At 41.5% G+C, this 72089-nt stretch overlaps 1 pseudogene; it reads left to right on the top strand.

Annotated features, from left to right (window-relative positions):
• The first annotated feature begins 38517 nt into the window (after positions 1–38517).
• Positions 38518–44473, top strand: LOC148184614 (uncharacterized; annotated as a pseudogene).
• Positions 44474–72089: the final 27616 nt, after the last annotated feature.

Raw genomic sequence — 72089 nt, forward strand, 5'->3', positions numbered from 1 at the left:
AGTGGCTCTGAAGGATCCCTTAACTGGTTCATTCTTCTGCTCCCCTCACCTCCCTCTTGTCAGTATCTTACCCTTGCCCTTCTGTTCAGAGACCTGGGCTCCTTCCAAAGCCTGTATAGAAGTATGGTCCACATCAGTGGGATAAAAGCTAGCAGCTGCCAGTCCCTGGATAGCAAAGTTCAAAGCTGGAAGAGAATAAAATTAAAATCACTTCAACCTCCCAAGACAGATGGCTGTTCAGTCAGCACACATGGAGGTGGATTCTTGGCTGAATAGGAAACTTCTCAGATTCCAAGCTTTGGAAAGCAGAAAAAACAACAGTGGTGGCTGCAGTGAGGGAAATCTCTTCTAATCTCATGGTGTGATCTAGACATGGCCATTAATGCCTGATTTAGTGGCCAGGCAAAGGCAATGACAGATGGTGAGTTCGTTTAAGGGAGAGAGAAGTTTGCTGGAAATTTAAATGTGCAGCTCTGGGAATAGCAGAGGGTAAGAACAATGTTTGGAGTTTTTAAATTTATTTGTTATTGGTATGGAATTTAAGTGTAAAATATCTAGTCCTCACCTGAGAATCTCACTGTCTTCAATGAAGGTAGTGTCAGGTTGCACTTTTGGTGATTTCTTCAATCTTCCAATGGGAATTTTTAGAGCTGGGAAGAAGACAGCTTGTTTTGTTTTCCTTGTATGTATTTTAACACATGTTTCTCACCACACCAGCAAACTTGTTGCTCCCTGCTCTAAGTATGCACAGACCTCATAACTGCACATGAGCTTCTGTGTAAGTTTGGACTGAAATGTATGTATCTGAGATACAGAAAACTTATTTTGTGCTAGCTAGCAGTTGGTGACTGTAACAAATCTAGTGAAGCAGCTCCTCTTCCTCAAGCAGAGGAAGAGATGGACCCACATTGTCCTTGGTGTCTTTGGTTGCAAAGAACAGAGAGCACAAGTCAGATGAAACTGTTAAGGCAAGCAGAGCAAATGGCCAGCTCTCAGCTAAGGGTGCCCTTCACCAAGACATATGATTTATACAAAACCTGTCCAGCAGCACAGCAACTTCTCAACACACTTTGCTGGGCCGCTGAGGAGGCAATCAAAAGCCCTTTGAATTTAGAGTCCATGACTTCAGTGGTTTCAGTGCCTTCAGACTAAGTCCATGCTTGATACTGTCTCAGGTCCTGGGCCGCTCAGGGAGCTTTTCACTGCATCAATACTGCCAAATCCCCTAGTGTCTGACTATCCCAACTGCATTACTGGAACTGCCCTGGAAAGATCCATCACTAACCTGAGAGCAGAAGCAAGGTACACAGTAGGACAGCCTTCTCCAGCTGAGATAGTCTTGAAACTGTGACTGTTTGCCATCTTGTGAATGATGTATCAGCCCTTATTTAGTTTTCCACTGCAATGCTCCACTGGTATTAAAGTATAAAGCAAGTTTTTTCCATATCTTCTTTCTCCTCCTTTCACAAAATCCCCATCTGTTCTTGGGCCTTTGTTCTAGAGCCCTTTTCTTCCTCAATGATTTAATAGTGTCCTTTAACTCTTCTCCAAGTCCAAGCCTAATGAGATGAGCCTTCTGTTCATTCACCAGTGTTAACTAACAGGGCTTTCACCCGAGGGCAGGGACAGCAGTATGAAGCAAGGTGCTGCATCTGCTACTGCATCCGTGTAGTCTTGTTTCTACTGCTCCCAAATAATTTTCTTCCCCAAACCTTCTTTTCCTCCCCAAACCTTATTTTCCTCTTATACAGCTAGGGGTATTGTGCTAGGCCACAGACACTATCTACCCTGACTTGGATGACCGAATGTATAAAGAAAAAAAATATAGCTTCCCTGAGTGAAGAAATTACTGTCATGCATTGCTGGACTGCTTTCCTTTAACTGCTCCTCTGAATCTTTGCTTTCTGCATTGCTAGACCATCCTTGCTCTTCTAGCAGTAGCATAACAGAGATGTTTGTGATTACAAGCTGGCACTTTTATTATTGCAGGTTGTTCAGCAAGCTCCTGCCAAAGTGTCCAGCCCAGACTCAGAGGTACATTGAAATGATACTGCATGGAGCTGGAGAGAGTATGGACACGTGTATAAGGATGTGTGTACAGCAGTTGTCCTTAATCTCTGAGCTGATAGAGTCATACAACCGCTGCAATTTTTCTGAAATAACCTAGACACTATCATTTTTACTGCACGGACAGGAATAAAAATAATTAAAAGCAGAAAAAAACCAGCAGCACAACCCAGCTCTCATATATTACAACCAGAGGAATAAGGAGTTAGTTTTTCTTTGTATTTTCAAAGTCTGGGCCACAATTTAAGGCAGTGATTATGTCCATACTGCTAATTATAAAGCAGTTTTGAGGCCAAATAACCTAGACTGGGTGTGTGCATGTGTCCACACTTCATGGCATGGGTCCTAAGGCCACAGAGCATCACATGTGATCCACAAGACACAATTACTGTGTAATTTCCCTTTTTTCCCATTTAAAAAAATCTGAAGTGCAGGCAAGTCTGTGTTGCAATCCATCAGAAGAATCAAACATAAAGGCATTTCTTACAGTAGAAAACAAAGGTTATGTTTTACATGGCCTTGTGAAGCCATGAGATCTGAAGTCACAGAGCCCTCTGGGAGCAGACTGGAGATCTGTGGAGGATCCCAAGTTGACAAAATTGAGACCAGACTGTTGAAATGACACTTGGCACACTCTGGGTCAGCAAACTCTGCCTGGGTATTATCATGGACCCTGCAAATCTGCTCAAGCCAAAACTTCCAGTGCATGTATTAGCAGTGAAACAAACTGGAAAATCCACATGTTCAGCATGCAAGTAATCCTTGTAGGGATTTTTAAAAAAAAAAAAAAAATACTATTAAATAATCATATTAAGAATCCTCAGCATGTTTTCCACTCATATACACAGATGTCCTAAGCACAGTCATGGTCACTGTCTCACCCTGTTTGGGCTCCTGCTCACTATACAGTGGCTAATTACAGACAGAAAATTATATTTTGCTGCAGCTTGGTTTACTCTCCTCTGAAAATATTCATCCAGTAGTCTAAGCAAATGGACACCATGGGACCACAAGGGGTTGGACTCACTCAGAGGAAATATCAATGCTTTAAACACTCCAGAGCCTTTTCCACTTAAAAAAAAGTGTATACAGAGAATGAATTCCCACCCTACCACAGTTCACCTGTGTTTGGGGTTCTGTGCTGCTCTTCTCTGCCTTGTTTCCACTTGTGTTTTATAGAATCTGTGTCATGTCTCCCTTTTCCTTTCTCCCTGTCCTTGTTCTTCAATCCTTGGCTGTAGAAGTCTCTCGGGCACCTAATGTCAAAGTGTTCAGTTCTTTTCCCCAGGATCAGGATTGACAAACAGAGAGACAGTTTTCACGTTCGGACTTAGGATGTTTACTTTTATTACCTATATTACATTTTTGCAGACAGTAAGCACTTCTACACACTAACCTAACAAGCTACAAATGGCGACCTAGGGCTCTGTCCACAAGGCCTTTTAAGCATAAATTATCCAGTTATCAAATGTTAACTAATTAATTTTTACTTTTTACCCAATGACCAAACACCTGTGTTCCGCAGTGCATACTTTTCTGTCCAATCACCCAATACCACCCAAAACCATGAAGAAGAAAGAAAAAGGCAAAGACAAGCCAACACCCAAGAACCTTCATCTTGTCTCTTATTCACTACTATATCTCAAAATCTAAACTCTATATTTTTCACCCAGTGACTTAATATAATTCTATCTAATTCACACATTCACATTCCCAGCTCCTCCACTCAGTTTTAGAAGCCTTCTCCATGGTCTTAAGTTAAATCCAGTGTTCTCATGAGTGTCTGTGCCTGTAGCACAAAAAGCATGACATTCTCTGTGTCCAGGGTTCCCACACTTGGTAAACACAGTCCAAGACCAGTTATTCAGCTGATCCTTCAGCAGCAGACTCTTAACAGGATTTGGGTTGAAGCAGTGAAAAGTTACCCAGTATTAATTATTCATCAAATGCAGAAATAAACAGCTAGAGTGGAATTCATTCAACACATGTGAAGCAAATATCCACAAGTAGGAGTAGAATAAAGCTGTGTAAAAAAAACGATAAAACTGGAGAACTGATACGAGGAAAGATAAAAACCTATAATAAGAGAAGGAACACAAAGCACTATTTTAGAGACTACAACACTAAATAATTAATTCCATTTCAAAAAGTGGAATATGAAGCAAAATATCACCAGTAGAGGCTGCAAATTTATGCAATTCAGGAAGATCAATGTTCTATTCAAAGACTAAAATGTATAAAGAAAGATATACAGCTACTAAACTAAGAAATTTAGCTATACACTAGGAGAATATGTTACTTTATATTAAAGGATTAAAGCCATGGACAACATCTAATCATTCATGGGCATCCAGCCAGCCTTTCCTCTGAATTTACACTGATTTTTACTAAAGTACTTTGAAAAGCATTTAATCCTATCTTTTCAAAAGGTGTTACTTCCTCAAAGAAACGAGAGATGTAATCTCTAGCCATTTGCATAATTTCATTGCAATCTGTGGGGCTGTGCTGATCTATAATGTCTGAAAAAATTGAATAAATTATTCTCCTTAGACCATTGGTTGGCTTTACTTAAATAAATTCAATATATGTATTAAAAACAAATGAACAAAAACCCCAACTACAACAAATCAGCTGTCAGCACCCTGATACTGCAACTGACACCAGTGATTTATTTTGTTCACTAAGATTGATTACTGTCCCTGATGTATAGGCATCCAAGGGCAGAGCCCATCATTTTTGCATAGTGGAAAGCCATCCACTGCAACAAAGTTCTAGTGTGCTCTGTGCTAATATTCCTTGGAGGTCTGAATACATTAAAAAAAAAGAAAGGACAGGGAGAGAAAGCTGCTGTTTTCTAGGTTACAAGTCTGGATAACAGAGGCCTCAAAAGACCAATAGGCAAGATGTACCATAAAAAAATAATTTTGCTTTCATCTCTTTAGCTCTCAGGTTAATTAAATAGCATAATAGGATTTTTGGGTTTTTGGTTTAATGTTAAGGGGGTTTTGTGTGGATCTTTTGGGTTTTGGGTTTTTGTTTTTTTTTCTTTCTAAGGAACATAAATTATGCAACATTTGAAGTTTAGCTTGCTGCTTTGAGAGAAGCAACATGGGCAATAATTTTTTTCTTCATTAAAATGGATAATCTATGCTAAACATGCCAGACCAATCTCTTCCTGTCCCTCAAATGCTTGAATTTATCCATTCAGCAAGACAGCCCAAAAAGAATTGTCAGTATCCATCTGGCTACCTGATGTACATTGAGGAGCAGACCTAAATCTGCCTAATGAAAGGGAAAAAGCTCTGCTTTAGGAACATTGGGATGAAAGGCTGCTTTTTCTGAAAGTGTTAATGTGCTATTCACACCTTTCTTTGCTCCTCTGACATTAAACAGTTAATCATGGTTCAAGGTTTATGTGATGGTACATAGGTCTGCTTTTACCATAGCAACCACATTATAGATGATATTATTAACCATAGATGAAAACCAAGCAAAACAGAAAGATTAAAATACCTGGAATTCAAAAGTGATATTTTTCTCCAGCTTGGAAAAACTCCCTTTTCTTTCATTTACATCCAGTAAAGTCCTTCAGAGAGAATAGTGCCTGAAAAATAACTGCATGCACCAGGAGCTTTTCTTGTTAGAAGTTAAATAAATTCACATTTATGAGGAAACCTTCTTAGGCTGCTTTGTAAGTAGAGGAAGCTTTCATACAGCACTAAATGCCTGAAAGTCATTTTAAGGCCCTGTCTTGGGTTGCAATGCAAGATATAACCAAAAGTATATATTCTATCACTATGTGTTAAAACCAGGTAGGGCAGTTTTCTTTATCTCTTTCATAACCCATTCCTCATAACTGGGGGATATCTTCAGTTAATAAGCCAGCTGTTAAAAACAGGTAGGGCAGTGTTCTTCATCTCTTCCATGACCCATCCTCCCTCCAGGGGGATATCTTCTGTTAGTGGGCCATTGAGTCTCACTGCATGACTGATAAAATTACATCATCCCATTGTAAGATGCTCCATCCAAAGGGAAGAACCAAGCATCTAAACTTGTATATCTTTGGAGTCTCAGAACACCACAGCAGCCTTCCTCCACTGAATTCCCAGAAGAGAGAGACTGGACCCATCTATACCACTGGCCCTTCAGAGGAAAAATATGCCCTTCTACGGGATCATTACTTCAACTGAACCACATCTGTCACTCCAGGAGGCCTGCAGCCACCATTTAATTGGACTGCTACCTGTCTAACAAGGTGTCAGGTTGTATTCTGTCTCTGTCAGTTATTATCTGTGGGTTTTTTTGTTGTGGTTTGTTTACTTTTTTGTACTACTGCATTTTTGTTTTAATGTTCCTAGTAAAGAACTGTTATTCCTATTCCCATATCTTTGCCTGAGAGCCCCTTGATTTCAAGATTATAATAATTCAGAGGGGTGGGAGTGGTTTACATTTTTCCATTCCAAGGAAAGTTTCTGTCTTCCTTAGGAGATGGCTATCTTTTCAAACCAAGAGAGGCCCAATTAAACAATTCGGGTTTCTTAAAAGTGTTTTAATGTACCTATGTGTCAGGTGCAAGCAGTTTATTAGTTACTCGATTTTTCGCTCAAGATTAACATTTAATAAGGTAACTCCCATTTTTTAAACAAACAGGAAAATACACGTAAAGGACAGTGTGATGAGCCCTATCTCACTGGACGAGCCAACATTTGCCCTTGGCGCATGAGCACACAAACTAGTGATAGATGACCCCCTCACTCTCCCTTGTGCTTTTTCAACTTGAGATGATATTTCTGAGCATGATTGCACCCCTTTCTAGGTCCTTCTTGTTCCAGGTCTTACAGAACACTGATCATCTAGCTCAGCTGACTCCAAACTTGCCTCCTCTTGCAATCCACAGTTCAGAAACCAAGAGAGGTACCTGGAAAGGAGGAGCTCACAGACACAGAAGGTTTAAATACTTGAAGGTGGTTATCAGTCAGTTAATGCAGGAGGGAACCAACTTGCTACTCCCAGGGGTACACTCATAGGTCAACATTCAGTGTAAGATCCCTGCACAGGATGAAGTGGAGGCACCTGAATGAAGACTAAGGGCTCTAAGACCCTTAGATCTTTGTTTATTTTATTTGTAGAAAATTTATATATTTATTCCCTGTAATCCTCCTATTAATCTAGCTTTTAAGCAGCCCCAAAAATAAGCATTTCTTCTGTTCTGTTCTATACTGAGACTCCATTTTTGACAATCTCTGACTTAAGAATATTAATGGGAAAAACATTTTGGATTAAATAAAATCAGTTCATTCATCCCTTATGTCTTAAGTTTTGGCTGCAAGGCTCATGTCCACCCTGATAATTTTCTAGTCTGATTTATGCAAGCCATGAAATTTCATCAAGTGGTTCTACTTAAGAGCTTATAACTTTTATTTAATTATATACATTTTAGAAATATTTTCCTGTAAAAACATCAAGACATAATGATCACATCATAGAACTAAACAAATTCTTTCAGTAGTTAATTAACTTTCCTGCAAAATGAAAACCCTTTGTAGTTTGAATTTGACTTATTTTATCTTTTAGGTGGTAAATATCCATATAACTCCCTATGTTAGATAAAAATAATCCTCTAGTGCCATTTTCATGTCACTGTCTAAACTTACCTCAACCTTCTTAATGTTGAAAGAGGTAGTAAAGCCAAGGCCTCACTTCTGTTTATGATTCCACTGCCTCTAGATATCCTATATTTGTTTTGTAATTCCCCAGCTAGCCACCCAGCTAGGTCTCTGCTACGATCCACTTTTTATAGTGAGTTTTATCAAAAATTTGCTTGATTTTTAAAAAAAATATTTATTTATTGATAAAACAAGATATAGCCATTGTTTATAAGATTGTTATTTTTCATTCTAAACACATGCCAAGAGTTCAAGGTATACAAGGTAAAATGCAAATTTTTTTTTCTATTGTGTTTTTCTGGAAGAAAACTCTAACAGCAGCACTACAGATCCCTTTCTAAGCTACTGGGATATGCTAAGATTTTAAGTATAATTTTTTTAAATTTTTCTCTACCCAAAAGAAAACAGGCTGGTGAGAGAGTAATACAGATTGTTAGCAGAACTCTTCACCAAATACAGTCTGCTCTTAGCTCTTGATGAATTGCAAAACTTGTCAGTCATTAGCATAAACTAAGCCCAAGAGCTTATGGGCCAGCAGATGAGAATACCAATCAACTTAAAAATAAATATATAAATGGCCATGGAAAGCTAGGAAATACCTGCCTAAAGACCTTTCCCTTGTTTAACTGTGAAATTGCAACTTGATAGGTGCAAAGCTTAAAGCAGGAGACCTGCTTGTCATAAAATCAGATAAGGAAAACATAGTGCAATAAGATTTGTTATTAAATGAAGCTTAGTATATCTATACCACTTAAAAACTGGAGTGAGCAATAATGCTTCCAAAAATCTTAAGCTGTAGTTACTTAAATGGCTTAAGCTCTGCCACTAACATGGAAAAATATGAGGCTGTAGTTCCTGTCCCTGCCCAGCCATGCAGCCCACCATATCATGGGGCTAATGTAACTGAAAACACACTTTGGTGAAACCATATTCCTGTGGGACCTGAGAGCTGACTTGGCTTCTCCTTCTGTTGCACAATTCCAGGGTGTTGGCACAAGGGTTACACTTACAACGGCAGCATAAGGAGGCTATAAAGTCATCATCCCATTGTCAACAGAGAAAAGAGGACACTGGAGTCTTATACAGGTAATCCAAGAAAAACTGCCTTCCATACAAGGAACACAAGGAAGGATAAACACTTCTTGTAAGGAAGAGGTGCCTTTCATGCATCCACAAATTCCCCTATTCTTTCAGATTGTTTACATGGAATAAAATACAAATATGTGAGGGCAAATAAACTGAAGCTTCACAGAGCAAGAAAATGCCATCCCAACCAGTAGACCAAGAGGTACAAAGAAAGCAAGCAAATTCGCTTTTAAGGCTAATGCTATTTTCCTTGCTCTGATGCAAGTCCTTGCTGGATGTAAGATGAGTGGGTTTCTGTGATGGATACAAGGCCTTTTTCAATTTCAGAAAGATTAAATAGGAAGCTGCATTTTTGTACAGAGTACAGAGAAGGTATATTTTGAAAGGTACTGAATATATATGAGCAACTGTTGAAGAAACCCCTGACAAATTGACTGGAGAGACTTTCATCTTTCTGTGGCCATCACCCTAAATAGATGCATTGTTTATTCCTGAATCAATTGCATTTCAGCTCCATTTCATTCTAATCAGATAGTCGATAACCCCTGGATAGTATTTAGCATTTGAACCTGGGAAAACATAGGCTCCCAGATTTTTTCTTAATTCCTGTTTGGAAACTTGTATGTTCAGATTTCCTCAGTACAGCTTTCTAGATTTTTTTTTCTTCTAAACCAGCAAACAATTGCCACATCAATTGCAGCAGAGAGGGTTCATACAATGCTCTCATTTTTAAATCTTCCCAGAATTTGGAAAATTGCAGAATCTGCTAGTCTGACATACTTTAATGTATTTTACAACAAGAACAGGTCAAGATAAAGTATCTAGGTCTTGCAAGTTGTTTTCCATGATGACAGACAGACATTTAAGAAGGGTGGCTATAAATTTGGGTGCTGCTGCAAGGTATGTGACTTGACAAAAGACAAAGCTGAAAGTAATGTTGAAGGAATGATCCAGTGGAACACAGTGTCTAGGAAAAGACAAAAATATTTATCTCCAAATTTCAGCTCTTATGATCCACTTTTGATTTTAATACATGGAGAATTCCTTAAAGAATTAGGGATAACTCCTTGCCTGGTTCCAACCAGGATAAGTTTAATTTTTGCAGTAGTTAGGAAGAGGCATGGCTAGGACCAGAAACTAATCTATACCACCCCATGACATTGCCAGGGAAGAGGGAAGGGAGTATCTTCCAGTCAGGGCTAGTGTGGCAGTGATTTGCATATTGTGGTTCCCATATGTTGAGCTTTTCTTCATGTCTGAACTGTTTGCCTTCCTTGTGCACCCTTTTCTTAATATTGCCACTGTACTGTTTGTTTCTTATTTCATTGCTGTTTCTAGTAAATTGTTCCTATCTCAGCCTGTAATCTTTACCTTTTGTACCTCCAGTTCTCCTCTCCAGACTGCTGCAGGGGGAGGCAGGGAGTATTTTGGTGGGAACAGTAAATTGGCGATCATCATTCCTAAACCATGACATTTCTATTACCTCTGCCCACATCAGCAGTGCTTACTCAAGCAAGTGACCACAATAATGCTTGAGAGCTGGCTCTTCTTACACTGCCCCAGCATCAGAGAAGTCTTAGAGAGCTGGAATCACTGAACAGACTAAAGCTGCATTCATGCAGGGAAATCTCTACAGAGCATAACAGCAAACTCCCTGCTTTGGAGAGAAAGGGTAAGGCAAAAATCCCAGACAGCTGCCTACACCTCAGATTTGTAGCCAATGGCTATGCATCCACATAACTAAACAACATTTTCAAAACCTTATTAACCCTTCCAAATACAATGTCCTGATTTGCATTAGAGGACCAGGCTGGTTGTCTCAGTGCAACTAATTGGATTTTGACAGTTATATCTCACTGATAAAGGGAAAGGAGAATAAGCCTCAGAGGACTGTTGTTTTTCATGCAAAAGTTGAATCACATTCAGTGACCACTGGAGTAGGGCTGGAAGTAGGGACCAAACGCAAGTTGGAGCAATAAATGATCAATGCTGAGAATCAGTTTTAGTTGTGAACCAGAGATGGGGCTTTTAGGATGAGCCAGAAGTTAGTGTCAGAGCTGAGCAGAAGACAGAGCTTAAGGAAGCTCCAGGGGGATGGGCAGTTGTGTACCTTGTCTGCCCAAGGCCTGCTCTCTCCACCCCAAACAACCACCCCTTTCCCTCTTACAGCCAAGCCTCACACAGCTGCTTTCATCTCACTTCACCATGATGTTAATCGCATGAGCTGCCTCTGAGAGGTGCCAGCCTTTCTCCTCAGACCACACAAGAAGGCTAAATGCCCAAATTATGTTGACATGGGGGAAAAGTCTTGAAAGTGCTCAAAACCTCAGAGCAGAAATTATTCCAAGATCTGGGTTTTCACCATCATTTGAAAAACAGCAAGGTTTTCCTTTGCCTAGGTAGAGCTAGGAATTCCAAATAGATTAAAAACTCACAAATCCTAGTAGGTCATGGCAAACATTCAAATTCACAGTGTTAAATGCAGCCAGACACAGAACTCGGGCTGTTTGCCTGCAGGGTCAGCACCATTACTTGAGGACAAGGACATCAACTGTCACTTCACAGTCAAGGCTGAGCACAGTTTCACACATTAAAAGAGGTTCAGCATCTGTGCACTATACCCTGCCCCAAAGCACGGCACTTAACTTGGAATTTAAAATCAATAGAGTCCAGCTGTCAAATTAATATCTTGCCTCAGCTTGTGTTGGAACATAAAATTCTGCTAATTTTCTGTGACTGTTCACTTGATAAGTTTCAAAAGGCTCTTATCAAAAAATATCACCAAAGTCATCTGACCAGAGTGCACCCAAGAAAAAAAAATATACTGGAAGAGACCACTCAGAAGAAAAATAAGACCAAGGAGTCTGCAAACAGCCATGGGCTCATCTTCCTGCCCTCCACACCATAGCTATTCCCACAGGGTGTCGTTTCCCACACCTTGGCCTTCCCCACCAGCTGTGGATTTCCTGTGGTGGGGTGGCTGACCCTTGCTGGATGCCAGGTACCCACCTGCTCTGTCACTCTTCTCAGCTGAACAGGAGAAAGACTATACTATAAAAGTCTTGTGGGTCAAGATAAGGTTAGGGAAATATCACTCACCAATTACTGTCATGGGCAAAACTTTATTGACTTGACAGCATTAGTTTAATTTATTACCAATCAAATCAGAGTAGATAACAAGAAATAAAAACTACATCTTAAAAAGTCTTTCACCTGTCTCTCTCTTCTTCCCAGGCTTAACTGTACTCACAATTTTCTCTACCTTGTCCCCCTCAATGGCTCAGGGGGGACAGGGAATGTGTGCCTTTTTCACTGCCTTGGTGTCTTCAGAGCTGTTTCTCTCACATATTCTAACTCCTCTCTCCAGCTGCAGTTTCACAGTATTCAAGAAGGGGCTTCCCCTCTTTTAAAATGCATTATCCCAAAGGCGCTGCCACCATTATTGGAGCACTCTTCCTTGGCCAGCAGTGGGTCTATCTTGGAGCCAGCTGGCATTGGCTGTCTTGGACATGGGGGAAGCTTCTAGCAGCTTCTCACAGCAGCTGCTCCTGTACTCCCCTCACTACCAAAACCTTCCCAGTAGGTCCCCTCAGCAGCCGGGCAAAGCAGGCTAGGGTGTATAGATTCCCTGTGCAGCAGCCACACAAGTGTTGCATACAAGCCATTTAATGAATGTATCAGACTCATTTCTTACCGAGCAGTGTGTGAGAGCCCTTTTCCCCATCACTTCCATCTCCATTTGGCAACACAGCCTTAGAGCCTGTTGGAAGAGGAGCACTCCAGCTACCTCATTATACCTTCCTAAAAGTGCTACTGGGCCTGCAAAGACGTGACTGTAATGACATGCCTCTTTTGCAATGTTGCAAACATCAGCTAATAAAGTCTCTCAGCTTCCTTCTGATCAGAAAATGTCTGTCTTCATACAAGATAGCAAATAAAACTTGGCTTCTGATAGTGCAAGAAGAGTGCCTGGGAAAAAGAACCAATAGAAAGACCAAGACTTTTGCTGTTCTAACCCTTTCCTGGTTGTTGTGATTATCAAGATGGGAGTGACTGAGAGACATTGTAAAAGGTGTTTTATTGCATAACCAGTCTCATGGAAGGGTGAGACATTAAAGGTGTTGCATTCAACACCATCACATCAGAAGCTGTATTAATTCTAGTTACAATGCCTTTTTTAAAATTCTTAGCCAATCAACTACTTCCACAAAGCTCACTAATAACTTTTTACACCAATCATTGACTGTTTTGCATTACATGATTCTGCCACAATGCATCTTTTCTTATCCAATCATATAATGCAACACAAACCTACATTGCTACACCTTAAGCTTCTTACTAACTCTATAGCAGGTTCTATTGTTAAACTTTAAAATTTTTCACTACTTTGCTCAACATATTTTTTTGCTTACATAAAGCATATTTCTACTTGTTTAAACCATAAACCTACATTCTTGCTTCATGTCTGTGTAACTTTATTGTTCCAAATCTTCAGGCCTTTTTCAAGATCTTAGGTCAAACTTTGTATCCATCTCTATCTCTGAGCCTCTACACACAAGGCTCTGGGAGATTTCTGTGCCTCCATTTCCCACACCCAGTGACATCAGTATCTTGCTCATGTGCTAAAAGCTTGATTTTTATTTCAGGAATTTACCTGTTCAAGCACTTTTTTTCTTTTTCAGTTTTTCTCTGTGTACTACATAACCACAGTGTGGACACTGATAGAGATATTTGCATGTTCTTTTAATTGGTCAGCCTAAATAGCATGAAATAATCTATATTAGAAGAATAGATACATACTGTTACCTATTTCCCAGATGCACTTATCTTTATTTATTTAAATCTTAAATTAAGCTATATTTTCTTTGAAAGTAAATATCTGGAGTCAGTTCAAAAAATTACTTTGGATATAACAAAAAAGCACCATCATACTAGGTGTTGGTTTAATTTTCATGCTGTCTAAAGCCCACCTGCCCACAGAAACTGTATAGGAGTCTCTGAGCTGCTTGTTTACTTTCTGCCAGATTTCACTAAATGGAGAACGTCCTCCAGGGCACACATTTAGAAATTGACTAAACTCTTTCAATTTGAATTCTCATTTTTCAGTTGGCTGAATAATAGTCTAAGTATGAACCTGCAGCTTGAAAAGAAGAATGCAGCTGTCTGCAAAATGTCACATGGAAAGAAAATTTTTTTCTCCTTTCTGTACAGGAGACAATGGGGTCTAGAGTCAGCTGTGGTACATCAGTTAATCAATGGAGTGAGGAAAAGAGACAGAATTTTTTAATAGTCCAGATGAACTGAAAGGTTGATGAAGGCTCTTAATATCTGAAATCTATTCACACAAAGCAGCCAGGTGGTTTATTCAGTCTTTCCTAGGAGAAAAGCTGTTTATTCCACTACAAAGAGTCTTGGAGTAGGGCCAGGATTTGTCTGACTCATGGAAACAGATGGGCAGAAGCTGCTCATTCCATTATCCCTTGAGCTGTGCTTGTTCTGTCAGCATCCTGGCATCTTATCTTCAGGGCTGTGTTGCTGTGGGCACCTGGAATCACATGTTCCCATCCACTACCAGTTTTTCTCTGTAAAGAACAGAGTGGAAGTGACAACTTTTGTTATGTCCATGGCTGAAGTGTACCCAGCAATGTGTTACACAATGTTTTTAAATAGTAAAATAGAATAATCCATACCTATTATACCCAGGTTTAAAACAGAGATGGACAAGCATCTCAGTAGCTGGACTCTAATAAAAGTTGAAGCAGTGGTGCTGATTCATACCTTTTGAGACAGGAAACTGGCTAAGTACGTTAACTTGTTCTTTCAATGAATTCTGAGTACTTATTGAACTTTCATGTCTCAAAAATGCCTAAGCTTGCATTTTCTTCTTGACATTTCCAACTGAATGAAATAAAGAAGAAATTTGCTTCAAAACCAAGGAAATTTCCACTGAGTTTTAAGACTTTAGAAGCATTTCAGATTTGTCTAGAGAGAGGGCCAAATTCCTGTTTATTGTGTCTCAAGCTGTCTACATCTTCCTGTGGCAATTTATCTTAGAAGACATTAATATTTCAAGTTAGCAGGAGGCTTTGATGAATATGCAAAAAGGCCAGACTGGCCTTGTCATTTGTCTGGCTGTAAACAGAGCTACAGACATAGGGAACTTTCAGTCCCGTTCCTCTCTGCAGGCCACAGGTGCATGCTTCTGTGGTCTCATCCAGCACCAGAGCTCTGCCCTTTTTACTGAGCAAGAGAGATGAGCACTCTGGAGATGGTAAGTTATCTTTAAACTGAAATACTTGATATCAGGCAGAAATTCTTTACCATGAGGGTAGAGAAGCACTGGAACAGGCTTCCCAGAGAAGTTGTGGATGCTTCATCCCTGAAATGTTCAAGGCCAGGCTGAATGGAGCTCTGAGAAGACTTGTATAGTGAGAGGCATCCTGCCCAAGGGAAGGAATTGGAATGAGATGATCTTTAAGGTCTATTCCAACCCAAACCATTCTATGAGTCTATGATTCTAATAAGGCCACAAGGAGACAAGACAATTACATGTCCTTTCACATCTGTCCATGTTTGCCTCCTGCTCTGCCAAATCCCTTTCTTTTGTGAAGAGTAGACTTGAGATACTGCCAATCAACTTAGCTACATGCCCTGTACAATTAGCGGCTTCCACCCCCAACAGCCTGATGTGACCTTGGCTTCAGTGCAATCCATGTGTACGGCACTGTACGAATCAGCCTGACATAACTTTCATATGGACTGAGTCTAACATTCAGCCCTAGCCCTAGATCTGCTTCACATGAACATCTCTCCCTACATTATATACCTGTTCCCCCTTGGAAAGAGAGAGGTTATGTGACAAGTTATGCATGCAGCAAAATATGCTGTTCCAGCCCAAGCAAGTCTGACTGCTCTGTGGTGCACAGGATGCACAATACCTGTAAGAGGCTTGTTTTGGGATACACGGCAAATGAGAAAGGGAGTATGACACTATTTCATGCGCACCAAACTTTTCAGACTCAAGTCACCCCATTTATCTTTCTAACCATGTGGTTATGAAAAAAATCCCATTTGATTCCCATGGTTTCCACCATTGCCAGGTAACACATGGCAAGTCAAGCAACAGCCATGGGCTTTAAGTTTCATCATCTTTCAAGTTGGTAAAAATAACTGAGAAGTTGTTACAGCATGAGTTGTTCTGGCATATTACATTACAGACAGCAGGTGTCTGAAATATGTGGCACAGTATCTAAAATGCATAATAATGTTATAAAATATAAAAGGATATTACAAAATTGTACAGTTTAGATGAAAGATAAAATACATGATTTGACATGCCATATATTTTAATTTTTTTCTTTCCAGGAAAATTTTAATCTGAATACATTATTTCTAAGAAGTATTTGAAGTACTCTGCTGTAGAGTCATACAGTCTAGGGAAACAAAAGGGAGGGAAAGGAGACAAAAACGAAAAAGAAATGAAGGCAGGATTTTGAGCTCACAAGTGAGAAAGTTTCCTTTTAGCAAATTGAGTTATTTCATTTTCTTTTCCATTCTAATTAGCAAGATATATATCTGACCTAGGTATCTAACTTGTTATCAGATCATTTACACATTCATGGTACAATATCTGAGTGCAGCTACTGAACACACTAGGAAGTAAGTGCAGACCACTGTTTTTGCAGGCACATGAGCCACAAACCTCAGGGAATCCAAAGGTCTGGGGTTTGAAGGACAGGAAGCAGGCTGGAATATGAAATTTAGGCTTCGAAGAGGAGTTGGCATACAGTTAAGGGATTAGAACTAGAGACTGTAGTAAGAGTCTGTCATGTATCCTTCTTCATAAACGCTTTTAGTTTCTGCCTTCACTTCTATCCCACAACAAAGCAACAAGCATCTGAAGAGAGTGGCAGGGTCCTGTGACATATTTAAGTCATCTAAAGTCTCAGAGGGGCTCTGGATATGACAGCATAGTACCTCTGGGAAGCCAGAACCATCACTTCTAGCAGTTTTATGTTCTCTCAAAGTTTGATTGCAAAAATAAAATGAATGCAATGACATTTTGGGAAGCCTCTCCATGACAAGTAGGTGAAGTACATCTGTGAACTCATATAGGGTCATAGCAAGTCCCTAAGACACAGTTCATCTTGAAGAATAGCATACAGTTCTCTCCTCTCAGAAACAGTGGCAGGATAAAAAATATGGCTCAAGGGAACTACTTGCTTTTTCAGTTTATTGGTATTTACATTGGTATCTCCTCATTGCGTAGGCTTAGCTGTTCTGACGGGCATCTTTAGAAGCCATGTACTCTTCATCAAACATCTACTCTGGGAAGAGCACAAGAGTTTGATTTCCCTAACACTGACCATGCCCATGGGGACAAACCCCCCAGGTATTTATTATAAACAACCTTTCTTTGCAAGCAAGAGCATAATATGGTGTGGGTCCACCATCACTTAAAAAGCATGGGTGAAGAATGTTGGGTGAAGACTGAACCCAGTCACCTGGGTCCATCCCAGTTAATGTGCAGTACCTGGGTAAGGAGGATAGTCCTATGGGATCACTCCCTCAGTCTGGAGACATTGGAGAGAAAGAGAGAGGGAGTTTTCATGGCATGACTTACATCTTGGTTGTGTTGAATCTTCTCTGGAGATCCTTCTATTTTGCTTTGATGCTTGAGGGAGTTTAAAGCAAGAAAATTCCCAAATAGCATGTTTTGGATAAGTTCTTCTAGTTAGGTGAAATGCATCTTTTCTGCACTCTTCTGTTTAAGAAGTGGCATTTGTCTTTGTTAAAATGTCTTTGCCTAATGTCTTAAATGTCAACATGTAAATAAAGTGTTATTTACTAACACTCATTAAACACCTGCCTTCCTTTTTGCTATCATGGATGAATGGGTAGAACAGAGTTTCTTCATGCAATTTTCAAAGGCTTAGGAGCAGAGAAGATTGATTTGATTTAAAACTAAACCTCTTTTTGTGACTCTGCAGCACAGCAAGAACCAGAGGTTACAGGGGAACCTCAGCTCATTCATTTGCCCAGTGCAGCCAGCCCCACACCACAGCTTTCATCACTTTAGCCATCAGAACTGACTCCTAGCACTGCTTCAGCTTCTGTAAGACTTCCTTTCACTATTTCCTTTTCCTACTGCGTGCTGCAACAGCACAGGTGTGAGCAAGTTTCCTGAAACACCAACACATAGTTTTGCTTCTCTGTCATCTTATGTTCCATTTATACCAAGGAGATATTTGTATCTTAATAATCTGGGTGCTGTGATAGAATCTAGCATTTAGAAGATGTTTTCAGCTCCTTGTGAGGGGAGTATACCTGCATACCAAATGAGGAATTGTTGGGAAGACTGTGAGAAAAAACGACCTGCAGAGCCTGAAAATGCAGTCAAGTCAGGGCAGTAGAAGTCAGTGCAGTAGAAGTGAATCACAGCAGACAAAGCTAGAAGCAGTAAAGACAGAGAAGGCAAAGTGTTCTTAGAAAAGGAAAAAAGAAGCTTCTAAGTGCTTTCCAGTCTTGCCAGAGAAGATTAGCTCCAAATGAGGTGGTCAGGGAAGACCTTCAAATATGACCATTCAAGGAAATTTTTCTATTTATATATTTGATTGCCCTCATAGTTCCTTATGAGTGCTTTCCTCCCAGGGATCTACATATCACCCTTATGCTACATAAATTTAAGTGTCAAAAGAGATCCAAATCCCTGGCCAGTTTCCCAGTTAAACATTATATATGAAAATGTAGGTGCCAAATGCAGGCAGCCATACAGAAATACAGGGTTTCTGTGTGACAACTATATTGTCTTTCCTTTCCTTAAAAATACCCTCTTAATATATTTTTTTTAGTCAATCCCCAAGTAAGCAGAAGGCTGAGGGAGGTCAAAGAAAACAGCTTGTCCTCTTGTGGATGAGCAGGAGACAGAATCACAAACACAAACACTGTGAGCTCTCAGCAGAGAGAAGTCATTTCCCTGCCTTCTCCCAGGTGAGCAACAGTACACGCCCATAAAACTGCAGAACTGAAGCACAAAGCCTGCTCTAACATTTCCCTGTGCCCTCCCACTGCCAGTGCAGCACTGAGACCTAGCTGGCCCCTAGGCTGGGCTCTGTTTTGGAAGCAGGACTGGCAGAATCTGATGGCACTAACCTCTGTTTTTTACAGTAGCTTGTGCTGAGCATCAGCCCTTTCAGTTTAACATGCAGCAGGTTTCATCATAGGCTGGTCAATAAAGTTATTGAACCCTTGTTTTCTTTCAAGCTCTGTCAAACCCATGAGCATGACCTACTCCCAAAGCCAGATTCTCTTTAAATGTGGGGGAGGATGTTGTATTACTTTTACTTCTCCAGACCTTTATTTTCTCATAGAGAATAGAGACAATTTCTCAACACTTCAAAGCATATTCTGTTATTGCAGGTATGACATACATAGGTTGTCCTCATCTATTCATTCTCTGCTTGCCATGGCTTTTGTCATCCCAGTTTCTGCCAGCTCCACAGGAAACTCCAATACTCGTTCATTGTATGCAGCCCCCACCTTCAACCTCCTCCCTTTCTGTCACCACTCCTTACATGCACCTTGCACCCTCCCCCTTCATGAGTGGGTGTCCTTCATGCCACACAACTCCCTTCCTCCCTACAAAATGCTTCACTCTCAAGTATCCCTCATACATTTTTCTTTACTTAAAAAAACCCTCTTGTAATACACCCCTACTTCTTTTGCTGATGTGCCTTTACTGTCTTTTACCTGCTGGATTCTCCAGCATCCCTTTTGTATTGATTCCCTTCAACCTAGAGAGCTGAGCTTGCTTCCCTTTTCCTCTTAACATGAGAGGCTGGTGGTGAGGGATAAGAAGCTGAGATGCTCAGGAGAATAAGTATGGTGAAAACAAGTTTTCCCAAAAGCACTTGCTTTTCTTTTCCTTGCAGACATGCAGCTCTCTATGGGGAGCACTGTGAGGTGGAAGTGTCCTGAGTAGCAGGATGTGCCCTGTGTTTTTCTAGCCAGTTCCCTTTGTGGGGAGCTATCACATGCAGCCCTTTGCATTTTCTTCCTGCACTTTTATAGTTACTAATAATGACCAGAACTACCAGCAAAGATCAGTTCAACCACAGGTCCCAAAGAAGAACTGAATGCCTTTTTCACCACACCTTTCATTGCAGGTATTCAGCACAGCAGTTGTTAGTATGGGCCAGGACAAGCATGTTTGCTAAGCAAAGCAGGAGGAAGACAGAAATCTTCATAAAGCATACACAGCAGGCAGTTGGCTGGCAGGAGGGGTATGAAGGAGATGGATATTTGCAGACAATGCCAAAGTTATTGGGACAGCTGCAGATTGCAAACCTTCTGTGGTAAACTCAGAGCCCAGCCAAGAGCTCAGGAAAATGAGAGGAAAGGAAAGCCATAGGGAAACTCTGCTAGGCACAAAACAGTCCACTGCTGAAAGATGCTTCAGAGTATTTATGCTGCAGCTGTAACAGGTTCAGCAACTCAAGGACTTTATGGACATCAGCATGTAGATACAGATAATTTCAGTAATTTGCACTCCATGTCAGTCAAAGAACAATGATGGCAAAACAGCAACTTTTTCTTTCCCTGTCTCATCTGCCTTGCCTAATGCCAGGTCTAATCCCCATAGCAGGGACTTTCACGTACCACATATAAACAGAGAATCAAGCAGCAAACAGCTAATCAGGGCATCCCCAGCTGGGTCCAAGCTGGTCCCAGGAAACATAAGGGTCTATGACTTAATTGTGCAGTGTTCTTTCGGCTCAGAAAGAAACAAATCAGTTTTTGAACTATAAGTTCAGGATTCCATTTCTTTTGGTTATTTACAATACCCATGGATATGTTAGTTTAGCTTGTCATGGTGAAAGTTGACAGTTGTTAACAACATAGAGGGTGCTGCACAGCTCAGGGTATATGGGGCACAAAGACTTGGGCAATGCTATGTTTTTCTATATTTCACCTGTTAGTTTACAAATGGTGTAATACTTCTGGACTTCAGACTCTCCAATAGCTTTGCCAGCAAGGATTCCCAAGGCTTATCCCTGTGAATTCCATATCACAGTTCAAATATCACAGAGTACCTTGTCTCTCCAATAACTCTGCTATATGTGTCAAATTAGCAGTTGCAATGGTTTGAGTTAATAGCAAAATCATATTTGCAGCAGATGCACTGAGTTTTAACACATCTCTGAAACCAATCCCATTTTACCATAGCAGTTTTAAGTTGTTGTGAGTTCATGGCAAACTCACTAGTGGCTCTTTTTTTTTTTTTTTTTTTCACCTCTTGGCTTTATTTAGACACCATCACAATTGCACTGATGTCAGTATCTTCAGCTTTCAGTAGAGAACTCATGGATTGCTACCAATGCTCAGCTTGGAAGCAGCCAGAATGTTCAGTCACACACAGCCCCCTGTGATCTGAAAGTGAAGCAGAAACCTGTTGCCCCTAGATGCATCTATCAGCAGTTATGCACTAAATCAGCAGCAGTTCCAAAGTGCCTACAGGAGAGCATTTAGTTATCAGCATATTTCTTAACACAATTAATACCCACGATATCAACTTCGTCTTGCGAACTAACAGGCTGCAAGTACTTGTCCAGATGACAAAGATGTAGATACATCAGGGCAGACAATTGTCCCAGTCCATTTCTTGTTTTAATGTACACCATTTATGGTCCTCACTGCTCAAACAAGGAGCCTTGGAAGTGTTCTCAGGCTCCAAAATTAAATGCTAACAAGCACATGGATGGAGGACAGAAGGAAGCTGGTGCTCACCGCAGACTGTCAGGCTGCCTCTAATGAGCAGGAAAGTGCACACAGACCAGCATCTTTTCATGTTCAGTGCCCCAGGCAGCGTGTATCTCCAAAAGGGAGGAAGAAAACACCACAGCACCCTGGAAGCTGTTAGAGCAGCAGCAGCTGTTTGCTGGGAGCATCCTGTCTCATCATGCTCATTAAGAGGCAGGTGCAATACAGTGCAGATGACAAATTTAAACATACCAGTGCCTTAAACTTTGATTTCAGAGACCCCTGCACATTAGTTGTGACTCCCTGTGTCCTGAGCATCGTGTTTGCATGTCTCTAAGAAGTCAGTGAGACAATACTTTTGTTGTTCCTCTTAACTTTCTTGATTCCCTCCTCTTGTTGCTAATCCCAGATGACGACTTTCCTTTTATTCTTTACTCTTCTTTATACTCTCCATTACAATACCATTTATTCCTTCAGTTCCACTAATACTTGGAGGGAGGAGAGTCTGGGCAGGATAGAGGAATGTTCTATAAGAGGAAGCAGCATTAGGTCATATTGTTTCGATAAACAGTTCTCTGGTGTTATGACCCATATCTTAGTTGGAGAAGAACAGTGAAAGAAGATCTGGGAGATAATTTCTTAGTAAATCTGGTTGAATAAATACTGGTAAATAATTTGGCTGATGGTCTTCTCTCTGTATTTTGTAGAGATAGCCACTGGCAGATTGTGATTGCTTCAGAACAGATTGTTATACAAAATTATTTGATGATATTTTGGCAAGACAGTTTTTATCAGCAGTTCACTATTCACAAGGGAGCCATGCAGTTACCCTATGATTAGTGATAGCATTTCTGTTCCCCGGTTGCAGAAGCATAAGCTTTAGTTATCCAGTACAAGTGCTTCACTTTCCCCAGGTGCAGGAGCACAAAACTTTCAAACATATTTTGAGTCAATGAATATACAATTAAAACTCTACCTTATTGCTGTTAGCTGGTAATAATTCAGAAAGGGCTATGCATGCAATCTATGTCAATTCATTTAAGAAATAATTTTAAAAATTAACAAATCAGCAGAGAATTTCTCCAGTGCCTGCTAATCATATCCCTTCTCTGTACAGAGGGGTATCACCCTCTGTGTAGAGAGTCCCCAGCTACAATTGTAGAAAAACCTTAATAGAAAAACTGTTCCATCTATCAGTGTTGTAAATGATCAACCTTTCTTTTAAGGAAACCTCTGCTTTGTAGGAGGAAACAGAGGGACCAGGAGGTTATGTGATCAAGGTGCTCAAAGTCTGTGACAGAACCAATAATGCAGCAGAATTCTCTGAACAGGAAATTAATGTGGCTCCCCGTTCTTCTCTCCTCTCCATTTTGGGAATGTTCAGCTCTATAGAGCTTTTTCTGCCTCTTACTGTGTCTCTACTGACATCTTCAGTACTAATGCTGTGTTCAGAAGGAATGAACATAAACTGAGAGACATTCAGTCTCTCTGATGTGATGAATGAGTCATGGTGGAGATGAGGGAAAAGGGGATCAGCTCCACGTGTTACCTGGTTGAGCATAATCCCAGCAGGGAAGTGTTGTGTTCTTCAACCTCAAAAGAGCTGTTATAGATCGTTATAGGTAAGAAAAAGAAATTAAAATCTATAGAAAAGACTTCACAGCAGCTCCTTTACCATCACTGTTGATGCCTTCCAACCCTGAAAGAGTTCACTAATTTTGGAGAGCTATGAACACCCAGTCTGCAATAAAAAAAAAGTTCCTTCTTAAACAGACTTTGGAAATATAATTTGGCTTTAGCTTCCCTTTTCAAGGTGTTCTATTTTCACATATTAAAATGATGCAGTTAAGTCATTAATATTTTCATTTCTAAGAGCTCTTTCCTGTGAACACTGTAATATTACATTATTTAATCAATCACTAAGTTTTTAAATTCAGACTGTTTTATTCCTCTTTTTATTTTTCTTGATTTCATTCTCAGTTCCCAACTTTTATGCCACAATATGTCCATCCACCAGAACACAATAAAAGGAGGGACTGTCAGACACAACAGAGGCTTCCTTTATGTGAAGATTTGCATTGTCTTCCAGGTGATTTTCCCTTGAACATTTAGTATTTTCATAGCCAGCTTGAAGGATAAAAAAGATATGTACCTTGAGTATATATGTAAGAAAGGAAACTGGGGATGAAGGGTAAAAGTGTGAAGGGTTACTGAAAACAGAATGCACACAGGTATACATATGACTGTATATTTAATTCTTCTGTTTATACAGGACAATAACACAGTCTGAGAGAGTGAAAATTGAACTGACATAGCTATAGCATCAGTGTGCAGAGGTTTTCACCCTTCTCTTTCCCCCTCATTGATACAGGTAATGACATTTAACCATCCAATAAAAAGTGTCTGGGGACATATACCATGCTTCTGTGTAGTAGAAAGTTTCAGGTTCCAGTAAATCTGATTCACTCCTCCCATCTCAGCAAAGGCTAGATATAATACAAGTATAAGTAGAATGTGATGAAACTGCGAGATGAAGCAAGTCCTAGCCCTTTAAATGAAAAAGTAACACTGAACTAGGCTCCATCACACCCTTAGGAGAGATTTCTCATTCCAAATTTGAGCTATCCAAATGTAATACATCTCATCTAATCTCAAAGTTTCCCCTATAGTCAAAAGATAAAGACAGGTACATCAAAATGGATGTCCATCTTTGTAAAATGCCTAACAGAGAGAGGATCACTTGTGGTTGATTAACTTCTCCCTCTGTGGGAGCCCAAATTTTACCTTAATCAAGTTACCTCAGATTCAGGAGGGAAAAAGGACCAGCAAGATGAATCCCACCTGAACCAGGAAATTGCTCCCAATGTGGGTTGTCCTGAAATATTCTATGCCCCTCCTGTGCTCAGAGTCCCACTCACAAGATAATGGTGTTCAGGAACTTTTGATCTCTTCCGTCTTGCCAGGCCATAAGAGGGGAAAAAAGTTTCAGTGTGCTAAATAAATTGCCAGCAGAAACTTTATGAAAATCCACTCTCAGAGCCTCTTAGTGATAATGTTGGAGCCAGAGATGTAGCAATGGTGGAACAAAGACATGGACCCACTTTGTGCATGTGAAGGAAATCACTTTATTGTAGTAAATACTCCCCTTTTAAACTTTTAGTTTCCACCGGACATAACCAAAACTTAATAGAAGAAGGGCACCCATTGGCTGCCCACCTGTAGCCTGCCATCCACACATCCCATCACCCAATCAGCTTCCCACTCATATGCTGTCCACACATTTCTCCTCACAACTGCCTCTCACCCCCTAATCCATCTTCAATAGTCCAGCCTGCAGCCATCTTCCCCACAGGGAAACCTGGTGAATTTAACCCTTAACAACTTATAAGTATAACCCCATATCCTACATGAGAAAATACAGCTTGCTCATCTGAATAAGATTTTAGTGTATTTATTGAATACTTCAGTGTTACTTATAAAATGAGAACATTTGATAGAAAAATCATCAAAGGACAACAGACTACAATAAACACAGACTCCAACAACATTAAGTTTATAGAACAATTTTTATGATAATTCTGGGTTACTTTGATTTCCTTAACATTAATTATTCCTCTAATCCATTTATGCAATTAGGGTAGAGAATTTTTGGTTCTGCTATTACCAATCTCCACTGCCTCCCTCCTAAATATTATAGGAATCTGGAGGTGCTGTTACTGTACAAGTTGTATTTTTTTAATCCTTTTCAGCACCAAAAAGGTCAAATGCAGTGCTTTACAACTGCGGAATGGCCACAGACTTAAATTTTGTCACTGCACACAAATTTAGGGTCTCACTCTACCAGGGTAAACACTAACCATTTTCAAAACACTGAGAGTGGTGACAACTCTTGGAGAGAAACGTTCCAATTTGAGTTCAGGTTTGACCAGCATATGGTAACTGGAAGGCAAATGTTACCCATTGAGTCAAGGAGGGGAAAGGAGGGTATTTCTGGGTTTCCAGTAAGGAAATACTGACTGCCCTGCAAGGACTTGGAAACAAAAGATGTGGCTGTATAACTAAAATCTTTATAATGTGTGTTCACTAGCAAGGCTAACTAAGATTGCATAAACATTTTAGATGCTCACATTTTCTAATTTCTTAGTGCTTGACTTTTGCAACTTTCCTGTTTTTCCTTAGCTGTAGATCTCTACTTCTGTCTATCTACATATGAGGAGGTTTCATGATCATAAAATACTTCTTCTCTCCTTTTCCTGCTTAAGCACTACAGAGAGAGAGAAGGAGACAAGGTGCAATTTTTGTTCAGCAGATGGATGGTGGTACATGCAGACTGGGCATCCAGTTCATACCTGTGAAGACAAGTGGGACAAAATTGAATTGCTGTACCATGGATAGCAGGATAGTGCACTAAATGAGATGGACATTCAAGGGTAAAATAAATGTAAGAAGTATAATGAAATTCTGCACAATCCAAGCAAGTTGTCAGCTGTCATGTTCCCTTAATCTCACTCCAGTTACTCAGTTACTCTTACTCAGTTACTTCCAGCATGGAGTGCAGAGACTGTCAAGGAAAGTGTTATGTAGACATGCTTCTTCATTTCTTTTTACCTTCATTGTTGATACTCCTCACAGAGAGGTTCTGCGTGGTGTGTTTCCAGCAGAGACTAGTGACTGGTTTTACTGAGAAAAGCCTGCTCTGGACCAGAAAACAGCTTCCTCATGGAACTTTCTCCTGTCAGGGTAAAGGACACACTCCAAATACTTTTATCAGAGATGCAGGCAGCTGTCTCAGACCATGGACCCTACTTCTGTCTCTGCACTGAATGAAAAGGACTTTTTCTCCATGGATATATAGGGACTTTCCTGGTATTCACAGGTTTGCATGAAGCTTTCATCATCAGAATTAGTGCTCACCCCAACTCTCATTTAAAGGTCATGAAAAAGGTAAGCAAAGAGTGAAGGACTGAAATAGCCTAACAGAAACTGAGAGCATGGCTATGGGACTACAGAAGTCAGCCCTTCACTGTGCTCCCAGTTTGCACAGGTGTAAACTGTCTTTCAGCCCCACTTGTCTCTCTGAGCTGCACTGAGCCCCATGGATTGCATCACTAAGGATCCAGATAGACAACCATATTGTGAAATATAAAATGTTGACTAGTGCTGATTTTAGAAAATTCTGGGTCATATCTTCAAGTTAAAATGAGCATGATATAGTGACAACAAGAAACATTTATAGCCTTGTTTCACATATATCTGGTCTTTTGGGGAGTTATGCTCTGCTTCCTGTATTCCCTCTAATTTAAATTGCACTTCATTGAGCATGAGCAATGCAAACAGCATTGCAGCTCTTAGCACTATGCTGTATGCTTGCTTTATTAAAATCACATGAGTATGTAAAAATCCAGCCTTTTCTTGATCTTGAAATTATTTCAAAGCCATCTACTGCATAACTACTAATCTAGTTATCCACTCATCTGCAGGCAGAACTCTTTGCCAGGTACACTTTGAAGTTCCTCTGATCCATATAAAAACACATAAAGCCAGTAAATGAGGAAAGAAAATGCCTGTAAATAATGGTTGCCTTTTGAATTTGGACCATTTGCCAGTGTGGCATCAAGTTCAATCTTGGCTCCACATGGCAGGATTGTGCCACAGAACAAGAAATATCTATGGGTTAGTTTTAAAATTATCAGATCTTCAGGCTGTGTGACACAGCAGGCAACATACCACCATCACTTTTTTCCTCACATGCAGAAATGTCTTATGGTGCAACTCTGTCGACCCACATATGAGGTTTGAAGCCCTTAGCATAAGTGCAAGTTTGTAATCAAACTGTTCTAACCCTAAGAAGAATCACTCTTTGACCTCTAGAAATTTCATTTAAATTACATTTAAATTGCATTTAAAGTGAATCAGTTTAATGTGAATTTAAACTGAGTTTTTATTTCTTCTTCAGTTTTGTACCAAAATATCAACCATTGGAGTAGCATGACAGTAGCTGTATAAGTAAGAAATTGATAGCAACACAGAAAATTGAGGTCAAAGAGGCCATGATGCGCTAAGTTGGAAGTAAAGGCACAGTTATACCCTGCAAACACAGTAAGTAAAGTGCAACTAATATATTCCTGGCCACAACATGGAGACTGACTGATACTACAGGGAAAAAAAAAAATAAAAACAAGAGCAAGCAAACAGAATTAGAAAAAGAAAAAAAATACTAGTCAACAGAAATACTCTTATACTCTTCCCACAGTAAAAATTCTCATCAGAGAATATTTCAAAAAGATTCTAAGCCTCTGGAAACCCATATTTCATAAGACAACATAGTTCTGAGAAGCCATAGTTCTGAGTTCTGTTTTGCTGTTTTTCCACATTAACTATTTTCTAACTGATTTAGACATCACTTATGGTGAATACAGTCACTCTGTTACAGATCCTATAGACTGACCAAATCTAGATAGGCTGAGGAATCAGCTCAGCATCACTGAAGCTGCCCTGAGTTTTGATGAGCTGCAGTGTTCAGAGTGAATAAAGACCGAGCAATCAGCTAGGACAAAGCTCTCTGCTTCTTTGCTAATGCTAGGGAAAAGGACCAACTGCTAGCTTAGGTATGGGCTTCCAACACAATTTTTGATCAGGGTTCCAAATCAAAAACCTCTCAGATGAGGAAGGCAGAGGTTCCTGAAACATAGCCCTCAGACTAGCTGTCTGCACAATACAGTGCATGATAAGTCATGTCCTGAAACCAGCCTGGTGACTCTGGGGAACACTGCCAATTGGCTCAAAAACCTGGCTTCCCATCCCCTCTAGGAATTCAATCGAGCTACATGCCATCAAAATGTGATCTGCCATTTTAGGAGGCTCTTCCTATTTGCAGTACAACACCACTGTGGACCCTGAATGGTCACTGTGGTCACTGAAACTTCTTGGCACAGGGGCAGCAGTGTTTTGTTCCTAGAAAAGGTTGCATCTCCACTAATTTCAGCTCTGATTTTCCATCAGGTCTCAAAGCAAGAAGCCTTCCCGAGTTGCTGCAAACTCTGGAGTGAAGCAGATCTGCAACATTGTGTCCCACAGAGACACAGTTTCCTTTGCATTTGCTGAGCTTTAAAAAAATGCCCGGGTAGCTGGTTTAGGGAAAAGGTGCTGCACCTAAAAGGTTCATTATTGCCTTTGTTTTCTTACCTAGGTAAAGATTTTCCAGCTTTAGTCCTACTGTATCATCTCCAGCTTCTAGGGAGATAACCATCTTTCTAATCCATTTGGTTATTGTACTGACAGATTTCATACTGGTGATGTCTTAGCACATTCAGGAAATTCCTTTCCCTTTTTAAAATCAACGTTTTTATTACTTTACCTTGATAAAGTGCCTTCACTAAATGAATTCACTGCTCTCCCTTATGTCTGCAGCCATTCAATACCTGTGGCATGGAGCCACACTCTGTCCTTTACTCCAAGTTTGTTGGCGATGAGTGGAGAGATCTGAATTTACTTGTCTTTTCATTCATTTGAGAATATACTAATGTATATCAGCTTAAGGATCAGGCTATGATCTACTCTCAGCAACCAAACCCTCTAAGCTCACCATTTTATTTCCCAGTTTCCCTCTCTTCATTCTTCCAGACCTCAATTTTGCCTCCTGAAGAGCCATGTCTGCCTCTCAAGCTAAATTTTCTATAACCTTTTGAGTTCAACTGGTTCAATTGCCACTAGGAAAAGAAGGAAAGGGAAGAAGGTGTCTCAACACAAAACTCAACATATCTGAGTTATGTAGATTAGGAAAATCTGATGTTTCACATTCAACATCTGCAAAGGGTGAAATGAGGTGAATATGAGATATGTAATCCTTGTAATTCCTTTTGAAGGGCTTACTGTGTGGATCTGCTGTTCAATTACCTATAGGCCAGCAAGAAGATTATAAAGGGAAAGAAATTCCTGTGATATACAAAGGGACTTAAACCTGAAGTGCTACTAAGAAGATTTTGCAGGTTGAGAATTGTGTCTTTTCTTAAAAGAGGAAAGATAGACTTTTTCCCTGTAGATCCACAAGTATTATTTTAATTCAATCTCCTATGTTTTCAAAGTCTTATATTGAGTGGGAAGGGACCATCTCACTCCTGTTCTTTCTCTCCCCTTTCATGTGAATCATGCAGCATAAACTTCTTCTTCATCTACTGCAAAAGCAGATGTGCTATTAACACTTGGTTGGGGCTCAATCTCAGAAGCTGGGCTGGAATAGGACAGCAAATTCTTTTTCACACTGTAAAAGAGTGCCAGCACCTCAAAAAAATTTTGTCATCTCCCATCAGAGCAGGAGAAGCTTCAGATTTTGCTAGATCAAATCAAAACCTTGGTCTCTTTATGGCACATGAACATGGAGCTTTGATGCTTTATGTAGGAAACACACACATATGACACTCACAAATGAATAGCCAGGGTCATCAATCTGGCCTTTCCACTAATAACAGTTATTCTGGTGGTGCAAGACCTCACTAAATCTGTGAATGTCTCTCTGTAGCCACAGGGGTGGTAAGGAGCATGTGTGCACTGTAATGGACTACAACACTTGTCTGCTGGCTTGCCAGAATTTAGTACTTACAGAGTAAAAGTACTTGTGGAGAAAATCAGGAGAGAACCTCAACTTATTTATAGTAAGAATTTGCCTGTAAGAAAGTTTTCATCCAGAGTACCAACAGGTAATCTTTCCTCTTTGTTACAAGTCCTCATAGTGCCATCCCTCTTAATTTCTGTAAGGACTACATGTTGGCCTGGTCTTCAAAGAGGTCTTTGCCTTTCATAGGGTCTGCACTCATTAGTCTGTTCTCCCAGAGCAATATCCAAATCCACACTGCACACCAGCACTGGGAGGATAAGGGCAGGGCTCCAGCCCTGTCAGCTGACTTCAGCTTCTTTACACTCGTTTGCCTCTGGGTTTGTTTCAATGTCTCCACTGTTGGAGCATCATTAAAATAATTCTGACAGGAGCCTGCCATAAGATAAAAATCAGAATATGAACCAAAGTCACTCACTCGACAAATACTGTTTGCCTGTATTGTTATGAGAATAATGAAGCTGCTACCCAGGAGCCAGGTTGTTGTAGTTGATAGCCTGAAATGTATCCTTTCCCATCTTTTAGTTGTAATTCCCCCCCAGCTTCTCTTTCTCCTGTTTACCTGGCGTCAAGTTACCATGGTTACTGAAGTTTCTCTCCTCAGCCCCACGGCGAGAGGCCGGATAGAGTAAAGAGAGGACCCCGCTGGCATTTCCAGCTGCTTGAAGTTTCTTTAGCCCAGGAAAGCACGGGGTTGGGAGAAGAGAACTCTTCTTTCCTACACGGAAGTTTGTAACTTTTTCCTGTCCCAGAATGCCTCTAAACTATGGAAGCTGAGAGGGCATGCTTACCTTGCCTTCCCTTTCTTTCCCCCCCGTGTTGCCAGGAAACCAAGCCCCCCCTCTCTCCCCCTCTGCCCCTCTGTATAGAATACTCCCACACCTTTGTGGGCATTTGAAGAAGTTAGTGTCTGTTATTTTTTATCTTGGCGTGTGTAACCTTGATTTGTAGAAAGTTTGTAAGATGTACTAACTGAGAAAAATAATTGGTTCCCTCTCTGATGTTCCCTCCCTCCGAGAAACCCTGTTAAAAGAGACCCCCCCCAAACCCCAAATCCTTTGTCTCTCATCCTTTGGATTCCCCTTCACAGAAATAAACTGTGGAATGCAAACCAGAGAGAGAGTCCCCCCCTGATTTCTTTACTCGCTCTATAGACTTGGATTCTTGAAGAAAATCAGTGAACCCCACAAACATATGCTGGCTCGAAACTCGAGTGAAGAGAAACCTCATCACTGAGCTAGCCGGGCCACACTCGAGAAGATCGAGTCACCAGGTGACCAGGAGAGGGTAGAGGGAGTAGAATTTGTTATCAGTCTTTCTAGAAAGGCATATGGAAAGGGGCTTTGCAGGACTCACAGTCTAACATGCTATCTTCTCATTCAGGTTTGGATAACAAGATGCTTTGCATGCTTCAAGCAAATGTTGCATGGGTTACAGCTCCCATGAAGGGAAGTCAAAGGCAGCATATGATGGCAGTGGGTATGTCTAAACTTTGTTGAAGCTTCTGATTCATATGACTGTGAATGTTGAATATTTCCTATTATGTACTCAAAAGACTCTGGACTTTGGTCTAGCAGAGGGTATAGGTTTTGGAAGACAAGACGCAGATAGCACAGGGCTCTAGTTTCAAATGCTTCTTTAACAAGCCAAGAAACGTTGCTATTCACTAATTCTCTAGCATGTCTGACTTTCTGTTCTTCTAAGTAACATAGCACCCAGTGCTCACATTTACTATGGGACTAATTGTAGCTTACATTGAACTGAAAATAACATTACTGGCCTACGGTACAATTCAACTGCACAGACACTGAGGGCAAGTCACATCAGCATTCACCTGTGTAGAGCAGTGCTGAAATGCCAGGGCATGGCTGCATGGACAACGCTGGCCTGGCATTTGCCTGTACTGAATCTGGATCTGCTAGATGCTCGTTTTCATTAATATCAGATTTATATCTAAAAGAATAGATCAAACAACAGAGGCGGCTTGCCTTCATGCTCTGTCTGTGAAGAGATGCCACAAAACATCTTCATTTGAACTATGCAGATGTAATTAGTCAATCAGTGCTAGGAAGCAAAATCTTCCATGTTTACAATCTGCTATATGTCAGTGGAAGGCTCCTAAAAAGTCAGTTCTAATCTTTCCACAAACTTCAATTAAAATAGTTTCCTTCCTTCTGACAGTCACCTACCTTGTCCCAACATGCTGTTAACTGGTCCCTAGAAGTGCTCAAGTTTCATGACAAGGAATTCAGAGAGTTCAGAAAAATATTATCCTGACAGAATTTTCCAACAGAAAGCCCAATTTGTGCTTGTATAGACCTTTTTCACATTCTCCTCACTCAACCCTCTCACATCCTACCCCACCATGACCACGATGCTTATTGTTTTAAAATTTATCTGCAGACAAGTATTAACGTGTGGACATTTCCTGACAAATTGCAGTGCTGATGCTGCTGAGCCTGTTGATCAGTTTTAGCATTTTGGATGGTTCCTCAGCCATCTCTGACTTCTTTATCTTTACTCAGAGTCATGGTGCCAGGAGCACTGATACTGCATTGTTCTTGTTTTAAACAGAAGGGGACATTTACCTTTTCCACATTTCTGCCTCCAAGAGAGAAATTGTCAGCTACATCTCTTATCTTCTCCTCTTTCTTTCCCTATCAAAAATTGTAGTCTCTTTCTCTGTGCCTCCTCTTCCTACTGGCTTCAGTTTATTCTGTCTTACCTTTTTCCTACTTAGGAAAGGTGCTGCAGCAATAACATCAAAAATATTCCACAGAAATTCTAGGCTAGCATCTGGGTGGGCTGCAGATCAGGGTATATAGGGTTAATTACCTTTTCCTTGTTTGACTTTGGAAAAATTAATTTTGCTCAGAATTGAAAAGAAAGTTAAGAACTTAAAGTGGAATATAGGAAAATCCTGCAATGCTCAAAACTGCTTGTCCAATGCCTCATGTTAGAGGTTCATCAGTTTTCAGTATTCAAATCCCCTTAGTATTCCATGTCCTGCTTCTGACCATGGCCAGAGGTGTCATATTCTTGCCAGGGTATTTCCTGATGCCCCACTGGGTTCCAAAAGCTTGCCTGTCTTCTGTTTGCATGGCCAAAGCAACTGATGTGTTGCAAAACATTTACAGTCTTTGCAAAAGGAAAAGCAATTCTCTTCCTTCTAGCATACAGCAGGGAAGCTCTGCAGCAAACATCCAGCAAGAGGAGTCTGTGGACTGTGCCAGAGCCAACTCTCCCTAGCTCTAGGGCAATACCCAAAACACTGATCTGAGCTCTCTGTAGACTCTTTATTGAAGCTGCTCCTTCTGGCATTAATTAATAAAAGGTTCACTGGGCCAGAAGAGGCAGTAGCAAGGAAACTGCCTTTCAAGCTCATGCTTCTCATTGGAAAGGAGAATCCTATGTTTAAGTCCCTCTCCCAAGGACAATTTCTGCACTTCTGGTTGTCACAAACCCATAGAATCAGTTTGAAGAGCAGCTGAAATATTTTATCTAAAGTATCCTGACAACTAGGCTATAAGCTCCACAGAGGAGGGGAAAATAAAGATTCTCCCTTGTTCTCCCCGTTTCTTTATTGGCTGCCTCACTTGGCTCCCTGCTGAGGCTGGTGGTTGTCTCTAAGCTTGTCCAGGGACTTTGTACTCCTCTCTGGTGGGTTGACCTTGGCCAGCAGGCAGTCACCCAGCCAGCTGCTCTCTCTCTTCTTTCAACAGGCTGTATGGAAATACCTGCTCTCTATGGAATATACCATGTATCTGATTTGAAAATACCATGGTCCTCTCCATGTTTTGAAGGGGAACCTCTGCTCTATCACCTGCATCATCTGACAGCCCCTGCCCTGTGGAGCTGCTAATGCCTTCAAACAAAGCAAACAAGCTTCGTGTGGGCCCAGTTTCTGGGTCCCACAATTTAGAAACAGGAATTTAAATTGTCCTATTATTTAGTGGTACCATTTTAAACAACTTAGTTTCTGCATGTGAAGTGTTTGGGTAGGAATTGCCTCCTACTCTGTATATGGATAATATCTAGCTTTGTGAATTCATTAATTATGCTGGAGTCCTAAAGCACACTGTAATATAAACAGTAAGAATATGTGAACTCCTTTTCTTTCCCACTTGTTGTTCAAAAGCAACTTCAGAGACAAGATCACTGGAGCAAACAAAAAAATGTCCATGCATGTCAGAAGAGTAGCAGCACATGACATCTGCTCAACTAAAAGCAGCACTTAGTTGAATTTTTGTATATTCTTAGCAAACTGATCAGAGAATTATGTAGATTAAGGATTATTTACAGAAATTATTCCCCAGCAAGCAAAAAAAGAAAAAAATCTGTCTGTCCGCGGGCAGCTCAGGAACAGAAAAAAAGTCAAATCCTAAATGCTGTTCTTCTAACAAATTATTCACTGTGAATTAACACCAGTTTGTATTTATACAGCATTTAGTAACACAAAGTGATGTGCAAGCATTATCTCTGTCAACAAAGAAAAACTGGATGGTTTAAATTAAATCAGAGCTCAAAGATACAAACAAAATGCATCCGCTGACCTACATACAATTGGTATTGTTTCTAATTTTTCATTTTAAACCTGGATGCTGAACACTTCTGAAAATTACATCAATATACCATTTTCTGCCCATCTCCAGTGCATATGTAAAGGGAAGTCATTGATGTAGAGTTTATGCATCCTTTGTAGGCTGTTATTAGACTTTCATCAGCTGCTGACTATGCAGTGCTCCTTGTACTGCTCAGACACTGAGTGCTAACAGAATCAGGTTCAGCAGTACATATTACTGAAGTGAATAATACCTCAATTACAGACTGCTGGTCTCCAGAGGCAGCAACAGGAGTGGCAGGAATAAAAATCCTGAGACTCTGCTCCTGGTCTTGTGGGTCACAGTCCTGACACTTCAAGTGAAAGAGAAATGAGGAATGCCACATTATTATAAGACATCTAACAGTCATGGAGTCTTATTCGTAAAAATTTTTTTGCAGCCACTTAGACACACTCCTAAAAATACAGTTTGAGGCTTGCCAGCACCTAGACAAAGCAGTTAGAGCATGCAGATGTGAGATGGGAGTGGCCATTACACAAGAAACCATATTTTGTGATGTATGCCAGAGCCTCCACATCTTTTCTTTTTATAAGGAGCTAGAAGTTAAAAAATACAAGAAACATAAATGTCTTTTCTTTAAAGCTCCAAGTTGTGGTGGAGGGTGCTTCTCAGGTGCATTTCTCTCTTGCTTGGCCTTACTGAATATTCTGTCAGATCCTGGCACTGTGTCAAGGTGGTGGCTGAGCTCTATCCCACCATGCTCATCAGTGTGTCGTCCACAGTGGGCTGGAAACAACAAGGGGAACCAGGGAGACACTGGATTCCTGCACACTTTCGTCTCTCTCTGAGGCCAGCAAGAACTCAAGTACCTGTCCTGCGCAGCACCACCAGGGCTCAATGGCCGTGGTCTCTGCCCAAACAAAGAAAGTAAAGCAAACTCTGTTGACCAGCACTTATAAATGAATTGTATACAAGAGGGACAGCAAGAGCAAAGAAGGTAACTTACCGATAACAAACAGAAATGGATAACAAAGTCAGTCTCTTAAGACCTTCTGTGATATGCAGGCCTCACAACAGTCCTTTTAATTTCTGATAGAGCTAGAAAATTCTAGGAAAGAGAGTGAAAGATGTGGAGGAAAGACTGATGGATCCTCCAGGATATAATTAAGGCTGAGTTATTTCACTTTCACTAGCTTCCAGGGGAAAAAAAAAAAAAGAAAAAAAAAGTGCCAAACAAAAGGAGATGGAGAAATGTCCTCAAATGAAAGCTACAGTATTTTCTTGAGTGATTTCATGGGGGAAAAAATGTTCTTCCCACTTCTATGTACTCCCAGCTAGGTAAAATTCAAGCAGCTTCTGAATGCAAGAAAATGTTTTCCAGCCCCAACTGTCTGTCACTCCTCCTTATCCTTAAGCATTTTTTTGGTCTTATCCTTAGATGCCACAGAATTGTTACATTTGTCTTATTTTTGTAATCACTAAGTTCTACCCACAGCCTCAGAGTGTGAGAAGTCCTTGATTACATGAGTGTAAGTGAGGTACAGGCACAGACTGAGCTTATTCCAGGAGAAAAAAGATGGAACGGGAACCGAGACTCAGAGCTGAAAGTCCGAGCTGCCACAATTCTTGAGGCACTGTATTGAAACTCTGGAGAGCACAAGCCAGCTGAACATACAGCCTTTGAGACTGAGCCTGCAACCAGAAGTATGTGTTTCCAGAGTGCTATAGTTCTCAGCCTAATGAAAGAGCATAAGTCAGGTGAAACAGGGCTGAAAGTGTTTACTTCTCTCCATTGGCACTATAACACAGCAACTTGTGCAGAAGAAGGTTTATACTCTGTGGAGGCCCAGAGGCCTGGTCTGGCCAATGGGCTAGCCTGATCAACCTGAAGCTATGGAAAGCGGCACCCTCACTTCAGGGATTTTGTTTCAAGCTAGGGAGAGTTAGTTTGGTTAGATCATGAGAGTTACTATGTTAATATGGGTTATGTTGTCCTTCATACTTGGTTAGAATGTTTCTAGGAAGTTCAAAGCTAGTGTATATAAGTTGGAATCATCCTTTGCTCTGGATCTTAGTGTGTGGCTGTATTTGGGAGTGTTCCAGTGTTAAGATTAAAGGATCCTTGGATTTTCCACCCAACACCCATCACCACTCTTCAGTGCTGACCTGTTGCAATTGTCACCTGTCCTCACAAGTGCTGGCTGCACAATATAACAAGTGGAGCCTGAACAGGGACCTGAACAAGGGTCCTGAGGGGCCTCCAGTGGCAGACCTGCAAGACAACTGTCACTTGACATAAATCCCAGTCAGGAAGTTCACTACCCCGAGAAGAATCCAAGTTTTATTTGACTTGGCTGCAAGGGTGGACCAAGAGACCTCTGGCATCAGGGAGTTGGTCTGGTCTGTCAGCCCCATAGGACTCTTAATAAAACGCTGTTGGGCAGTCACAGAGGGCTTCCAGTGTTGGACAAGGATCACGATCCGCCCTGCAGAGGAGTGCAGGTGAGCCTATAGGGGGAAATGCAGTTTTTGGTTTAGCCATGGGACTGGGTTTGTCCATGGCAGAGTGGGACGTATAAGTACAGTTTAAGAGACTTATAGTTAAACATGGGAGAGATTTTTCTAAATGGGAACTTAAGGGAATTATCAAGTGGATTTTCTGTAATATTTTACATTACGAGGGATGTTATTTTTACTGTGGGGCTTTAGGATTCTGTTGTGGATAATATTTATGACTTAAGTACTAAGAGGGATTCTGGGGCTCTGCATTTATTTCCTGTGTTTTGGATTATTTAGGAAGTTGTTAAATTAGAGGTTAAACTCAATCCCTCTAATAACTCCATCCGTACCCTACCCTCGGTTTCCGGGAATAAGACAAGGGGTGGTTGTGGCCTTGAGGCCTGAAGAGACAGCACCTCCAACGCCTCATGTCCTCTTCCATCCCTTGTCCAAAATGGCAATAGCCATGCTATTTTGGACCCTCTTCCCCACCAAAACCCTTCTTTTCCCGTCCCCAATCTTTCCCTCTACCCCTCCACCTTGGGCTCTGCTTCCACATCAGGTACTGCCCCTCCATCAGGTTCCACCCCCTTTATCATGGACCACACCTCCCCCAGCTCCACTCCCTCAGGTTCCATCTCCACATTGGGTACCACCCCTCCATTGGCTTCCACACCATTCATTGCAGACCACGCCTCCCTCAAGTCCACCCCTCTCACCTCGGGTTCCCCCATTTCTTCTCCAGACCACACCCCTTCTGCTTTGGGACACACCCTCTCTGGGGAAACTGGAACCACACCCATCATGGTTCCAGAAGCACCGCCCTCCAACATGGCAGCACCCATGTGGTCCACCCCAAGACCTGCACCAAAAGCTAACCACTGCAACCTCCCTACCCACAGTAAAAAAGTTTTTCGCGTGTTGGGTTATTCCTCTTTCTCCTCCTTGGAAGAAGACCTGAGCCCCTCTGGATCCAGTGACTCAAAAGACCCTTGGGAGAGGATCCAGAAGGCAGAGGAAAAGGAGGGGAATTGGGAGATGGTATCTAAATTCACAGTTGCACTGGTGCAATATGGAACGGGGGCTGCAAACCCTAGATGGGAGCCCTAGATGGTATGCTTATGGGGAGGTGAAGGAGTTGTGCAAGGTGGCTAAAGATGATGGGAGGGAGTCTCCATATTTCAGCAATCTGGTATGGGCAACCTTCTTCGTGCATGTCTTAACACACCATGACATGTGATATGTGCTGATTATCCTATTGTCCCCTATGGAGTACACCCTCTGGGAAGAGGGATGGAAAAGACAGTTGAACCAGTTGTTGACTGATTATACCAGGGACCCAGCAAGGGCGGTGTTAACCATCAATCACCTGGCAGGGGAAGGAGCATATCACCAGCCCAAGGACCAGGCCAATAACCTCCCTTGGCCAGTATTGGAGGACATTAAAAACGTGGCCAGAAAAGCACTTGTTCAAGTGCCTGATGGCAGTACACCGACTTCGGACTTCACAGGTATAAAACAAGGGCCTGATGAGCCCTAAGTGAAATTTGTGGACAGACTCAAACATGCCACTGACAGATTACCAACTTAAGTTCTAAGGATATTCTTTTAAAAAAGCTGGCAGCGTCCAATGCAGCCTTGGAATACAAAAAGGTGCTGTGCACTCTCCCATCTGAGCCAGAACCAACCTTGACTCAGATGACAGAGGGCTGCAATTGCCTGGGAACACTTGAGCACTCCACTGCCTTGCAGGCTCAAGCTATTGGCCAAGGAATTGTGGAGGCCATAGCTGTGATATAGGTCATTCCATAAGGACAGCTGTGTCGAGCCCAAGGACCGTGCTTTGAGTGCAGCAAAAATGGATACTTTATGAAGGACTGCCACCAGCAAGGAACAAGACTCACTCCTAAGACCTGTGGGTGCAGAGGACATTACACTAATCAGTTTTGTCTGAGACAGGGAAACCACAGCAGGCCACCAGTACAAAACTCCCAGTGGATGGCCCCATGTGATGATGCAAATGGCCCAACCGTCAATGCCCACCATCATTGAAGGGCAAGTGGCCTAGAGCTGCAGCGCACCATCTCAGGACTCCCAGCAACCCTGCCTCCAGGTGGCAGGTTGGAACTGGCGAAGTCAGTGACTTTGACCAATTGTTTTACACATACTATTTCTACAGGTCGACTGGGACCTGAAGATTGGGCCTGTGATCTGTTAATCCTGGGGAACTGTAGATCCAGGACTGAAGGGCTTTTCATGATTCCCTTGATCCTGTCAGTAACATCCCATCAGGAAATTATAAGTGCTAGCCATGTCTCCAGACCTTCCCTGCTTTATTCTCCAGGGACTAGTAATTGCCCAGTAATCTCACCAGACAAAACTACCAACAATACATCTGATCCTTCCATGTTGTGGATGGAAGTGATAAGCAGGAACAGACCACAAATAACATCCACCTTAAGGTCTGATGGGCACAAAGTCACCATTACAAGTCTGGTAGACACGGGAGACAATGTCATTGTTGTCGCACATTCCAAGTGACCTCCCAGCTGGACTCTTTTACCAACAACCAGTCTTATCGGGGATTGGAGGCACCAGCAGCAGCCTCAGGAGTGCAGACCTGATCCAATTTGAGGGATCTGAGGACTGAGTCACCACAACACAACTCTTTGTGATAAGAGGCCCCATAGTTTTATGGGGAAGGCACTTTTTATCCCAGTGGGGAATGCAGCTAGAAACACATTTTTAGTTGGGGCCATTGAGCAGGGCAACACCCTGAAACGAACTTAGAAGACAGACAAACCTGTCTGGGTGAAACAATGGTCCCTTCCACAAGAAAAGCTTATTGTGCTGGAGTGCCTAGTCCAAGAACAACTCCACAAGGGACACATAGTACCATCTACCAGCCCATGGAATACACACACCTTTGTTATCAAAAAGCATAATAATAATAAATGGTGACTCTTACAAGACCACAGAAAGATCACTGAAGTCCTATAAGAGATGAGCCCTCTAAAAACTGGTATTCCATCACCAACCATGAACCCTAAAGACTGGAAATTAATTGCCATTGACCTAAAACACTCTTTCTTGACATTCCACTCCACCCTGAGGATGCTCCTCAATTTGCTTTCTCTGTGCCCAGTATCCACAGGCAAACACCTCTTCAACGCTTCTGCAGGACAAGGCTGCCATAAGGGATGAAGAACAGCCCAACCATCTGCCACTGGTTTGTAGCAAAAGTCCTGGCTCCTGTCTGCAGAAACCACCATCACACCACTATATATCATTACATGGATGACATCCTTATTGCTGCAGAAAACAGTACCACCTTAGGTCAGGTGTTAAAGAGTATTACCATGGTGATTCAACAGGATGGCCTCATATCACTAAAGAAAAAATCCAACAAGTGGAACAATGGATGTACTTAGGACTCCAGATCCACACCAGGACTATACAACTACAATTGCTACAACTGAATGATAGTCCACGGACATTGCATGATCTCCAAAAATTACTTGGGACTACCAGTTGGGTCTGGCCACCGCTAGGATTCACGAATAAAGATCTGGATCCATTAATCACCCTACTGAAAGGAGATCCAGAACTAAATTCACCTAGATGACTGACCAAGGAGGCAAAAGAAACTCTCAAAAAAGTGTCCCAATGTGAGGTGCCTCTGCCCAGGGAGGCAAAGACTTAGTTTCAGCTAAGCATCATTAAAGTGAGAGGTGTGGCTTTAAAGCCCGGGAAGAGTAAATTCCATTCCTCTGCCTCAGGGGATGGGCCCTGAGAGCCCAGGAAAAGCTGCCTTGCTCCCAGACCCTCATGGGGTGGCAGCCCAGGGTGTTCTGATTGGTTTTGTGGCCCTGGGCTTTTTCCCTTGCTATGTTCCTTTAGACCCTGACCTTAAACTCCACCCTAGTTCTGTCCCACAAAACCCACCATCCTGCCTCTGTTCGGAGCTCTCCGTCTCTGGATTTAAGCTGAGTTTGTTTCCGTGTTGAATAAATGGTTTCCTGAGATTAACCAAGCAGAAGCCTGTCTCGTTGAGTCCCATGTCAGTCACCATTAACTGTAGCCTCCCTGGACATGATCCTGCAGCTGTGGAATACTACATTCCAAGCCATACAACATTGGCAGTTACATCACATCAACCCAACACTGCCACTTCTGTTCTACAAAGGAAACTGCTGACTGTTCTACGAAAGGAAACTCAACCCCACGCTTTAATTTTCCAATGGACACAGAACAACCTGACCCTTTGTTAATTTTGGAATGGGTTTTACTGCCACACCAACCAGGGAAAACCATCATCACACAACCAGATATGATAGCCCAACTTATCATGTAGGCTAAGTCTCATCTAATTACCCTTTTGGGAAAGTATTTTTCCATTATTTATTTACCCTTAACAACTCTATACCTAGACTGGCTGCTCCAACAACTGCAGCCCATGCAAATTGCCCTCGAGAATTATTCTGGCCAAATTTCAGCTCACTACCCTAAACAAAGATTATTACATTCTTCTTTTATCTTAATTCCCATACCACTGAAAAGTAACACACCCTTTGATGGGTTAGCCATTTTCAGAGATGGTTCAGGATGGTTCCATAAATCAGTAATAGTTTGGCAAGACCCATGAATGGGATGATGCATGAGTGGAATTCAGACATTGAAACAGTGGAGGGTTCTCCTCAAATAGTTGACTTAGCAGCTGTTGTTAGAGCTTTTTCTAAGTTTACTTGTCCTTTTAATTTAATAACTGATTCTGCTTACAGAATCAGTTGCAGGTATTGTAGAAAGAGCTGAAAATTCATTCCTTAAGAGTGTTGCTAATGACCAATTGTATAATTTGCTTACAAATTTGATTTCTATTCTCTTTTATAGACAACACCCCTATTCTGTAATGCATATACTTTCCCACACGTCCTTGACAGGATTTATAGCAGAAGGCAATAGGCAAGCAGACACCCTTGTCATGGCTGTCCAGGCTACACTGCCTAACATCTTTGAGCAAACCAGGCTCAGCCATTCCTTTTTTCATCAAAATGTTCCACCTTTGGTGTGTATGTTCAACATCACGAGAGAACAAGCAAGAGCTATTGTAACACCATGTCCCAGCTGCCAAAAATATTCCATACCATCTACCAGAGCAGGGATTAACCCCTGAGGACTCCAGAGCCTCCAACTTTGTCAGGCTAATGTAACACATCACATATCTTTTGGGCACTCCAAATATTTACACATCTCTATAGATACTTTATCAGGAGCAAGCTTTGTTTCAGCCCATATAGGTGAGGCAACCAGAGACATAACTGAACATCTTTTACAGGCTTTCTCCACTCTGGGCATCCCCCAAGAAATAAAAACATAATGTTCCAGCCTACACATTCCATAGAATGCACTAATTTTTTAAACAATGGGGAATCAAGCATTCCACGGGCATCCCTTATTCCCCTACAGGCCAACCAATTGTGGAGAGAGCCCATGGGTCTCTCAAAAGAATTTTAGAACAACAGAAAGTAGGAGTAGAGACCCTCTCCAGAGTAGAAAGGCTCAGTAAAGCAGTGTATGCATTTAACTTTTTGAACAACTCGTTTATGGAGCCCAAACTCCCTATAGTCAGACACTTTTCTAACACCACATAGGCCCAATTGAAAGACCCCCAGTCCTAATTAGAGACCCAGAAACCAAGCAAATTTTAGGACCACTCCCATTAATCACCTGGGGAAAAGGCTATACTTGCGTCTTGGCAGGTGCAGGGCCACGGTGGGTTCTGGTGAAGAACATCAAGCCCTACCTACAATCCCGAAATAATCTCTACAGGTCCTGCAGGGAGAGCCCTGTGGAGAAGAGATAGAAGTTGCATAGCTTATACCCAGACCAGACCAATCCCTGATATGACTTGTGAACATCTTCTGCTCCTCATGCTCAGCCTACTGATGCTCCTTGCTGGTGGCTGGATAGTCCCACAGCCAAAACAAAATGTTTGGGTCACCTTGGGAAAAGCTATACAAGAGGAGACCCTGTGCCTGTCTGTTGCCAGCCCTGGCAATCCCTTTTCCACTTGTTTAGTGGGGTCGCCTATGGATGTGTGGTTGATAACCAAGGATACCATCCATAATATGCAAGGTGACTGTCCCAATGGCAAATGGAAGCACAAGCTTGTAGATGCCTGGGACTACTGAACCTAGAAGCTCCCTAATTCACCACATGAACCCCAGGAGCTAGAACTCCTTGGCTCTGTAAAAATGGATTTTTGCATCAAACTTTATTATATGAAAAAGGTTCAGCTAAGGGGAAAGGAGAGTGGTAGACCTATAAATGTAAAGGATGAAAAAATTATTAGACGGGATGTCTACCCATAACACCTGCATAAGAAAATCAGAGCCAGTGGTATAATTACACCTCACCCGTTGTTTCTTGGTCCAGTAGTCACCTTTTACAATTACCTCAGGGGGTGTTTTTTATTTGCATGGACAGAGCATGGCCTGGCATACCATCCCACATCAAAGGTGTAGCCTGGGGAGGCTTACTCTGCTGACACCCAATATTACTATGATCCATGACAGAAAAGCCAGAACAAAACAATTTTCGCACCAATTTGAAATAGATTGCAACAACAATGTTAATTACTGGAGTAAAAGCAAGAGAATAGCAGCCTCCCTGTTAGTACCCTGGTGGCTGCAGCTAAAGCACTAGGGTAATTAGACCATCTTGGGTGTTTGCTGACTAGGAAAACCAGCACTACTTAAGTAGCCTTAAGTGGCTTGCTCACAGACGCAGATAGCATCAGACACAGCACCTTGCAAAATAGGGCAGCAATAGATTTTCTGCTACTGGCACCGGGTTATGGCTGTGAGGACTTTGAGGGCATGTGGTGCATGAATTTATCCAACCACAGCGAGTCAGTTCATTAGAGCATCCAGCTGCTGAAGAAAAAAGTTAAGAAGATGAAAGTAGAAGATGATAAGGACTGGTTTTCTGGACTCTTCAAAAGTTGGGGATTGAAGGGGTGGTTATTGTCATTAGTTAAAATGGGGTTGTTAGTTTTTGTTATCACTGTTGTTGTGTTGCTTTTGTTTCCATGTTTGTTGGGGAGTGTGTGTAGGTCTCTACAGGAGGTGTTTGTTGTTAAACAGAAAAGGGTAGATGTGGAGGCCTGGTGGCCTGGTCTGGCCAGTGAGCCAGCCACAGCCAAAATCAACCCTAGGCCATAGAAAACAACACCCTGAGTTCAGGGATATTGTTTCAAGTTAGGGAGAGTAAAGTTAATTAGTGTTGGATCATGGGAGTTACTTTGTTAATATGGGTTGTGTGGTCCTTTATAATTGGTTAGAATGTTTCTAGAAAGCTTAAAGCTAGTATCAACTGGAATCATCCTTTGTTTGGGGTCTTAGTGTGTGGCTGCATTTGGGAGGGCTCTGGTGTTAAGAATAAAGAACCCTCGAATTTTCCTCCTAAGACCCGTCACCTGTTCTTTTCTTCCTCACCGACCTGTCACAATTGTCACCTGTCCTCATGGGCGTGGGCTGCACAATGTGACAATACATATCAGAAGCATCTTTTATGAAGAGCTATTAACAGAAATCCAGCCCCTAGTCCCCAGAAGCACCACGGTAAGGTATCCTTCCTCATAAAGCTGCTGTTCCAGGTGTTACAAATACTGCTCACTCACATCCCTGGGGAGATGATGCTTGGTGAGACTGTGGAGGTGGAATGAAGCATTTGGCATTGCCCTCAATTGGGGCAAGGGAAGGAGTGTGTAAGAACCTGCTTTGGTGAACTAAGTGATCTGAGTTTCTTCCTGAGGGATTTGTCCATGTTATAGAGGGAGCTCCTCTTTAGCAAACTCCTCCAGTCCCATGGAATTTTCTGTTAGTCAACATGGACAGAAGGATTTCTTTTCTGCCATTGCCTGGTTGGTCCAGACAGTGAATGGGTTAAAGTGTTTTTAGTACACTCTGTAGTCAATCCAGGTAGACAGGTGAAGGAAGAAGAGTAAAATCCAGGCAGGGTCAGTTGATGCTTTGGCACTAACAATTGTAGAAATACACAAAATAACCATCTAAATCTGCATACCACAGAAATATTTGAAAGGTAGATCTACTCTTTTTCATCTGAGTATCACACGATAATGCAAGTATTTAAGAGCTACTGGTAATGTCCACTTAGAGATAGTCCATGACAAACAACAGAGAATGGCAGCCATTGGCATTATGAGTTTCACTGAGTTAATCAGATTCCTCACAATGAGGAAACCGACAGTGCATCCACAAAGAGGAACATCTCTGTCCTGCAGGCAACTTTAAGGAGGATTTGGTTATGTGTTTCAATGAGAGATTTAAAATTGCACTCATCAGTTTTCAGAAATATCATTAATTTAGATTGTCACAGCTCAGTAGCCCTGGCATTTAAAGTAGAAAAGGGTAAGACTCATCAGCAAGAAACTCCTTACTAATCTATCAGAGAACAGAAAAAGACAATTTATAGTGAAAAAATTCTTTCTTCTGTCCTAGCTCTTAGATGCCAAGAAAAAGACACACTGGTATGGCTGCTATTAACCCTGGCAGGCTGACAGAAAGAAGTCCGATTATCTGCTGTTGACTTTTTATGCTGGTGAAATCAGGGGAGGATAGGGTTAGGCAAAAGGGAAAGAATAGCTCAAAGGAGAAAAACTCAAGCTGACTTTAATTCAGGTTGCTCTGGTCAGCTGTAGCCCAGCTGCTGCACTGGAACTCTTCTGAAGGGTGAAAGGCAGGTTCAGGAGCAAATCTCTTCAAGCAGGCCGTTGTACAGATTTTTTTTTTCTTGCATCTGTGTCCTCAACCCTAGGCTAAAAGATGAATCCAGCCTTGCAGATGTTGGTGTCTCTGGCAGCGAAGCAGCTGTACATCTCTCCAGCCCTCTGCAAAGAACGTCTGCCCCCTGCACTTGTTACCAGCCCTGTCTCAGGCAGATAGACCCATCCTTGGCCTTGGTGCACTTCAATCTTAGAAACCTTCTCACAGTATTATTTCTAGACATGTGAGTCTGGTGAACATCACTAGCACAACCCAATTCCAGGCTCTGCTATTTGAACCATGCTTATCATATGATAAGGCTGAAATTATAGTTGTATTAGAAACTTTGTACGTCAGATTGAGAATTATTTTATTCTTACTTTCCTTTGTCTCTAAAGGGAGGTTACAAGACAGAGATTTTTCTTCCCTGGATGGGAGGCAGGACAGAAGAGAGGTGAGATGAATGAGAAAAGAAATATATAAATCCTTAATGCAAGTGGCTTGAGAATTCAACAGGTAAAGAACAACCTTACAATATGATGTGTGAGATCACCCATACCCAAACCTCTGGAACATGTTAAAAGTACATATGAAGAGAAGAAAGGCTCTTCTCCACAACTGGGGCAATGCCATTGCATCTCTGCCTAAGGGGTAGAGAAATACTGGGCACTGAGTGAAAGCTAACAGAGCTACCTCCTGAGTTTACAGTAGGCCATAGTCAGCTACTGCCTGGAAACAGGCAGCTTTTCAATAATGTAAGGAAAACATAGGCAGAAGGCAAGTTGGCCCTTCCAATGCAGACTGTAGAGAGCAGCCTAGCGGGTGTAGGAGCAGGAACTGGTACTTCCACAGCCCTGCTGCACCAGCCCCATGGACAAACAAGGGCTGCCTTATGGTTTTCTCAGAAGAGACAGTCTAATACTTGGTAAAAGAACTAAATGTACTCATAGGGAGGATGCCTGGGAGCAGAATGCAAATTTCCAACGCTGGTGAGATCTTTGAGCATGAAGCTGCAGGAGAACCCTGGGCAGCAGTGTGGCTCCTGCTCACCGACTGCATGGGCACTGCCAAAAATGACCCCTAATCATGCTGCTGGGTGGGATTGCAGAGGAAGGGATACGTATGATTAGGAGAGCACCTTCTGTGTCTAGCACTCACATTTCCATGCTTCTGGAGCTGGTGTGCTGTCATGTACTATTTGAAATGGGAATGCACAAAAGGGACTTAGTGGTGAAGTAGCCTTAGGTACCCTTCACACATCTGGGAGCCCCAGAGACCATGAGAAAACACAGCTGTGCCTAAAGAAGACACTCCTAGATTTAGATTAAATATTAGGAAGAAGTTCTTCTCTATGAGAGTTCTGAGGCACTGGAACAGGATGCCCAGAAAAACTATGGGTTTTCTATCCACAGTCCTGTTCACAGCCAGGTTGGTTGGAACTTTGAGCAACCTGGTTCGGTGAAAAGTGTCGCTGACCATGGCAGTGGATTTGGAACTAAATGATCTTTAGAGTCCCTTCTAACACAAACCATTTGGTGTTTTTATCACATTCTTTGATTCCAGTTTGAAGAGGTTGGGATTTTTTTGTGTTCTCAAAGCCTCTGATATTTTTTCCAATTGTTACCATTTTTAGGATTGAAGAACAAGTTATAGCATCTCTGCTCAGGTGCCTAGCAGTCCCTCTCAGGCTTTGTTTGTGCTGCTCACTGGTTTGCACTCTGTCATGACCCCCTGAATGTGTAGCCTTGCAGGCAGACTTGACTGCCCAGACTGAGTCAACACAATCTGTGAGAATGATTTCATGCTGGCACAGTCTTAACCAGTAAAGATGTCTAAAATTCATATAAACCTTTACAGAGCTGCCAGTTAGAAAAAAAAATGTAAAATATCTAAAGGGTAAGTGAAATAAAGAAGTATGTAATTTTTCTGTGTCACCTTCCTGTTTAGCAACAATTGTATCAATTAAAGTTGTATCAATTACTCAGGAAATACTTTATGGAAAATTATTATGATTTTTTCATAGACAGGAAAATACATGGGAAAAATCAAAGGTTAAACTAAACAGTTTATTTATATGTAACAATTGATTCAAAAAGCTTATGTAATTTTACAGTTAGTAGCTTAATAGCCTTTACCAGTGAAGAAGCCAGGGGTGAAGGGAACTACTGGGAGCCACAATGGGAACCGACACCAGAGACAGTAACAAAATTAAAAAAACCCTGACTTGCAGTTCAGCAGACAGATTATCTGAATATCTGTGTTTTGGTTTTAAGCTTCCTAAGTTTGATTTCTAAAATAGCTCAAAGTTTTCCAAAAGTATCAAAACTGAAAAACAAAGCTTCTACCAGTGTTTCCCCAATCCCACCTCTGACTAACAAATACCACAGCAATGGCTTTTCTGAAAGAGTTAAAAGCATTTTTCCTGGCCATGGTAGAAACTGAGCTGCTCTGCTAACACTGGCAGTCCTAGGGTTTGGCTTCCTGCATGATGACTGACAGTGGCCAAGTTCTTCACCAGTAGCTTGGGAGTTTCTGCAATAATTTTATTATCTTCTGGCTCCCAAAAGCAGACTAAAACATTTCCTGAGAAGGCAGAAATTCTAAGGTCTATAATATAACCAAAGTAGAAAAATTCAGAAGGTACTGTATTTTTTTGTGCTACCATGAACCACATGTAACCCAAACTGAGACAAGCTTTGGTTCTGCCACTCAGCCTCAGAGTTTATACTAAAATAATGCCTACCAGGCACCTCTCAAACCTGCCACAGAAGTTCCATAGACCTTCCATTGAGAAGAGATTCAGTAGGAGAATTTCTTTTTGTGCACATAAGTCACTTAACAGTATTTTCTGTTGCTTCTTTTCCAAGTTCCTTCTCTGTTCCCTGTCCACATAAAAATTTTCTCTGTGTCCTCTCATGAGACCTAATCTCCTATAAGAAGACTGTTCTTCCTCTCAAAATGACAGCTTCTGAGGGGAGTGCATCTACCACTTCCCAGTCAAGACACTCAAGGACCAACTTTTGTTTCTGGAAGAGTTCTTTTTTATCCTGTTCTGGAAAGCAAAAAAGAACAGGTGTTTCTACCCATTTCAGAGTAAGGAGACGTTATTGAAGTAAGACAAAGGTTCTTGGTGGAAAAGAAATACACCCGGTTAGATTATTTTCATGGTAAGGTTGTGTAATGGCCTCAATCAGAGATTGTGGCAGTGTTCACACATGTAATTAAAAGGTTTTACAGCTGTATGGTCTTGTAATTGGTCTTGTACAGTTGGATGTTTGTGTCTGCACTGAATCCCAGTGAAGTAAGGTAAATGCATGTGCCCATACAGCTCCAGCAACTACATCAGAATTAAACTCAGAATTACTTAAAAATTATATTTGAAAGAAATTATATTTGAAATAAAGGCACATAGAGGATCTTGGAAATAAATACCACAGCATCAGGAGAATAATACTTTCTGATTGTATTCAGATCTGAGCATTATGGTCTAAACCGAGTAAAAATCCTCTGATAGCCCTGCTTATTAGCTAACCAAATATTTTTACAATTATATTGGGGGGAAAGGGATTTATTTGACTAGGCTATTGAAATATAGAGGATATTTATGAATTTAATAGTCTCTTTAATAATATCAGTATCAAAAAAGGCAAGGAAACCACAAGCAAGAATCAATAGGATTGTCAGACATTGACTTAGAAACAAAAGGAAATCCACTGAAGAAATAGCTAACGTCTGCTAATTTGTCTTTAATCACGCTGCTGCGATACCTTTTTCTTTTGGCTTTAAACATGTCTTGCAGTCGTGTTTAAATGGGGCTTTGACAATGAAAAACCTGTGGTGATTAAAAAAAAAAACACCCTCATGCAGAAAACTGCTGCAGTAAAAGACCACATTTTCTGTCACTTCCAGAAAGTTATATCAGTCCTTTTGTGAAAATATCTCAGCACCTGAAAGTTTTCAGTCCATTTTCCCCCATATTATCTTCAAGAGTCAGGAAAGCACTGTCATTTCCATTTCACAGCTAAAGACAGAGAACAGGAAAGAGGACTTCTGTCCAGATGGTCTCTCCCTCACATGAAATGAGAGAGCAAAGGCAGATTAACAGATCTGAGAATTAAAAACATATCTGCTTAGGGTGAAGACCAGATGCAGTCAGAAAATGAAGATATCTAAAAAACTTTCTTTGAAAATAAAATCAGAAATTCAGGTGAGGAATTCAAAGATGTGACATAAAACATCATATACCAGCCTAACCCTGGAAACACCAGTGAAACAGAACAACCACCTTCAGGAATACAAAAGGTATATTAGAGTGTCTATTGCATTGAGAGGGAAACTCAGAGCAGAGAACAACCACTTCTCTGTATCTGTTCCCTGTATCTACCTACAAGCCAGTTAGAAGAGCCAGCCCTGGGAAGCAGCATATGTGTGGGATCATGTTGCACTATATTAGGAACAGCAAATGTATGACACAGACTCTCTGGCTGGGCTGCACAAGAGAGCACGTTTTATTATTCCTGATGTTCTTTTATAGACAGGTCTGAGAAGGTCTGGAAAGGTAAAACTCTCATTGGTCATTAAACCAATACATCACCATGACTGGTCAATTGGGAACACCACCCCTTCACCTTTTCTTGCAAGAAAACAACAAGGCAACAAACAACACCTGCAAAGGTTATTTTCCTTCTCTAAGGACTATTTGATTTCTCCTTATGATTTCCCAGGCCACACTTCTCAGGCCAGTGTGAGAAAGTTATGTGACTTGGTTTCACACAGGCTCAAGCTAATGACTGAAGCCTAAAATCTCTTATTTGACCATTGTCAGTTCCCACAGGATCACATTTTACAAAGGTACAAAATCTAGATGTCCCATGTTTTGCCAGCTCCTAGACTGGTGAGAAGAGTCTCACTCATCCAAATCAATACCTCTTGTGCAGCTCTTTACTGCAGGATGAGGAAGAAATTCAGACAGGCCTTGTGTCCAGCATTTCATACCAAGTACCAAATGCAAATAAGGAGCTACTTAACTTTCCTCCGATGTGGAAAATACCTAAATACCTGTTGTCTTCTTCCTTTCAGGAACTTGTCCAGGATTCTAAAGAGGTTTTGTAAAAGAGAATAGACTGGAAGTTCAATTGTGCAAGCCATAAACCACGTCACTTCAAGACCTGCCTCTTCCTACATATATCAAGAAGCCCCAAATATCAGACACATAGTAGATTTCAGTTGAAGTATTTCTGGCCAGGTAGGAATTTACCTAGTTCACATCAAGGTAAATGGAAATATGTGCCTGAATATACCAGGTCATTGGAAAAATTTTCTCTGATTCTTACCTAGTTTTAGACTGTATGTTCATGATTATGGTTGGAAAAATACCAAGTGAACAAATTATTCTAACCTGGAGTCCTTGACCCGATATAGAGACATGAAGATCTCATACCTATTTTTTCATAAGTGATCTATTTCTTTTCCTCTCCTTCCTCCCCACTCCTCCCTCTAGCATTTTGAAATTGTTATAAGTACATATTATATTATTGGCTTTTCTCAAATATTAAAATTAATGCTATATGTATAATGTTAGAAAACTTGGTTTTATTAATACAGTTTCTATTATTTCTGCTATTAACAAACTTAGAAATAATAGTGTAATACATATATATATATATTTCTTAGGCTATAGCATGGAATTAAAATAAAGACTGCTTTTGTTCATATAACCCAGAGAATGAAAAGATTATCAGAAACCCCTCCCTGCATTCTTAGATTATCTTATCCAGATGAAGGTGGCAGTAACCTGAGCTCCAGGGGAGGAATTTATTGAACTTCTGTTATCAGGGAGTGTGAGACTGAACAGAGCCAAAAGAAGATTGATCTGCTGGGGGGTGGGGGGGCAGGGGAGTGTGTGTTTGAAATTAAGCAAAGGAACATCTAAACTTAAGAAGAATGTTTGAATTGTATATAGGGATCTATGAATATGCAACAGGCTAATGCTTTAAAGGAAGAAGCCTTTGTTAGTAAGGCGTGCTCGTAGCTGAATGCCAAGGCACCCGGCTGTATTTGTTCATTAATTTAACTATTTGCTTTATTTCTGTCTCCTAATTGTCTTCTTATTAAACTTGTTTATTTATACCAAAACGGTGAACCTCGTTTTCCACATAAATATACCTGCTTGCTTCATAGTCTGGGCTAGCTGGGAAACTTTTAAAACAATAAGAAAGAGAAACCTGAAAGTGCCTTGAGTGAATGATTTTTTTTTCCTGAAACAGAAGTGTATTTCTAAGTGGGATTTGAGATCAATATTGTATTTATTTATTCAGTTCTGTCTTTGGTTGGGTGTAATGTTATAGTCCTTGGCACTTAGACCATTTGTTAAGAAGGCTGTTGAAGATGTTACACTGGGATTTGTTATGCACTTATGCAGATTTATTTTCTGTTAGATAATCTGGTGGATATTTCATGTACTGCATGCTGGAAAATAATATAAAAGGACACCATGCCTGTAAAATTACACAGAGTCTTTATAGTAGAATAATTTACAGAGAGATTGCAGCTGCCGTTGACAATCTCACCCTGCATATCCTCACTGACTTCCTGACACCTCTTCAGAACTGTCCTCCCAGCTCTTTCTTCCACATTTCATGCATTGACCACTCATCCCTTCCTCTATGCACTATTCATTGGCTGCCTGGGGACAAGGGAAAGAACTGCTTATATCACTGTCTGAGATCGTGAGTGGTATGGACTAGTAACCAATAGTAAATAGAAAACAGTGGCAGTAATTTAGGGTAAAGTGCCAGTAATTAAAGGTAAAGTTATAGCTCTTGCTCATTCCAGCATGAATTGAAAGATGCACAGAAACACCACAAGCCTATGGCAATGGAAAAAACACAGATGAAGCAGCAACACTTCTTTTAGTTGGACTTACGCCTTCCCCTACTCCCTCTGGTCCCTCTTCGCTCCTTTCCAAGGGCATGTGGCAGCTGAACTGAAGGCAACACAGCTGTGTCTGCCAACTGTCAGCTGAGGAAGCCCATAAGCCTAACATCAGCTGTCAGGATGATGGAAAAAGGTAAAAGGGTTATAGCCCGTCAGTGAAAAGGTCACCTTGCTCTGCTTAAACACGTGAACTTTAGGAGATCCTGAAGGTCCACCATCTCCTCCTTGTCACCTCAACACCAATCATGACCAATTTTCAGCGGTGTTAATAGCAGGGGCCCCAATAGGGTCAGCACCACAGCTGAGAGCAAGGAGAAGGTCTAACACCTGCTAGAAGGACATTCAGGGCAAAAAGAGGGAATGAGTTACTGTACAGGATTAATGTGGATCTCTAGAACACAAGTGGAAATAGCAATACAGTCAGTTCTTTGGTTTTCCCCTGTGCTGGGGGGTTGGGTGTTGAGGGTTAGGTGTCCTTTTTGTTGTTCTGGCCTGCCCATGGAATTTTTACCCATTAGCTGCAGAGACAACCTAACTGTGGGTATTTAGTGGGTGCTCGACCAAGGACAAAGAGTGGCCGGGCCCAGGGTGGGGAAGGGGCAGGAAAGGAGGGTGAGGGCAGTTTTTGGCTGGGTTTTCTTCGGCTTCGGGAAAAGACATTTTCGTTTGCTGGGTCGCGGAGCTGCTGCGGTGGGGAGAAGGGAATTTCGCCATCACCCAGATGGAGCTGCTGCTTCTTCTCCTCCCCTCTTTGTTGGTGGCCTCTCACCCCCTGTCCTGCCAGGACATGTGGCAGTGCCAGGCACCGCCGCGGAGCTGCTGATACACCTCATCCACCAGCCCAGGATCTCAGCTTGTCCCTGCTGTTCCAGCCGACTGTTCCTCGGAGCCCTGCAGGAGCACCGGGACTGACCGCCCGAGGGAGTTTGTGAAAACAAAGCCTCTCCTCCATCCCGTCTCAGCCGAGAAGGCTGTCCCGCGGTCCCTGGTTCTGTGTTCTTGTTATTGCTGTAGTTACTGTTGTTTGCCTGGTTATACTAGTAAAGAACTGTTATTCCTATCCCCAGATCTCTGCCTAAAGGCCCCTTGATTTCAAAATTATAATAATTCGGAGGGAGGGGGTCTACATTCTTTCATCCCAAGGGAGGCTCCTGCTCTCCCTAGCAGACACCTGTCTTCTAGAACCAAGACATTGGATTTCGTTATTTTGCATTTCTGGAATTTATTCACAGAAGTTGCTGCAAAATTAACTATTGGGTATTTATGGGTACTTAAGAAAAACAAAAGAGTGGCCAAACTCAAGGAAAATGGGAGAGAATACCTGGAGATTTGGGCAGGCAAAAAAGCAGGGGCTGGGGAGCTGCTAGGGCTCTTGGTCTGGGTTTCGAAGGACTGGCAAGCTGTTGCTTGCTGGGGAGATAATTCACTGTCACCGCCAGAATCCAGTCCTGTACAGCCCCATCCTTTTTGTGTGTGAGCTTTTGCTTGTTAGAGCAGCTGTTGGATTGAGACCTTATTAACACTGTCTCACTAAATGAGGGACCTATCCCCACCTGCTCAGGTGCCCAGGATCTTGGGCTCACCCCTCTGTGCCCTGCTTGGAGCCGGTCTGCCAGTGTCCTGGTCTGCCACTGTCCTGGTCTGCCACTGTCCTGTTCCCACTGCTTCATTGGCACTGCTTCAAGCTTTTTCTGCACTGTAGCCCCGCACCTCCTGCCTGCCGAGACCTCCCGCTGTCCCAACCACAGCTCAGGAGCTTCTGACACATCTTGTCATACACCCTGGGATTTTTGCTCATTCCTGCCGGCCCAGCTTGCTGTTTCCGTAAGTCCTGCTGGAACACCGGGATCGACTGCCCCAGGGGGGTTTGTGCAGCAAAGCCTCTCTCCCATCCTTTCTCCTCCCCGTGCCCGCGCCCCAGCGGCCCCTGCAAGCGCAGGGGAATCACCGCACCTGCCCGGTCCCCTGGGAGCACCAGTGCCCCTGCTGGCTGTGCCCGGAACTGCACGGAGGGGAAAGTGCCTGCAGCTGAGAGAAGGTGATCACTGGGTTCCTGCTTCTGTTAATGCTATGGTTGTTGTTTGTTTGCTTTAGTACACATACTAGTAAAGAACTGTTATTCCTATCCCCATATCTTCGCTTGAGAGCCCTTTAATTTCAAAATTATAACAATTCAGAGGGAGGGAATTTACATTTTTCATTACAAGGGAGAGTCCTGCCTTCCTTAGCAGACACCTGTCTTTCAAATCAAAACACTCTACCTGACAAAGGAAGAGTAAGGGTATAGGTGAGAGGCTCCCCTTATGGGGTTCTGGCAGCATATTCTTGTTTTGCCATCTTTGAATGACCACAAAGGGCAGAAGGAAGAGGGATCCCACCTCTGTGAGCAACTGCTCTGCAGGGGAATTCTCCCAGAAACCTGCTCTGAGTCTTTCTTGTATGCCTGGGACTTTCTTCCATTCATTTGGCAGCCCAAAGGACAGCAAAAATGTCGAATTGATTTAGAATTGTCTTCCACTCTGTGATTGCTACTAAGATATTATTGTAGGTTTTTGAACAAGCCTTAATTAGCTTCAAAAGGCATTCAATTTCTTCTCTTACAGGATTTCAGCACAGCACAGTCTTAAGCCAGATTCAAATGATCAAGCAGTGCCAACAGGAGTAGTCTTTGCATCATGGCACAGCACTCAGGGAGGGCTTCTCAGCAGGGCCCAGGCTGGCAAACAGGTCCTCTACCAATATCAAACCTCTTGGAGACCAGCAAATTTTATACTTCAGTGATGCCCTGATAGTAGGCTTTCAAATAACAGTGGGATATTGGACTATGCTTTTAAAATTGAAACTAAAATCTGACCCTTCTAGATATAAACACAGCCTGGGTTTCTCAGTGATGTCTAGTTTTTCTCACAGAGGATGGAGAGGAAAGAGTGTGAATGGAGAAGGGGTATGTGCCTGGTGCAGCCTATGAATTACCACTGAGGAATTGCAGTGCATCCAAGAAACACACCGGTGCTGGAAAGATCCCACTGCTGTGCCTAGATACCACATCCCTTCCAGGTCCTTCTTTATGAACAAATGTCAAGCTGCCCTCAGCAAGAGGGTCTGCACTCATTTGAAAAGCCTCATTTGAAAGTGGTCCTGAGAACCCACAGCTGCAGAGAGCAGGCCACGTGAAGGCAAACTAGGCTGTTCAAGCAGTTAGAGAAGGCAGCAGTGTCTGCAAGGAAAATCTGCAATGACTGTGAAGGAGAAGCTGATGGTGATCCCTTAGGTCAGTCCTATCCCTAGGCTATTTGCCTCTATGGGTACAACCTGACTAAATCTGGCATATTGCAGAGCATCAGGAAAAACATCCTGTCTTCTCAATTCATATCTCTCCTCATAACCATCTGATCACTGCGGCATGCAAGCCCTGTTGCTAAAGGGTTATGTCTTGTTTTTCATGCACATCCCACCTTCTCCTCAAGTCTTATAGAGCTGCCAATGTTGCTCCATTACAGCAAGCATCATCCTAGCCAGTGCAGACCTACTGCTGCTCCCCACAGGAACAGTGTTTGGCATGATCTGCCCCTGCACTGATTTCATCAAAGTGCAAATTTCTTTCCACTTTTACTCAGTAATTCTTCAGACTTTCTCCCCCTCTCCACTCTGTGACTCTCTTCTTTTTCTTGGCACACAATAGATAAAGAAAAAGCTTTATTTATCTAAAAAAAACATTGCAAGGTATGTTAAACACAATAGATGTGCTGGGAATCTATAGATCAATACCAACGGGCATCCTTACATGCACTGCATGGCTAAGCACCTCTGACAACAGGCTGGACTGGGAATACATTGCAGAGACAATAAAGGATCGTTGCACCCCCCAAACTAACTAAATAAAGGAGACAGACTTCTGGGTATGTCCATTATTCTTATAATCCTAAATTAACAAAAACTCAGGGCTGTGGTGGGGATAAGACACTCTCCCAATGCCCCCTCCTACCTCTCAGTTACAGTTTTGGGTTAGTGCACTGAGCTGCCTAGGGTGGTTTGGCCAGGACCCAGGCCAAATTCACTCATCCCTGACAACTGCTGAAGTCTGGACCGCGGCAGCTGGGAAATCTTGGAGCTAGGCTGGCAGCCTGCCTGGAGACCAGAGGCAGTCTCTATGTCTATATCCTACTCCCATAAGTGCTGGGGGCTCTGCTGCCTTCTGTCCTTCACCACTGTCTTGTGACCACAGCAGGGGGAGGTAAGAAGGACTAAGGGAAAAAAAACAGACAATACAAAGGACACTGGAAAGTCCCAAGGAGAGTGCTACAATATTTGCACCCTTGTAGCTCCAGCCCTACAGTACATTCCAACAATATATGGACATGGAAGGACACAGACTGAAGAAACCCTCAGTATTGTCTAAAGAGGAAACTGGGAAAACAAGAAGGAAAGAAGAATCTTACAGGAAGAGTGCAGTGTATGCAAGTCTGTGCTGTAGCTGTGGATAAATGTAAAGTGGCAGCTACTCCTAAAGACAATCCATTTTTTACATTCAGATATTGGAGGAACAACTGCATCACTCAAAGATACTGCTTTTTAAAACCCTACACCCTTCTACAAAGTTGGCAAAGTTTTTTTTATTATATTTGCTTTTTATACTCAGAAACAGAGATTTCAGGGAAAATAGGGAGGAAATGGTAACCAGAAGGAGCAGATGAAAAGTGAATTTTTATCAGATTGCTTTCTTGAAAGATTCCTTATCTGGCCATAATGATACATGGCATCTCCCAGCACCTCCCCAGGAAGAAGCAAACTCAGCCTACCTGGGGCTGACAGACCTAGTACAGGCATTGCTCCTAGCCAGAACTCCCAAGTCATTCAGTGTGGTCACTGCCACTTTGATTTCCAACTCTTCCCCATTTTGATCAAGACAGATCTTTTTGTGAGCTCAGACAGCCCATTCTTTGTCTTTACAGTGGCTTGAAATACAGTTTAATGAGAGAAGAAATGGTTCTCCTCAAGGGGCTTCTGAGACCTTTTAAAAAGTTCCAGCTTGACAAACATTGAAAAAGGAACTATTATCTGGTTTGGTGACTTAGTTTTAATTGTCTAGTTCTGTTACTCTTGGTGTGATTTATCTGTTAATTGGTATACTAGTAATGATGAAGGTTTCTGTCATACAGACTCCAGACAAGCCAGACAGGAAAATAATTCCCATCTTTTTAGATCTATACACAGTGCCCTTTGCATTAAAGCAAATGGCAAGCACTTTGAGTGTGTTTGTAAGATAAATGTTGGGGAAAACAGACAGATGATACAGAAGCTGAATATAATGAGCCAGGCTGATCTCAGCCTTCACTACTCTAGTTTCATCGGTAAATGTAGGTGCTGTGCATCTCCAAAACCTCGAGCACCTAGCATTTTCATAGATCATGTTAGGAGCTTAAATTAACTCAGAGCAGTAAGGTAAATATATCTCTGTGATAGTAAGGGCATCATAACCATCCCAGAAAAGTTTATTTTTGTAATCTGACAGCATATTGACTAATTGGGAACAAGAACTTGTTAACAGTGAAGGGGCTTGTTCTTATTACACAGCTTATATATTTCTTCTTCTAGGTCCATTACTGACATATTCTTTGACCAAAAAAATCACAAATTTTATCTACTATGCACTAAAACTGTTGTGAAACACAGATATCTTATTCTACACAAGGGCTAAAGCTGGGTGGAAGCAGGTTCTAGTCTCTCCTGTAGACCTTGTTTTATCCTTCTCTGTCCAATGGTGGCACCTGCTAAGCCTCCACAGTATTGGGGCTTCATAAAATAGATTTTTTTCCCTGGGAGAAGGGACTAAGGTCTCCCTTTGCCTACAGATGGGCCACCATACATCACAGTCTCCAACACATGGTGAAAGAATAGCCATTCTAGCGAATAGGTAGGCCAAACTCAAGACAAAATAGGTCCATAGGGACCTGAGATACAAGACAGATTAAGTAATTTCCCTGGATGCATTACATGGGAACCCACACTGTACATGGTATAGCAAAACATTTGTGGGATGTTTGTTCCTTGTCTTCCCTACATTAGCGTGTATATGCATTTCCAGGCAAGGCTTTGCTGTGAGTAGAAATATTCCAATGATCTTTGGTAATAGCAGTTTCTTCATTAAATAACTTAGTCAGGAGATACAAGATGTCCAGCCAATGTACTTTTTCCTTTTCTCTGCAGAGGTTATAATGTACACACATAATAATGCTAACTCTCCAGACTTTGTTTTCTCTTCGCCTGCCACATGGCACAGCTTTTACTTGTTATGCCAAGATATGATATCTCCATGGCATTCTCCAAGTAGTCCTTTACTCCCACAGTAATTGGAGCTTCAGCCAGGCCTTAGTCGTGGCCATGGAGATGTGCATTGACCATCCCTCTGGAGGACCACAGTCACTCTTTCTGACTTACTTCACAGGGGAACATATTCCCTGTTTCTTTCTGTTCACATGCTTGTTGGCAGCACCTAAGACAACCAGAAAAGACAGATTTTATCTGGCTTTGAACTCCTGACTCCCTTTACTATATGCAGTCACATCACTCCTGGCTATAATATCAACGACAACAACCTATGGAAGTAGCAGATAAACAATGCTTCTGAAAACAACTCATTTCTTTAGATATGAGTTTCACCTTCCAGTAATAACACCTAAGAGTCACACATGGGAACAGCAAGACCTCATAAGCATTTTGAAGAAGCCTAGATGAAAAGGGCAGCCATATGCTTACCCAGGAACAAGAGAATGAGGAAGACAGGAAGGTAATTCAGAAATTTCCTTTGCTAATATAATGCTAAACCAAAAAATAATCTCAGTTCTGTACCAGGGGTTTCTATCTGATAAGCCAAATGAAATATGAGAAGCTTCGAAGTAGGATGGCAAGCTTTATCAGAGAGGAATTGAGCAGAGTGTATATCTGGCTGTCACCAGGAGAGGAAGAAGGTGCCAACCCCATATCTACTCCCAGCACAAGAAGCCGATGAGCTGCCCTGAATGACAACAACTCTCAATAGAGAAGGATTCAAAGTGCCTGGGAAGTGATAAAAAAGCAGCCAAGCATTTCATTATGCTAAGTGCATCCCCTCATTATATTTTCTTTTTAAAACATCTTTTGACCAATTTTAATGCAGATGAGAAGTTGCTGGATTGACAGCCCTGGAGACTAAAGACCTTCCTCATTATCTGTAGTGTAGACAAGAGCAATAAAGCATCCCTCAAGCTCTCTCTGCTCTGGCAATGTGTCTTCTGGCCAGCAGGATATGAAATGAAGGGAGCTCTTAACATGTGCTTAGTTCTTCATCCCTGTGTGGGGCTAGCTGCTAGCCAGCTAAGATTGTATCCTGTAAGGAATGTATGGAGGACATTATTTTAATTTTATAATACAATAATTTAAATCCTCCATCAACCTGCAATACATGGTGGCCTCTATTTCACAAGCAAAGTGCAAGAGGATAAGCACTGTATAAGCTGGCATCTCAAAATGAGCAGGATTCTTATGATCAGACTATGAGCACTTTAGAGGGAAAAACAGGTCCCTGCTCTGCCCAGGGGTAACATACTGCCAAGCAGATGGTGGGTGACTTCTTGACTCTGAACAGGGCAGGACCCACTAGGGAGGAATTTTCTGCATACGAAGCTGAGATTTTTCCCTTTGTGGGAACAAAGGTTTTCCCTTGCCTTACTTTCCTCTAGCCCCTGCTGGGTCTGTGTGGATATGAGAGACCGTTTGCCCATTTTCTTTCGGCAGGGAAATCCAGCAAGATCTGGGAAATGGTGCTTGGTACCAAGACAGCCTCACATCAGCTCTGGCCAGAGTTCACACCACTGTACAAAGCAGCAGTTCCCAGCTCCCAGTGAGTTAGGAACCATATTCCCTGTGCAACCATTCCTATGTCACTCATAAAGGGCTGAAAAAGACCCTCCCTCCCTCTCTCTCTCTTCCTCTTTCTCTCTCTCTCTCTCTCTCCTTTTTTCTTTCCTTCATTTTCTCTTTCCCTCTCTTTCTTTCTGTCTCACTTTTCTTTCTTTCCCTCTTTCTTTCTCTCTTTCTCTCTCCCTTTCTACAATACTAAGACCTTCATACTCAAGTTGGAATAATCAGGGAGCTGACTTCAATGAGTCTTATCCTGCACTACTTTTGAAGGACTTACCTGGGGAGAGGAGAGCAGAGCAGAGGGAGCTTAGACTCACTAAGTCACCACTTTCTGTGGCAGTAATGGTTATTATTATATCCATTGCCACAGACATTATTAATACTGTTATAATACTAGTTACTATTATAGTTAATATAATAGTATTAGAGTAATACTCTAATATAGGATATAATAATATCCTATAATATACTAATAATATTATATCCTAATAATAATAATATATACTACTAATAATAATATCCTAAATATAGGATATAGTAATATTATAGTAATAATAATTAATTTTAAATAATAATTATATAATTATTATAATTATAATAATATAATAATAATAATAATTAATATTATAGTAGAAGTAGCTGCTGAAGTCTTATCCAGCTTTGCTCCTCATAGCTGGCTGTATCTGTATATTCAAAGGCAATCCCTAGCTCAAGAAGTAAGTCACTTTAAAATTAATAAAAAATGGTTGGAATAGGCTTAAAACACTGTCTGCTCTCTCACCACATGGTGAATTGGAAAATTGAAAAACCTTTACTATGAGTGCAAGATGGAGACAGTGATGTAAATCAGATAAGAAGATGCTCTTCATGTCATTTCCCCTCTAAGTGCTGTACAAACACCTGGTCTTCTTGTGTAATTTCCTTCAACATGAGTTGGAGACCCTGCTCTTCATATACAGGCTTTGATCTCAGTGGAATAGCACAACCTCTTCTTCCCCTGCATGAGCTTCATCTTGCCTGCTCTGAGCCTCCTATTACACGTCCCAGGAGATCTGATACAGTTTTTCTGCTTGTGTCCAAGAGTGTTGAACAAAGGATTAGCCAGGAATTTTCCCTGGGTATAGTAAAATGTGGTTTTCACCAAACTGATTGATTTTCCAAAATTGTTATTTTTATTGCCATATATGACAGGTTTATGAATAAAAAATGTTTCCCCGGACCAGGAGAGACTTCAGAGTTTATACAAAATATTTTGTCCACTTTAATTCAGAGCTAAAGTGCTTCTGTCTATCATCCCAGTTATCTCTTTGCTTTCTCTCCTTTGCTGGCACATCCTGGTGGCAACTGTAGTATATTTAATGCTGTTCAGCTGATAGCCCAGGTGCAGAGAGCTGAGCTGTTGCAGCTTTCTTCATGCTAAATGTACAGGCAGGCTCCTCTGCAGTAGCACAGTGTTAGAAGGAAGTGTTGCTACAGAATGTAATTTTAGTGTGCCTATTCTCAAACTCTTCTTTTCCATCCCAAGCACATGAGCAATTACTTCAAAATGTTGTAGGTTAGTTCAAGATTTAATATTCTGGGGTATGCATATCTGCTATGGGTCATCAAGTCTTACATACATAGTGTATTGCTGGGGAAGCTGTTTTAATACGATGATTCATGACTAGGAGGTTCTGAGCCTGGAAAGAGAGCTTCCAGATATAGGAAGAAATAGGCTTGACTCCTGCCTTGCCCCTGGCCTGGAGCACCAGAGAAGGCTCAAGTGCCAACAGTTATAAGTTGCTGCCAGGGTAGCAGCCAGGGAGCACTGAGACGCACAGCTCTCTCCCCAGACACACTTTTGGACTTTACAACTTAAACAGATTTGGGGCAGGGAAGACTACTGTTTTAATTTTACTAGGTAAGTGGTGTTGGACCCTGTTTGGAACCTGTGAATGATATGAGAAAAGGAGCATAGCCAGGCTTTAAAAGCCAGTGGCAGAAACCAAGGAACCTGTATGAACTCAGAAGTTTAACTATGACAGAGTCTCTGTAATTTGTGCTTATCATATTTTTCTTTATGCCACCAAAGCTATCTATAATTCCTTCCCTATGCAGAAAATTTGTAATTATTCTCTTTGGGAGAAAACACAGATGGGATCTCAACGTTTTTTTCATAGTGTTGGTACTGTTTGTCTCAGTAAACCAGATTTCTCTTCTTCTTAATCTGCTTTAAAACTACCTTTCAGATACAGACAGGCTGTTCTGGGCAGACCCTGCTTGTGCCCACAGGAGCTTAGGCTGACAAAGCAAATGAGACCATTTCCCACGAGGCAGTAAAAACTACAGCAAGTTGTCTACGTAGCATCCAGAAGCTACATAACTCCTTTTATATTCAGCACAAACCAAAAAGCGACATTCTGAAGGAAAAGTTTCTCTGACAAATTCTTCTTACACCATCAAGAACTTGTAAAAGAAACTGCTTTCAAGGTGGGCAATGTTTCCACAATAATTTAGGAGTTTTTAGGATGATACCTGGTTTTATTTTTCCTACTCCCTAGCCACAAATTATTACCAAATTTTCAAACTTCTTCCACAATGTGTTTTGTGCTTGTACAGGGGGCACTTTTGATGGGGGACAGAGGATATTTTAGTTTGAGTATCCTGTACTTTTTACAAATCTGGCTTCCCAGTTTCCCTTTTTCACAGACAAATGTCTCCTCATTAGTTTTTCAGCTCACATATACATTGCACACCATGCTATATACAGCTGAATTTGATAAGATTGCAAGAAAGATGCTATTTTCTGATGTGGAGGTGCTTATCTCCCTTGCTAGTTGTCATGGCATTTTTTAAAGTTCTAACAAAATATTTGGCTTCCCTATAAGATCTCAGAGGGCTGGGAGAAGATAAAACAGATTCATTAACCTGCTGAAATGTTAGTGAATTCTACAGGTGCACTAGCACTTTACCAGACATTAATTCTTTACATAAAGGAAAAACGTAGTAAAAGCCCTTCATGGGATCACTGTTATTAACCTATGATGAATATGTAACTTCTAGTCATTCTGACTGGGTTCCCAAGTCCCATCTGGAGCCTCTGAGGGTTGTGTCCTGAGAAGCAGAATAAGCCTTGCATTGTTCAAATAGATAAAGTTTAGCTATGGAATGCTAATTTAATTGTCATCTCAGAGTGAGCCTCCCAGGAAGCTCTGGAAATTGTAGTCCTAGTTAGCATCTCATTATCCATCTTGCTCTTATCCATTTTGCTTTGCCATGGCCTTAATATAAGCCCTGACAGGAGCCACTTTGGGAGGGCTGTTTGAAGCTTCTTGGGGATTTATGTCCAGGCACTGAGTCAGATCCTCAGCTGGTTTGCTATGGTTTGCCTCAGCACTGGCAGAAGCAGACTTGCTCACACACCCCAAAGACACTGTTCCTGTGAATGCTGTAGCAAATCCAGATGTGATTTCTGCCTGTCATCTGAAATTCTGGGGCTTCACTGCATTTTTTGTCTCTTCTAGGCACCCCTTGCCCTTTCTGAGTCATGTCCTTCAGAAGCTTCCTTCATTCTCATTTACTGACTCCATTAGCTTGTAGTCATAATTTTCTTTTCTAAACGTCTTCTATAAGCAGCTTGTGCTAAGGCAGTGTCCAAGCTGCTTTCTTTGCTATCTGCCCAATTATATGGGCTCAGTCTTTTAGGATTTATGGCATTTTGTGTGTTTGTAGTGGCAGATGCTAAGTGAGCCCTTTTGTTTACTGCAATGAAAACAGTTTTAAATTTCTCCTCTGAGCCGGTTGCACATTTTCAACTCATTGCTTGTTTCAAGACATCCTGTGCTTGATAGCTCTGTTTGTAGACTTTCTCAGTCCAAGGTCTACTTTTGCAAGCTGTTTCTTTTGTGGATTATGTATGAATAGGACCCAGACACAAATCTGGGTCAGCTACCAAAGTGTATCCCTGAGATATTTTTTTTTTCCCTCTTTCCCAGTTAAATGGAAAAATTTCTGGTTCATTTATAAGCTGTTGTAAATCAACATCATTGAAGTTAGCAGGGCTGTACTGATTTATGTTCACTGGGAATTTGGTACATGCACCAGGCCTAGTAGCTTCTCCATCAAATGCTCTTTTGTTGTAACTCATTGTAGCTGTGCCTTTCTTAATGGTAGAATATTTGAACCTACTATTGCTCTAACAACAGAACATCATCTTTTTTTTCTCTGCTTTCTTGCTAGGGTCATGGTTTAGTTCCGTATAAAATATATCACTGTCTAATAATCTCACACTTCAGTCTGTCAGCTTTTTATGTCAGCTTAGCAATTGTATAACTCATCTTACACATTACAGAGTTATGGGAAATAAGGTGTCCAAGGCCAGAGTCTCCTAAATTCATCCTCTTTGCCATGTCCCTCTAGCGCAAATACCAGGGGATTTGGCTGCCAAATCCTCCCTGTGTACATGAAGTTTGTACTGTGGCTGATCTGTCTGATCTCAGCATTGAGTGCACTGGTGAATCACAAAGATTTAGGGCTACAGTCAGTAGTTCATACTGCCTTCAAAACATTAGATGTCCTTCTAGCTCCTTGCTCCAGGGACACTTTGGCCAAGTCTCATCTCTGTACTGGGGCATATGCATGGCTCTCTTCAGGATGAGCATGTGGTCTGATAAAGTGAAAATTTGAATTCAAGACCAACAGCAGAAAAGTCTTGGATGGGAAAGGAGCAGTTTTTAGAAGAAGTCTCCTCTTGGCAGTAGAGTTGGCCTGTCTTTGCCCACCACATACAGGCAAAATCTTGCTGCTTCTGATACACACCTGTGATACTATTGCAGTACAGTGTAATTCCAGTCGGATTCCTTTTTCACCTGCTTTTCTGACATTACTTGCAGAAAATGCTACAATTCTTTCCCCATCCCATTTCAGCCTAATCTTTCAGTATTATCTCTTTCCACGTGTAGTGTCAATTTTCCTTGTGAGAAATAGCAACTAAAATAGTTCTCTACTTCCTCTTTGCTATTTAGTAAAAACTCAGCTAGGCTGTTTCCTTGGGGTATTTCTTTCTTAAGGGACAGAAAGCAGTCATTTATTGACTTCTCATCCAAGCTGTTCCAAGGCTTCTTTTCTTCACCCTCCCCTCTCTCCAGGCTGAGTTTTACCTGAGCTTATAGCAAGAAATGCCTCTGACTCTGCAAGGATTTCCTGTTAAGTTTTTCATAAGAACATCATCTTCTACACATTGCCTGTTGGACTTTTTTGTGATCTGACTGAATGAAAAGACACTGAGAGATAACTTTTGCTGTGAATTTCCTCAGACTGACCCCTGCATTTTTAGACCACTCTAAACTTCATGCGTCTTTCCAGGCCATATTCCAGCCGAGATATGTAGCTCCTACACACATAGACCAAAAATACATTCCCAGAGCTAAAAAGTTTCCAAAATCAGTGCAAGACAAGTAAGAGAAATAATAGAGGAGAATAGAGAGAAGTGGACCAGAGCCAAAATTGCTACAGGCAGCAACAACGCCTGGAAAATCTCTCTGGATTTGAAATCTTTTCTAGGTTTCAGAGTCAAGGGAAGCATGGAGGAGTGTTATGATGGAGATACAAAAAAAAAAAAAAGCATAGCTGTGGAGAGTTATCACTTCTCACACAGAAGTGTGAGACAGTGTGAGACAGAAGTGGGGGACAGAGGGCAAAATCCTGAAGGCATTCAATGGACTAGTTAAAAGACAGGCACTGAGAGATGACAGCTGGATTTATGGAAATTTTTATGTTGTACTTCTGCACATGGTAACTTCCACTAGCAGGAGGTTGATGGCCACTTTTCCCCATCATTTCTGCCAGTTGTATGCCTTTTGCTTTGATCTAGAAGGCAGGTGAAAATGTCACTTCAGATTAAAGGTCCGGAATGGCATTTTTCTACCTGCTGTATGTTCTTAGCTATTGTATTTATTTTGTTTGAACCACTAAAATTGCACAGTGAAAAACCACAGAGAGTGTTGCTGTTGCCTGAGTTGTGGTACAGCAATACTCTCTAACAGACAAGATCTGTTGCCAGAGCAGGCTAGTTAGCTCTGCTTAGAGATTTGTTTGGGAATCTGTTGCTAATTTTGCAGGGCCAGAGTGACCCTTCATTCCTGGTCCATGTGTAAAGTAATGATCTGTGTCGTAGTTTTTAAAATTAACTTCCAGAGGGGCTTCTCACTGAGAATAAGATTATGAACTAACCTACTGACAGAGAATTGAGGAGGTGCATGCTCACCTCCAGTGGCAGGCTACATTGAGCACTGTGTCCCTGAGTCCGAGAAATCAGGAAAGATATTCAGTTTCTTTTTCCCTTGCACAGATGATCTTGCAAAGGTAAAGCTTGCCAACAATTACTCTACCCCACTGCTATCAAAAGTGCCAGAAGCTGAACAAGTGCTGGGTGGAAGAATTACTTTGGGTTTTCTTGTGCAGCATCTTTTGTGGGCACTGCTGGCTATCCATAGGGACAGGATACAAGGCTACATGGTCTGAGTTCTACTGCTCTAAGCCTCCTCAAAATGATCTCCTTTTTCAAAGGGAATTAAGCTGTTGAGCATTTGGACAGAATTAAAAATGACATCCAGCTATCTTATTTAGGAAGGATATGCTAGTTTTGTCTGTACAGACTGGCTGTGACTGGGGAATTAGTGCAGACCAGCAGGCCGGAGGTAGCTGAGCAGTCTGCCTGCTGCCAAATTACAGGCACACTTACCTGTTAGAGTCTCCCCAAGCAAAGAAAAACACCTGAAGCAAATCAGTCCAGAAACTTACCAGAATTACGCCAAGTCATCCTGGACCTCTTGCATTAAGTAATAATACAGATAACTTGGAAGAATGTGTGCAATTGTGGTGGGGTATCTCCTCTGAAGGCTGCTCGAGCTCTTCACTACAGCTCAGTTTTTCTGGGATGAAAGAAGTGGCTTTGACGATACAGACAGGCTGTTCTGGGCAGACCCTGCTTGTGCCCACAGGAGCTTAGGCTGACAAAGCAAATGAGAACATTTCCCACCAGGCCCCCTCCTAGTCACCAGATACCTCTGACAGCTCTGGCTGCTAACTGATCCACATTCCCTGCTGGGATATGCATTTCCTTGTGGCACTGCAAGGCTGAGGTGAGTGGAACAGGTGCAGGCCAAGATGAGCTAGCAGGGCCCCAAAAGCAGTTCAGCTGTGGAATAGATGCCATTCAACTTGCAAGAAATTGACAAATTATTTCCTAACCTGACAGAGGAAGAATACAGGAGCTACTACAGTTGTCCTGTTCCTAGCAGCATGGTGATGGCTGGAGAAATATGCAGAAAGCATTTTGTCTCTGCAAAACCACCACTCTTACCCAAGCACTTTACTTCTCCATTTTAGCTGATGGAAATTCTAGGATGGGCTCTGTGGGTGGTCTTCAGATTGCCTTAACCACCAGAGTGTGAGGTATGAGAAGATCTGTAGTTACCTATGTACAGCCAAGTTGTAGGGAGATAGTGGCATTTCCAAAGAGGAGTTTACCCAGGCTGGGTCAAGTGGGATAAAATGTTCTCTGAAGGTGCCTATTTCTTTCCATTGATTGTTAGGGGACCCCTAGCATAGACTGAGCCCCTCACTGAAGCTACAAAAGATGAAACCCTAGCTCAGAACCAGTAGTTCCCACAAAGAAGGTGGAAAATATTTGGTCCTCAGTGTATTTTTAATTTCCTAAATTACATACTTTCTTTGCCAGAAGATGTCAATCACAGCTTTGTAGAAAAAGCAAAGATTCTTGCTAAACTTTAGCCTTGTCATCACTGTTTGGCCTCCCACCAGCACTTCAGTGGCTCCATGGCTCTGCTTCCCTGCAACACGCCACTTGTCATCAGATGTAGTTACTGCTCTGAAATTTTAATTACAAGAAACTGAAGCAGAACAGGCCTGAGTAAGACAAAGAGGGAGAGAGAAAGGTGAGGAAGGGGGAAAAGAAAAGATAGGAAAAGAAGATACAAGAAGTGATAGAGGAGAGGATGCAACACAACAGTACTTGAGAGATGTTTCATATTCTGGAGAAAGTATCAGCTCCTGCATTTTGGTGAAAAGACTTCTCACAAGGTCAAACAAGGTGAAACAAGATCAGGAGAAAGGAAGGCCTTCAGAAAGACATGGGGGTGCTTTTCTGGGTGTCCCAGAACATGAATAGCCCTAGGCTGCTGGTTAAACCTGAAGTGAGCAATCCCAGGCCTCTGTTCCTTCAATGCTTCCTTATTAGCAAGGCACTACATTAAGTCTCTCCTGACAGGTGGGAGAACCAGAGATTGGTGACAATAAGTGAAATCAGAAATGACAAAACTTTTCTTGTTGCACAAGGTGAACTTGAACTCAGCCTTTGGGGATATTCAAGAAAATTGTTTGCATTTTTTAAACTCTGTGTGCACTCCTAATGAAGAAGATACTGCTCTGGCTGATGCACAGCTTTAAATTATGCTCACAAAACAGCACAAGCCTCTGTTTCTTTTCTTGGGAAAAAAATCATAATAGTAGTTGTTCTTAGTTATCTCCTCAGAGCATCTGGGTCAGAGCAGGACCTTACACACATGCAAGCTGCTGCCTACTGTAACTTTTTCTCATTTTTCATCAGGAAAGGAAATCCTAATTTAGAAAGGGCAAAAGTCATCTAGGCTGACACAGAACTAGGGTTTATCCATGCATCTTTGAACTTCCATATGTTATACAGAAGATTTAGTCCTGTCTGCTGAATATTACTCAGATTCCTAGGGAAAATAAATCTGTCCTTTTATCCTGTGCCAGGTTACCACTTCAAGTCTGTTTGTTTGGTTCAGTTTTTTTTGTTTCAATTTATGTTATAAGATAGAATTTAAATAGTAAAAATCAAAATTATATTGGTCTACCAAAACAATTTGGAAGCTATGACTACATTTTATGAGACTCTGAGAAAACCTAGAAGAGTGATACCCAGGAGATGCCTTAAGACAGGCTTAAAACAGAGAAAATTGTGCTTTTCTGAAAGTGTGTGGTACAACTCTGGAACTCATTGCCATGTCTCCAACACTTGAGGAGATTAAAGGTGTACAAGGGCTGGAAAAAGGAGAGTCAAATGCACAGGATACCCCAAACAGCTACTAAACTTAATGTTCCGCATGCTCTGCATCTGCAGCGCAGCAGATGAAGAGGAGATGAAGGTCTATTCTCAAGGCTAAAGAATTTCTGCTTGCCCTTTTTTTGTCTTTTCTTTTTTTTCTTCCTATTCACATTATTGATTTCTGCCAGAGACAAGATGGAGGTTTCAATAGTCCTTTGGTCTGTTTTTGGACAGATATTCTTGTGTTTTTTTAATTTTGCCTATGCCAGCAGAGCAATACTACTGTGAGCTCGACCAATGTTACTTAAGGAGGTGATAAGGCTACACAAAAATAGCTATAGAAGCAGATGTAATATGGGAAAATCCTTAAAGATTACACTATATTCACAGGAAAAAGCCTTTTTCCTCGATGCTGTATTGACAAGAATAATGAGTTATTTCTTTACACCGTTTCAGGTAAAAAGCATCATTGTAAGACTTATGAGAGTAGCTGCAAATTTTAAGTGTAAACAAATCAAATCCAAGATAATGGTGCCAGCTGATTTTTTTACTCCTCAAAGCAAAGAAGAAAGGGTTTATGCATGACAGGTACATGTGTTTCTTCACACTTAGAAAACATGCATTAAAGTTTGAAATAACTGAGATAAGGTTAATCAAGGTGTTTGGGTCTATTGTGAATTGTTTGAATGCAAACTTCATTACAAAGTGGAAATTTGAAGTATTTTTGTTTATTTTCTGAATGCTTTTAGAGGTTGCTATTCAAAAACAACATGGATCTTATAAGACATTCAGGAATCGTTTTTTCCTACTCTTTAAATTGAACAGGATGAGTTGAATTTTAGTTGAATGAAAAGGGAACTCAGGTTTATGGATATATCAGTTTTGTGAATAATTTAACCCACTCAAGGTTAAGCTCATCAACAGACACTCGGGAGTGCTTGCCTTTCCAAGCAATGGAGTTAAGTCACTGACACAAATGCCATGGGGAGCTCCAGATTTACTGCTTGAGCCCAGCTGATCCTCCACAGCCTTCACCTTACAGACTAATGAGGCAGGGGCAAGACTATTATTTGTTTTTCAGGCTCTGTGGTGTGCCTGAGACAGGGCATTCCGAAGCAGATATTTCCATATTGGAGTATTTCCCATGTCATTAAAATTAATGCTCCTGGATATGCCATGAAAAGCTGAAGAAAACATGAGGTTTACAGAATGAAGATTTCATGTCCCTGAGCTTAAATGATGTAAGCTGTAGGTCACAGGCTAGGTCATAGGCTTTCTGCTGATGCTCTGCCTAAGGGTGAGTTTCAGCCATTGCTACACATTTCAACATTAATCTGTTGAAAATCCACCATAAATGTTTCTTGGTAGTTGCCAAGTCTTGATTCTGAGGGTAAAGGGAGAAGATATCCTTTCTGACTTTTTCCATTTCTTGTTGCTATCATTTTGTGAACATAATTGTTTATTTTGCTCTAGAAATTCGAGTAAAAAGGTATCTCTCCTGACTTTTTTGTAACGTCCTGAGCAATTAAGATCATTTATTTTCTCTCTTCTTCTTCTTAGAATTAAATTAGCTTGATAAGAAAACTACAGGCCAATGTTACCAAATGTGTAGCTTTTAATAGTAGATCTTGCAAGGAAAATATTCTGCTTTTATTGAATTTTGAAACAACTACCTTTAAAATAAAATAATGTATTAAAACCTTGGCAGTTTGATAGACAATGGCAAACAAATCAATAAAAAGGCATAGCTAGTATGTTGTTTCAGAACATCTTTTCTCACAACAGACAATATAAAAGCAAATATTGATTTACCCTTGTTGGATTTTGATGGCTACTAGGACCTATCGAGGAATAATCAAAAGTTTGAAAGTCAAGCATATCACAAGTAGTAATTAGCTACTGAGTTAGAGAACACACAGAATCTGCAAAACTATAAGAGAAATAAAAAATAAAAGGAAGCTGAACCAGGGAGAAGATGCATAGCCTGATGTCCTCACTTTGGTCTGAAACAAGCTAGATGGTCTCATGGAACCTCACATGAGCAACACCTCCCTGAAAACCAGCATAGTCACAGAGCAGAGGCACTGACCTAGCATTAGACACACCTTCTGCCTTGTTAGGAAGGGCATCTTTTGCGGCAGTGCAAAA

The sequence above is a fragment of the Pseudopodoces humilis genome, chromosome 3 (assembly GCF_049639895.1).
Source record: "Pseudopodoces humilis isolate 2021_Gansu_Grassland_sample_001 chromosome 3, ASM4963989v1, whole genome shotgun sequence".
Classification (NCBI taxonomy): Eukaryota; Metazoa; Chordata; class Aves; order Passeriformes; family Paridae; genus Pseudopodoces; species Pseudopodoces humilis.